We start from the raw sequence: 72,089 nt of genomic DNA on the forward strand, positions 1-72,089 counted from the left end.
GAATAAATATGAGCTTACCAGATGTCGAATGGAAACAGTGGGGAAGATATTAGCAATACACAAATTTTGTTTGAAAGAATGAATAAAGGCAAAAGTTCAGTGTAAACTCAGGAAGTACGGGAACTTTATTTTTTCACAATCTTTTAAGCCTCAACACTTAATAAAGTGAAACATTTTTTAATGGAGAAAAAAGCAAATTTATCTATCATCTATCTATCTATCTATCTATCTATCTATCTATCTATCTATCTATCTATCTGTCGTGTATCATCTTTCTATCCATCCAAAAACTGTTAGTCTTATATCTGGGCAGAATTTCATCTTAAGTGATTAAAAATACAGCAATTCTATCTTCAACTATTAACAGAAATTTCTTTCCTCCCGAGTACCATTGTGTGCTCTACTTTTCCCACGTGATTCTGACAGTTTCAATAGCTTTCCATCCACACTTGTCTCAAATAAGTATGAATATAGCTCAGAACAAAAAAGTCAGAGGAATTTCTGATTGGATTTTTAAAACTAATGTTTGAGACTATAGATTTGAAATATAAAACAATTTGATTCACAAATGCTGGGATTTTTCGTAAGAATAGGATTCATAGCCTGAAAACTCAGTATCAAGTTGATCCATAAAGAATAAAGTTGGAAAGAGTGAAGGATAATATAAAAGGTTGTTTTTATGCTACACAAAGAGGAACTTAAAACTTTTTCTGGCTCCAGGAAAAAACTCGAAGAGAGAGAGAAAAAAGAGAGCTTATATACCCGAGTGAGGTTTTAGACGGTATCTTAGTGAGTGAGAAAAAGAAAACCCCCTAATATGTTGTTCCTTCTTCAAGGGCATTGCCCAGGAAGATGTCATGCTACTCAGAGAAGCCCTGATTCCATCGCAGAGCCAGAACTGTAGGGCAGCCAAAGTGCAGAGAAAGAGGGGCTTGAGTGGACTCAGCATTTCTGGAATTTAAGCTGAGTATGCAGAGAGATGCCCCGAATTCTCAAGCTTCTGAGAGAGAGAATAAAGTGATTAAGAGTGGACCAGAAGGCCCTAAGGATCTAGGGTGGAGACAAGGAACATACATAGAGTGACCTCTGTATGTATGATGACTGAAACCCATGGGAGGTCACAGCTAGTGCAGGCAGAGAGACCACTCCCCAGAGCTCTTGTGGGTGGTTTAAGGCATAACGGTGGCCGGAAGACTACAACTCCTCCCCAGTGCCAAGGCAAATCACAGGCCTCTTCCATCTGTCCCAGCAAGCTAAATAAATAAAAGGGGTGAGGGAAAGAGAAAGGTGATTGGGATAATTCTGACTTGACTAGTTATCCAGGAGAAGTAGATTAAATTAGAAAAATGTTGATACCGTTAGTGGGAATTGAGACTCTTGGAGTAAATTAATAATAGAGAAATGGGTACATTTTTCCACATCTGGATTTTGTGGTTATTGTTCTGATGTTTGTGCTTGCTAAAATAATATTAGCAGAAGCAGTCATTTGGTGAGTGCTTATGACATGCCATATGCTGGTTTTTCCAGCTTTATTGAGGTACCGAAGCTTTTTAGTTTGATGTAGTCCCATTTGTTTATTTTTGCTTTGGCTACTTTTGCGTTTGGTGTCAAATCCAAAAGCTCATTGCCAAGACCTATGTCAATGAGATTACTCCCTATGTTTTCTTCTAGGAGTTTTATGGTTTCAGGTCTTACATTCAAGTCTTTAAATCATTTTGAGTTGATTTTTGTGTATGGTGTAAGAAAGGGTTCCAGTTTCATGCTCTCACATGTGGCTGTCTAGTTTTCCCAGCACCATTTATTGAAGAGACTAACCTTCCACATTGCATATTCTTGGCTCATTTGTTGAACATTAATTGACCACGCATGCATGGGTATATTTCTGGTTTCTCTGTTCTGTTCCATTGGTCTAGGTGTTTGTTTTTATGGCAATACCATACTATTTTGATTACTATAGCTTTGTAATATGGTTTGAAATTAGAAAATGTGATGCCTCCAGCTTTCTTCTTCTTTTTCAAGATTACTTTGGCTATTCAGGGTCTTTTCTGGTTCTATACAAATTTGGGGATTGTTTTTTCTATTTCTGTGAAAAAATGGCATTGGAATTTTGATTGGATTGCCTTGAATTGTAGACTGCTTTGGGTAGTATGGACTTTTTAACAGTATTAATTCTTCCAGTCTATGAAAATGGAACATCTTTCTATTTATTAGCATCTTCTTCAGTTTCTTTCATCAATGTGTTATAGTTTTCAGTGCACAGATATTTCACCTCCTTAGTTAATTTTATTACTACATATTTTATTCTTTTTGATGCTACTGTAAATGGGATTGTTTTCTTAATTTTTCTTTCTGATTATTTGTTGTTGCTGTATAGAAATGCAACTGATTTTTTTTATGTTTATTTTGTAACCTATGACTTTACTGAGTTTGTTCATTAGTTCTATCAGTTTTTGGTGGGGTCTTTAGGGTTTTCTGTATATAAAATAATGTCATTTGCAAACAGAGACAGTTTTACTTCTTCCTTTCTGATATGGCTGCATTTTATTTCCTTTTTTTGCCTAATTGCTCTGGCTAGGACTTCTAGAACTATGCAAATGGAAGTGGCAAGAGTGAGCATCCTTGTTTTGTTCCTCACTTTAGAGAAAAAGATTTAAGCTTTTCATCATGGAATATGATGTTAGCTGTGGGTTTTTCATTTATGGCCTTTATTATGCTGAGGTATATTTGTTCCATTCCCAGTTTGGTGAGAGTTTTTATCATGAATGGATGTTGAATTTTACAAAATGCTTTTGCTGCATTTATTGAGATGATCAAAAGACTTTTATCCTTCGTTTTCTTAATGTGGTATATCACATTTGTGGATTTGCAGAGGTTGGACCATCCTTACATCCCAGGGATAAATCCCACTTGATCATGGTGTATGATCTTTTTAATATATTGTTGAATTTGATATGCTAATATTTTACTGAGGATATTTGCATCTATGTTCATTAGGGATATTGGCCTGTAATTTTCTTTTCTTGTAATCTCCTTGTCTGGCTATGGTGTCAGGATATTGATGGCCATGTAAATTCAGTTTACAAGTATTCTCTCCTCTTCTATTTTTTGGAAAAGTTTGAGAAAGATTGGTATTAATTTTTCTTTAAATGTTTAGTAGAATTCACCAGTCAAGCCATCGGGCCCTGAACTTTTCTTTGTTTGGAGGTTTGTGATTACTGAATCAATCTCCTTACTAGTAACTGTTCTGTTCCAATTTTCTATTTCTTCATGATTCAGTCTTGGTAGGTTGTATGTTTCTAATAATTCATCTGTTTCTTCTAGGTTATCTAATTTGTTGGCATACAATTGTTCACAGTTGTTTCTTTTTTATTTATTTATTTATTTTTTTGTGAGGAAGATCAGCCCTGAGCTAACATCCATGCTAATCCTCCTCTTTTTGCTGAGGAAGACCAGCTCTGAGCTAACATCTGTTGCCAATCCTCCTCCTTTTATTTCCCCAAAGCCCCAGTAGATAGTTGTATGTCATAGTTGCACATCCTTCTAGTTGCTGTATGTGGGACGCTGCCTCAGCACGGCTGGAGAAGCAGTGCGTCGGTGTGTGCCTGGGATCCGAACCTGGGCCGCCAGTAGTGGACCACGCGCACTTAACCGCTAAGCCACAGGGCCGGCCCTCACAGTTGTTTCTTATGACCCTTAATATTGCTTTATTACCTCTTGTAACATCTGCTCTTTCATTTCTTATTTTATTCATATATTATTTCTTATTTTATTTATTTGGATCTTCTATTTTTTCTCAGTTAGTTTTTAGCTATAAGACAGTTATCTTTTCAGGGCCGGCCCTGTGGCTTACTGGTTAAGTGTGCACGCTCCGCTACTGGCAGCCTGGGTTCGGATCCCGGGCGCGCACCGACACACTGCTTCTCCGGCCGTGCTGAGGCCGCGTCCCACATACAGTAACTAGAAGGATGTGCAACTATGACATACAACTATCTACTGGGGCTTTGGGGGAAAAAAAGGAGGAAGATTGGCAATAGATGTTAGCTCAGAGCTGGTCTTCTTCAGCAAAAAGAGGAGGATTAGCACGGATGTTAGCTCAGGGCTGATCTTCCTCACAAAAAAAAAAAAAGAGTTATCTTTGCAAAAAAACAGCTCTTAATTTTATTGATCTTTTCTATTTTCTTTTTAGTTTCTATTTCCTTTATTTCTGCTTTGATTTTTGTTATTTCCTCCCTTCTAAATTTAGGCTTAGTTTGTTCTAGTGCCTTGAGGTGTAAAGTTACGTTGTTTCTTCAAAATGCTTTTTTTTCCATAATATAAGCTTTACTGCTATAAACTTCCCTCTTAGAATGGCTTTTGCTGCATCCTATAAGTTATAGTATATTGAGTTTCCATTTTCATTTGTCTCAAAATGCTTTTTGATTTTCATTTTGATTTCTTCTTTGACCTATTGGTTTTTCTGGAACATGTTGCTTAATCTCCACATATTTGTGAATTTTCGAGTTTTCCTCTTGTAATTGATTTCCAGTTTTATGTTATTGTGGTTGGAAAAGACTTGACATGATTTCAATCTTCTTGTGTTTATTAAGACTTGTTTTATGGCCTAATATATGATCTATTCTGAAGAATGTTCCATGTTTACTTAAAACGTGTATTCTATTGATGTTTCATGGAATGTTCTGTATATATCTGTTAGGCCCATCTAGCCCAATGTGTAGTTTAAGTCTGATGTTTCCTTACTGCTTTTCTGTCTGGAAGATCTATCATGGTTGAAAGTGGGCTATTAAAATCCCCTACTATGATTTTATTGCTGTCTATTTCTTCCTTCAGATCTGTTGATATTTGCCTTATATATACTTAGGTGCTCCAATGTTGGGTATATATATATATTTATAAATTTTCTATCCTCTTGTTGGAATGACCCCTTTATCATTTTATAATGATTTCCTTTCTCTCTTGTATAGTTTTTGGCTTAAAGTCTATGTTGCCTGATACGACTATAGCTACCCCTGCTTTCCTTTGTTTTTTATTTGTATAGAATATCTTTCTCGACCCCTTCACTTTCAGTCTCTGTGTGTCCTTAAAGCTGAAGTGAGTCTCTTGTAGGCAACATATAGTTGGATCTTGATTTTTTTATCCATTCAGCAACTCCATGTGTTTAGTCCGTTTACATTTAAAGTAATATTGATAGATATTGACTTACTATTGCCATTTTTAAAACAGTTTTTTAGATGTTTTGTAATTCCCTTATTCCTTTCTCTCTTTCTTGCTCTGTTCCTGTAGATTTGGTGATTTTCTGTAGTGATATGCTTTGGTTCCCTTATGTTTATCTTTTGTGTATCTACTATAGGATTTTGCTTTGTGGTTCCTATGAGGCTTACATAAAACACCTTGTAGTTATATCAGTCTATGTAAAGGTGATAACAACTTAACCTTGAACACATACAAAAGTTCTACATTTTTACACTCCACCCCGTTTTATGTTTTTGATGTACAATTTAGATCTTTTTACCATGAATATCCGTTAATAAATTACTGTAGTTATATATATTTTTAATACTTTTATCTTTTAATCTTTATACTAGAGTTATAACCCACCACCATTATAATATTAGAGTATTCTGAATTTAACTTTATATTTTCCTTTACCAGTGAGATTTGTACCTTCATATGTTTTCCTGTTACTAATAAACATCCTTTTCTTTCAGCTTGAAGAACTCTGGTTGACATTTCTTGTAAGGTCAGTCTAGTGGGGATGAACTCTTTTAGCTTTTGTGTATCTGGAAAACTCTTCATCTTTCCTTCAATTTTTAAGGATAACTTTGCCATTAGAATATTCTTGGTAGCCAACTTTTTTCTTTCAGCACTTTATATATATCATTCCACTCCTTTTTGTCCTGAAATTCTTTTGCTAAAAAATCTGCTAATAATCTTATGGGAGTTACCTTGTGTGTAACAAGTTGCTTTTCTCTTGCTGCTTTTAAGATTCTTTCTTTGTCTTTAACTTTTAACAATTTAATTATAATGTCTTTGTGTGAGTGTCTTTCTGGGGATTTATCTTGATACTTTTTGTATCTGTAGTGTTTGTTTCTTTCTCCAGATGATGGATGTTTTTAGCCATTTTTTCTTTTAATAAGCTATTTGCTTCTTTCTCTCTCTCTTCTCCTTCTGAGACCCCCTATAATACATACATTGGTCCACTTGAGTGTCCCGTAAGTCCCTTAAGATATATTCACTCATTTTTATTCTTTTCTTTTTGCTCCTCTGATTGGATGAATTCCACTGCCATATCTTCGAGTTTGCTGATTCTTTCTTCTGTTTGATATAGTCTGCTGTTGAACCCATTTGTTGAATTTTTCCATTCAATTATTGTATTCTTCAGCTCTATGATTTTTGTTTGGTACTTTTTAAATATTTTCTGTCTCTTTGTTGAAATTCTCACTTTGTTTATGCATTGTTCTGACCTCAGTGAGCAACACATTCTCCTATTTCTTCCTTTTCCTTGACTCTCTGTGTTGATCTGTACCTTTGAGGAAATAGCCACCTCTCCCACTCTTGACATAGTGGTCTCGTGCAGGACATGAAGCTTGTCAATCAGCCTGGCCTGAGTCCCTGGTTGTCCCTCAAACCTCTGTGATTGTCTAAGCTGCCATCCTTATTCTTAGTGACTTCTAGTAGTTGAGTGTGTGCCAAGACTCATCAGTGTCCGTAAGATGAAGATTAGGTGTGGTCAGCAGCTAGATGCAGGCTGATTAGAAGCTGGACCCTCAGACAGCAGCTGGGAAAGTATGTAGTTAATCCCCTTCCAAGGAGAAACTGGTAGATGGGTATTTTTGCCTGCTCCCTCTGCACTGAGCCCAGCTGTATAGCTGTGTGTGTGTGTGTGTGTGGGGGGGGGCTCCTGTGTGCCCATTTAAAAACTGCTTATTTGTTTGGCTTAGTTCTGTGAGACTCATGAATACAAACGCCATTGGCTATCAGAGTTAGATGATTTGGGTGCCTGTGACCCAGGTAGTAGCCATAAAAGTTGGGGCAGTAAATGTGTGGTCAAGTTCCTTCCAGGGAAATACTGGTGCCTTGATTTTATTGTTGGAACAAGCCAGAGGGTAAAGGTTGGGGAGGTGCCCACCAGCTCCCCCAGGATCCAGGAAATATTATAGCCAGCCCCTAGATGTGTGCTAAATTATAAACCAGACCCTCAGGTAATAGCTTTTAAAGTATGCCAGCAAATCCCTATTAGGGAAAGACTGGGAAATGGGTGTTTACCTGCTCCCTCTGCACTGAGCTCTGGGGGGATAGTTCTGTGGAGTGCTTACACGTGTGTGAGCCTGTTATAAACTGCTTCTTCATTTGTTAGAGTCCTGTAAATGCAAAAGTCCTTGTAAATGCAAGCCCCTTTGACTTTCAGAGCCAGATGGTCTGGGGGCCATCCCTCAGGTGGCAGCCCCAAAGCTGGGGTACCAGATGTGTGTACAAGCTCCTTACAGAGAGTTACTTGTGATCTGGCTTTGTTGTTGGAGTCAGCCAGAGGGAGAATGTGGGGGAAGTGCCCACCAGCTTCCCCAGTCTCTGGGGAGAATTGCAGCCAGCTCTGAGATATTTACTAAATTAGAAACTGGACGCTCAGGCAGCAACCCGTAAGTATACAGTCTAACTTCTTTTAGGGAAAGACCAGGAGTTGGGCATTTTTCCTGCTCCCTCTAAATTGAGCCTTGGGGATACAGCCACAGTGAGTGCTTGCACACTTGTTAGGAACTGCTTTTCTGTTTGCTATAGTCCTGTGGGTCCAATGAGTGCAATCCCTGCTGGCTTTCAGAGCCAGATGTTTTAGAGATCCATCCCTCGGGTGGGAATCTTAAAAGCTGGGATGCTAGAGGTGTGACCAAGACCCTTTGATCCTTACGGAGAAGGTGTGAGTTGCGAGTTCCCTCCCAAGTGTATGGTGCTGTGCTGGGGGTGGGGTTTATGGTGAGAGTATGTATCAGCCTTTCCTACCCATTTCGTTGTGGGTATTTTCTCGTTTGCCCAATGTACTGGAGTCACTCAGACAGTTCCTGGATTTCTTTCAGAGGTAATCACTCTGTGTGTAGCTGTACATTCAGGGTGTCTATGGGAGGAAGTTAGTTCAAGAGTCTCCTATGTCACCATCTTGCTCCCTCCCTTTCTAATCATACAGTGTTAAATGTTTATATACACTATTTATTTCATCCTTATAGTATAGTTATAATAATCACCGGTTTACAGAGTAGGAAGCTGACATTCCTGTCTCAAATCACTCAATCTGTAATTGAAATGTGCAGACTTGATTCTAAGAAATTTGATTTCAAATTCTTTGTTACCATGAACACATAGCTTTAGCAATGTACTGAGGAGAGAGAGAGAGGAAGGACGTTCCTCACTCATATTAGTGATGTCAACAACCTTGCTCATCAATGGAAGAAAAAAATGTCACAATCAGCTGTGATTCATCACCTTCTAACTCAGAATATATGTTATATAAACCTATGTGGAATAGTAATATTCAGTAAGCAAGCAAGGAGTGGGAAAGTCAATTTTTTTCTTTTGTGGCATTGTAGGCTTCTATGAATATGATTGCCAAAAATTATAGTGTTCTTACCAAGCTAGGTATTGTAGAATCAGGACCAGGGCAAGGTGTGAAAGTAAAGAATGTAAGGAAAAAATACAAAACCAACTGACAACTACCAACACAACAAATCCAGCCTCAGTTTAAAAAAAAAACAAAAACTAACAAACAAAAAGTGTATAAAATATTTACTTTCCTCTGAAGTTGGAAATGCCAAATAGTTCGTCACTATGGAGTAACAAACGTAATTTGAATTGTGGAGATTGAATTAATGGAATACAGATCTATGATAAGGCAGATATGTTTTCTAACACAATTTTGTCAAACGTACCATATTCTTGTATATCAAAGATGTCTGTGGATGGAGCAGTAGAATAAATTTTACCTGGGAGCTTGTAAGACATGCAAATTCTCAGGTCGCACCTGAGCCCTATTGAATCACAATCTGCATTTCATTTGTATTCACATTCATGTTTGTATGCACAATATAGTTTTTTTTTTAAGTCATGTTACTTTTTATCACAGATCCCACACTTTCTAAAGTAAGCTCTTCATCCTAATATACAACTCATGGGTGTATTGTTCACATCATACTTTCTGCCTGTAAAGGAAGTTTTACACTTCTTTTTTTTTTTTTTTTTAATTTTGTTTTATTTATTTGTTTTCCCTCCAAAGCCCCAGTAGATAGTTGTATGTCATAGTTGCACATCCTTCTAGTTGCTGTATGTGGGACGCGGCCTCAGCATGGCCGGAGAAGCAGTGCGTCGGTGCGCACTGGGGATCCGAACCCGGGCCGCCAGCAGCTGAGCACACGCCCTTAACCGCTAAGCCACAGGACCGGCCCTACACTTCTTTTATTGATGGATTTCACTCATTTCATTAGCCTTGGGTCCAGCACTTCCTCCTCTGGTAAGCCACTTGGGACTGTGCCCAAAGTTAGTTGTTCTCTTGTTTATGTGTCCATAAAACTTAGTATAGGTAGCTCTAGCAATGTGATTGCATTGGATTGTGATTCTTTTAATCTTCATTTTCCACCCCAAGAAATTATTCATCTCTTGAAGACCTTGAAATTGTCATTGCTTTAAGGCTTAATGTCTGACACTTAAATGGTGGTCAGTAATTGCTTTTAGATATAAGTTAATAAATGTTTTCTTTTTAAAAGACATATATTTCTGAACATAATATAATGTATTTTCTTATAACTTAGGCATGATTTAATTTGATCATATGACTATTTCTCCAGCATACATATTCTTTTTCTACAAGGAATTCTGGTAGAAGATTAGGTTTTGTTCTATTATCTAATGAATCCACATGATTAAAGCTTTACTTTGAAGGAACATGACATAAATTAGATGATTTTGCATATACTTTGGAGTTATTTGTATTGTCTTGCTATGGATGTGGTTAATACATATCTTTTAAATTACAAGGTAATATGGGCTTTAGTAAATAATTCAGACATCACTGATAAGTACTAAAATGGAAAGTGAGAAAGCTACTCACATCTTCTCTCCCCATTAACCTAGGTCAACGCCCAAGAGGTAACCATGTTAACAGTTTGGCGTGTATCTTTCCACACTTTTTCTATATGCACTGGTAAATATAGATATAAACCAACATAGAAAATACTGTTATTGGCTAACATTTTAAGTGCTTATTTTCTGCATCTCTCTTTGTTATATATTTTCCCCAGTCTTCTTTGTCTTTTACATTTTTTATGACAATATGGAATTTTAAAGCTTTTAGGTAGTAAATTCTGTTAGTTTTTTCCTTTATGGCATTTAGTTTCGTATCTTCTTATGTCTTTGACTCGAATGCCAAAGTTTTACCCCACTGGACTGTGAACACAAGGATGGTGTCTATTTTGTTTAATACTGATTTAAAATCACGTAGCAAAGGTCTTGGTATGTGAGAAGGACTCAACAGACATTCTGGACTGACTGAATACATTTCTACTAGATGAGCCTCACCAGTTGGGCTCACTTTCAATTCTACACCAAATCTCACTCTTTTAAATTCTATGGAGTCTTGGAATATTAAGAACATTTGAAATGATTAAGCAAAACCTCTATAATAAAGATAAGTTTTATTATCCATCATTTTTAAAATTATATCTTAATCCATATAAGAATAAACTTGTCCTTCAGGCTTTGAAAGCTTGATTCTGTTCAGAGTGAGCTTATTAGCAGAGTTCTTAAACCAGAGGCCAGATGCCTACACAAGACTATTTGCAGCATCGCTCTCATGCTGTGAAATAAAATTATAATGTAAGCTGATGTCATTTTCTTGCATTTACTAATTTGTTAAGGAAACCCATAATTTTTTTTAAATATAAGAAGATTAATAGCTAATGCTATTATTGTAACTTAATATGAAACAAATAGCTATTATTTAAACATAATAGCTAATGACTTATAGCATTAATTCTAAATTTTTATTTTTGAAACATGGCTGAGTATCATGCTACATTGCTATAATTGTTCACTACTGTTGAAGGTAAATGCCACTATTCAAAGGTAAATAGGGGATCGGGTTGGGGATTTTGTGTGAAGTATGGGAGAAACTTCTCTCTACAGACTAGAAAAATTTCCCATTCATACTTATTACTCTTAAATTATTATTTTTTCATGTTTTTAGAAAGTTCAATATACCATTTTCCCTTATGCACATTCATAGCTATAATACTATTAAACGGCTACCATGTGGCTGCCACCACACTTGGTAGACTCTCTATGCCAGATCATTAATCTTTACAACGAACTTAAGTGATAAGTGTTTCCATATCATTTGACATTTGAAGAAACTTAAGTTTGATGATATTAGGCAACTTGCCCAAGGTTACAGAGTGAGTAAATGGCAGATCTAGAAGTGAAAGTCAGCTCTGTCTCACTGCAAAATCCATGCTCTTTCTTCTATACTTTCAAGAGTTTCAGTTCTCCTAGTAGAGGTGAATCTAATTCTCTGCAGACCCAGAATCAAGACAGGTCCAGAGTTTCTGAGGTGCCTACTGGTGTCATCATAGTTTTGGTAATGTGAACACGTTGATGGCACAGCAGGAGGCCCAGTGATGTTGGGCAGAATCTGGTGTGGTGAATAATGTGAACTCCTTCTACCTTGATGCCATGGCTTGTAATCGAACAATGAGAAAAAGAGTCATGATGTATTTGGAGTGAATTAATTTCTACCAGGTGTGTTTGATCGATGAGTTCTGCAACAAGTTATTATAGGCAATTTTTAACAAGACTAAAATAATCTAAGCAACTTGAGCCAATGCAGAAGCAGAGATTGTGAATAAAGGTATTGGAAGGTACCAGACTCTCCCACGTTTTGAAGTTGTGGTTTTGAAACACGATTCCCTAAATCATCAAAAATCCAGGAACTCCTCAAATGTCTTTGTATCACCTTCAACACCATATATTTGCCTGTAGAGAGAATGAAAGGCAATGGGATCATTCTGTAAGCAACGAATATTGACAGGGGCTTGACTGTTGAGCTCCAGCTTTGCGCTAAGCTCTGGAGGTAGAGTGGTGACTGACATGGGCACAGGTCTAGCACTCATGATTCCTTTCAGGTGAGCAGAGTTGAAAGACAATGGCCATAACTGTAGTAGGAGGGCAACTGCAGAGTTCTCTCAGAACACACCATATTTCTTCAGCTGTAAAATGCCAAAAAGTGTCAGATGTACCATTGATTTAATAACATTTCAAAATTTTTAGAAAATATAAAAACCACTATGTTGAATGTGCACGTAATTTGGAAGATAAGTCTAGGTTTTAGAAATGTTTGAACGTATCTCAGAATTGAGGACATCAGGAAAGACTTTCATGGGAATTAATATTTAATTAGAGGCCAGAAGGATAAGTAAAAGCTAAGGGGGCAAAGAATTGAGGAGGGAATGAACCGGTTGAAGCAATGATTTTTAATGTTCCTGAGCTGAGAAAGAGCAGTGAGTTCCCTGACATTGATGGACAGACAACTCTTAGGACTGGTCATCAATAGCAATGAGTGATTCAAGGTGAGATTGACTAACACGCTAGGGCTCACCATGTGAAAAGCTTGTAAATTATGACATGGATTTCAGACTGAATCAACCAAAAGGTTTTAAGCAGAGCAGTGACATGATCTAACATCTATTAAAAATATTCTGACTTATGTGAAGAAAAATTGGACTGGGACAAAACTCAGTGTTGGGAGCTATCAATTAGGACAGTATTATAGCGGTTCCAGAGAGAGGGGATTGTACGCCAACTGTTTAGTAGGGATACAGGAATTAGACATGTTTTAAATACATGAAGGATTTTGAATCAGCCAAGGAAGAAATTTTTGAGTGAAAATTTTGTTAGACAATAGATTCATCTATAGGACTGTTGAGGGCTATATGTATGGATAGCAGCTAGCCAGGCTAGTGCACAGATCTCTGCAGAGCTGTACATCAGTCAGTGAATATGCACCCACACTTGTGCAACCAGCACTGTTTTGGTTGAAGGGAAGATAATAAAATGCAGAAAACAAAATCAATTCCTCTATTTGGTTGATTTCCATAATGTAAAAGTTGAGGAAAACAAAAAATCTAATCAATTTTGGGCAACAATGGTTGCAAGTTTAAGGAGTAAGGGATTGAACTGGGCATGGAAAGAATAGGTAGGGCGTAAAGAGGCTGATGCAGGTGGTTGAGGCATTCTGTATGGGAAAAGAACCTGAGCAAGAGGAGGAGAGTGCATAGGAACACGGTCTGTGTCAGAGACAGTAAGTTGATGCGAGTGAAGCAAAATTCATGTAACTGGACATAGGTCTTGGTGCCACACAAAATCATTCACAAGATCACAAAGGCCTATGAATTCTGCTTTTGAAATAGCTCCCAAATCCACAGTTTCTTCTGAGGTGTTTTTCTAAAGTGCATATCTGATCAGAGTTTTCATGTCCTTAGTACCCTGTCATATTTCCCCCACTGTTTGCAGGACAAACTCTATAGTCCGTAATATGACTTCTGACACCCATGATCTGGGCCTTGCTTAACTCCCTGGCCTCATCTGTTACTCCGTCATGCCTCTCTCTCTTTGTCACTATGAAAGCTTTAGCCAGAGAGGATTTCTTTCCTTTTCACAGACACGCCAAATTCTCTCTCATCTGTCAAATGTTGTACCTGACTTTTGTTCCTTCTCCTTGAATCTTCCAATCCTTTACTACCCTTCCATCTTCATTTAGACGTCACTTCCTCCAGAAACTTTCCTTTTCCATCAATGCTGAGACCGAATTTACAACTTCTTTCCTTGTAACATCTTGTTTTTTATCCATATCTTAGCACGTTCACCCTGAACTACACTTGCTCATATTCATATTTGGACCCTCCACAAAGCACAACAGCAATAAAAACAAACCTATAAGCTTCTGAGTGTACACACTGCCTCGTATTTCCAGTCTCTACAATAATACTTGGCATTTAGTAGGTGAGGAATACCTATTTGTTGAATAGATGATTGGCGGAATGGCTATCCTTGTTGAGAAGTGAGGAGTTGGCTTGGCTACTTGGAGTGCTCCTTACAAGTTTTAACTATAAATTGAACAGGTTTAAAAATTTTTTAATAACAGAGGTAGGTAGTCTCAGGTCAAATCTGGCATCTGGCTGACATTTATAGAGCCTGTGAGCTAAACATGGATTTTATATGTTTAAAGAGTTGAAAAAAAGAAGAATATACAATGGGACTTTATGTGGCCCAGAAATTCTAAAATATTTACCGTCTGCTTTACTATCCGGCCCTTTACAGAAATAGTTTACTGCCCCTGTTCTACAGACAAAGATAATGTGCCATCTTTGTAAATGTTCTCTAGAATAATGATGATATATTGATGTGCTTTCAAAAATGTTTGGCTACTTATATTCTGAGTCTTTGTCGCTCTTGTTGTCAGTGTTAGAATCTAGCTGCTGCCTTTTAAAAATCTTATTGTGTAATTATTTCTCATTTATATATATTAGCTTTTCAAAAAACAGGAAGGTTTACTGGATTAGCTCTTTTGGGGTTCATATGATTTTATAATAATATAACCAGGTTTAAGCTATGAGGTCCTGCTGTAATAAAAATGTGAAAAAAAGAAATGGGAAATGATACTTCTTAAATTTGCTTTTTTCATAAATTCATCTATTTAATTTTCAAAACAATACATGAACCAAGTAATAGTATGCTTACTTGCCGTTACCTTTCTAGTTCATCTAGTATAATTCCTCATACATTGTAGTTATTAAATAAATGATTGGTGAATGAACGAATTAAAGACCAAGATGGAGCATGTTGGTTCAGAGAGGTTGAGAAACTTGTGCCTCATCATATAACTAGTAGGTGATTTAATTGAATGCTTTAACCTAGGGCTTCTCCTACAGCCTGTAACACTTTCATGGTGTTTAAATATGAATATCTTTTATCTTAAGGTTTCCTAAAGAAACAGGACAATTATGATATGTTCACTTATTCCTAATATTAAAATTTAATATTTGAGCTAGACATTTTTATAAGGACTTTACACAAATATATTTATTTAAACCTCCACAAAACCTTATGAAATAGATAATACTATCACCCCAATTTTAGAAACTGGAAATGGAGGCAGAGAGGAATGAGACATTGCCAAAAATCGCCTGTGCGCAAAGTCCTGATATAAGCGAGCTCCGTCACCAGAGCTCTCATCCAGTTGTACAGAACTGAATACCTACTTTAGTGTGTATACACTTACTGTTATGTGTCTAACACTCTGCTAGGTAGTGTTTGCTTAATGCTTAGCCCTCCTGCATAACCATAGTGCAGGTCAGCATAATTTTCCTCTTGTGAAAGCTATGCAATGAGTTTATTTGTAAACCAATAGAAATTCTATGGAGGATGAAATTGAAACTTAGAGGTTAAGTCATGTATTTACAAAAGGATATTAGTGTGAGTAAAGCGGATTTGTGGAGTTGTGATATCTAGGCATCTTCTCAAAGAAATACACTATATCTTTTTCTCATATAACCTCGTGTAGTTAGTTACCAAATTAGAGATATTGAGAATTGTGATCCTTCCATTCAATGTTTCCAACTTGATGACAAAATATGCAGTAGCCTGAAAAGTGCACAGTTTCAAATCGATGGCAGGTGAATAACTAGCCACTTTTTACGAAGGTTATTTTAATTTTTGTATAAATGATAAAACAAATAATGTAGCATAGAATATTCTTATTGTGGCACTGAGAAAGTTGTTTTGTGATATCAGAGAGATACAGGTAATAAATTGCAGAGATACTTACAAAGAGTGCTTTATACTGTTTGTGAGCATATGTCATATCCATTTTATACAGTGATTACACACATAGATGAGGACAATGTGTAGTAAATGCAGCTGGACTAGGATTCTGAGTAAAGATCATATACAGAAAAAGGGCGTTTACATTGCTCTCTCTGGAAAACCACTCAAAGTATGGTAAAGGCATTTTTAAGAGACATAAATCAATAAGGTCAAAATGAGGGAGACAGAAGAAAACAACAATAAAATTATGGAAGCTAAACTTCAGCTAAAAAAGTGGTCCCAGAATTATAAGAAGTAAGAAAGCAGTATCTTAAGCCGTCAAGGTGAAAGTGGAAAAATGACGTGATTAAGTCCACAGAATCATTAGCAGTTTCAGGAACTGGTAGCACTACCTAGTTTTGAAACTGAGATTATTGTCTGGAAGTCTGAATAAGGAACAGCTAAACAGTAAAATAACCTCTTTAACTTCTCAGTGCCAGGCAACTGCCTTTTATCCATTCCAAGTAAATGAATAAACAAAATATGGTATATGCAGACAATAGAATATTACTTGTTGAAACCTTGTTGAAAATAAAGGATTAAGTGAATATTCATATACTGAAGTCGAATATTCTCTAGCCTTTTTCATTCACTTAGCTCTAAGAACATTGGTATCTAGTGGTGTCTCGATATCTTCTCTGGGGAATCTGATCAGCCCCAAAGAGAACACCTACAGGTAGGAACACGAAGGATTCTCCAAACACTGATCAGCCAGATTGCCCTACAATGAAGACTACAGTGAACAAGTTCCATTCACCCCGCATATTCAGAACTTCCCATTAGCGTTTATTTGTGTTTATTTATTTATTTTTTTGTGAGGAGGACTAGCCCTGAGCTAACATACGATGCCAATCCTCCCCTTTTGTCTTGAGGAAGACTGGCTCTGGGCTAACATCCGTGCCCATCTTCTTCTACTTTATATGGGACGCCTCCACAGTATGGCTTAGCAAGCAGTGCGTCGGTGCGTGCCCGGGATCCGAACCTGCGAACCCTGGGCTGCCGCAGCGGAGCACACGCACTTAACTGCTGTGCCACCAGGCAGCCCCCCCCCATTAGCTTTTAATTAACATGCTCTTAAATATGAATAGACAACTGAGTGTCCCAAAGAGCTGAGAAAAGCCCTAACAAGTGCACAGGAGGAAAAAGCAAACCAAACAAGACAAAGATCAAGCAGGGTTTAAAAAAACCCACTATCAATGATATCTTTGGCGAAAAAAGAATATGTGTTACATCCATGACACTCATACAGGAATTCAATTAAACAATAGCTTTTGGAAACTAAAAACATGAGAATAGAAATGAAAATTTCATGAATAGTAGTGAATAAAAAGTAGAGGAAATCTTCCATAAATCTTCCAGGACCATAAATCTTCCAGGAATTTAAAGAAAAAAAACTCAAATAGAAAATTTAAGACACTTAGAGACTTCATCAAGAGGTTTAGTGTCTGGATCAAAGAAACAAAGAAAATCATCAATGAAATAATTCAAGAAAATATTCCAGAACTCAAGGACAATGAGGATAATGCTTGTAGATATGGGGTTACTTAAGGAAAAGAAACAAAAAAACGAGTTAGAGACAGGAAGATGGATGCTCAAAATTCATGTTTCAGGTAGATGATGAGCATGCACAGGGGATTCAGTGCGTGAGAAAGAATGCCAGGAGTTTGTTGGATGACAGGAAAGCAAGGGTGGGGGGATGAGACAATGGTGGAGTGGAAATAAGATCAATTTGTCTTGGAGGAGCCGAGCCCCTGGCTTTGAGATAAGTAGGAATTTGGAAAAAAAACACAAGGAAAGCAAAATAAAAAAAAAGCCTCCATTTAAGAATATTTCAGGTGAAGCAGTGTCATCAAGGGAAGGCCAAATGTTTATTTAAGACAAGGAGGTGAAGAGAACTCTTGGGGGCACCTTGGAAAGACTTGAGTGGAAGGAAAGGAACTGGAGGACTGGGCGAGATTAGGGGATGTGCCAAACATCACAGAGATGTAGGATGAAATGGTAATGGATGATTTGGTGAGCTTAGAGCTTCTAGTAGTGATTGAGGTGAATTAAACTATGAGCTATAGTTTTGATAGTTTCTTAAAGAAGGATGAGCAAACAGTCATTGTGGTGATATGGAATGTGATTTACAGGGTCCTAATCACAGTGAATCAGTGTCAGTGAATCACAGTAAATCAGTAATTTATAGGGTACCTAATCACAGAAATGTTTGCACAATTCTATGGCACTGACACAGCAGCTATGCCATAAGGTTTCATGTGTAATTAAGACCATATTTAGAGAAGCATAAGTCTTGTAATTCTGCTTTTTGTCACTTTCTTCTCAACTACAACCTACTTTTCCTCTGTTAGGAACATTGCCTGCATTGGAAATGTTATTTCCAGCTTTACTGTACTCCAAAAGTCTCAGGGCAATACCATGCCAATGAAAAGAATTTAGGAAATTACTTTTGAGATGACTCATATATAGAGATAGTATTTGGCAACGTTTCAAAATTTTATATAGAATTACAGAATTAGATGGGATTTTGTGGTGTCTTCTATACTGAATTTTCAAGTAGAGACTCCTATAACCCCAAAGAACATTGAAATATTTGGTTGACAAGGTGAAAATAATTAGTTGGAAGAAGCAGAAGCAGGATAAAGGAAAACAAATGAGGAAAATTATATAATATCCCACTAAATAATCAAATATGATTCCATGGAGTACTGATCATATTTTATAATTCACGAGGATGGAGCCAATAATGGGGATGAAATAAAAGATAGGAGAAGAATTGTTTAGAGTCAGAACTTGAATTTTGATTACCATAAGAATACCAACTGAAATATTCTACAATATTAACTTGTTATCCAAAGAAGTGCAAGTTTTTTATTTGAAAGATCTTTAAAATTTTATTGAAAAAGAATGGAATAATAGTATGTTCACTTAATCATTATTTTGGACTTATGATATTTTATTTTTAAAACATTAAATATGAATAGATTATTTCCCAAGCAGAATATTTCCTTAAAAAAATTGGAATATGTGTTCTAGTTATTTTAGAGCTCCTTAAATTCAAGACATCTGAATATTATTTGCCAGTAATTTTGCTGCTCATTCGTTCAATTGTAAATTCATTAAAGCCATATTTATTGAACATCTACTGTGTTAGGCAATGGGACTAAATGGAAAGATCAAGGCATCTTCTGTCCTCATGAGTCTTACATATGTCAACTTAAAAGGCAAATTTGTCTGTTATTTTACCCTCAAGATGAGTCTATTCAGCAATAGCCAAAAGAATTGCAATTCAGGATGTGCATGATACCGAGAACCATAGGCAAATCGAGAAAACAAGGGAGGGGAGTTTGCTTTTATAAAGAAATAGGGGAAGTAGGGAGGAGCTGTTCTAAACGAGAGTTCATTAGGGGAAAGTAATAGTTTAAGATGGCAATGGCTTCTCAATGGCTGAGCTGTGGCCTTTCTCATTGGCTGGGCTGTTTCTGGGTGGAAAGAGAAATCTTCTTTCATAGTAAACTGTCGTACTTCCTGTCGGAGGTGCAATGTCTGTCTCTTCCTGTTTGGGGTAATTGATGATGTGTGATAGGGTGTGAGAGCTCCACCTACAGCCTTTCCTGACTCAATTTAGTTAAGGTTTCTTTTATTAATTTCCACACATATTAAACTAAAATATATATTGTTTGAGGTTTTAAAAAATGAGGAAGAGGGGGCCGGCCGGGTGGCGCAGCAGTTAAGTTTGCAAGTTCCGCTTTGGTAGCCCGGGGTACGGCAGTTTGGATCCTGGGCAGGGACCTACTCACTGTTCATCAAGTTGTGCTGAGGCAGTGTCCCACATAGAAGAGCTACAACTCTACAACTATGATATACAACTATGTACTGGGGCTTTGGGGAGAAAAAAAGAAAAAGAGGAAGATTGGCAACAGATGTTAGTGCAGGGTCAATCTTCCTCAAAAAAAAAAAAATGAGGAAGAATCAGGCTGATTTTGGAGATACAATTTCTATAATTTATTTTTTATTTTGTCTTATTTTACCTTGATTTTTGATTAAGCTAAAACTTGATTCAAATTTCATTGACTGCTAATGGTTAAATTTTGACCATTTTTTTCATTTAAACAACAGTGTTTTGAATTAGAGCAAGCTGTTCATTTAATTCCTTATCATTGGGAAATTCTAAGAACAAGATAAAATAAATCACAATACTACTTAGGTAAACCATTGTTCATAAAGTAGAAGGAAGAAGCAAGTTATATCTTTGTTTGAAATACTCATGACAAAGAAATATAAAATAAGGTGAAGTTATTAGACTCTGATGATTTGAGGAAAATGATTATAAATGTAAAGAACAAACTTAGTTGTAGCTAAAATATATATACCATGTGAATTTTAGGATCTTGAAAATGTTATGTGGCATTTCTTTTTTTATAACAAATTTTATAGTCAATATGTAAAACTCAAAAAAGTAGAGAATAGCATAGCAACAAAAAATTATCTGTAATTCTTCAAGTCTATGATATAGTCATTGAATGCATTTTTCTGTTTTCTTGGGCATTATTTAGTAAATTATATATGAGTGTATTTATGCGTATTTTATGCAAGTGTAAACATATGTTATATTTAGCTTGAAGTTTTCAATTTAAAATTATATACCATGAGTATTTTTTCAAGTCATTAAGAATTTTCTAAAATATATTTTAAATGACTGCATAATATTCCATTTTGTAGCTATACCATACATCCACCATTCTGGGGGATTTATCCAATGTGGTATCACAAGTATATTCACAATATGTGGCAAAATTTGTTCTTAGCCTTTGGATTCAAAGATGACACCCTATGCTGTGTTTCTTGGTGTGTGTGTATTTGTAACAGATGGCCAAAAGGAGGTTATGCATATGCTTTTGGTCTTACCTTTTCAGTCATTAACCGCGTAATCTAACACTGAGTGTGTTTCTGAGAATAAATATTTCCTGCCAGCTGCACAGAGAATAAACTCATCTCTGATCCATCTTTGATCATCTTCTTATCACGAGTTATACATGTATGTTCATCCAGTATTATTGTTTCGGCCATGTCATTTCTGAAGTATTTTGCTAAGTGACCATCTCATCTAGTTAGAACATATTGTTAGCTTCGGAAGTTGGAAAGGGGAGCAATTTGCTTAATTCTCTTCAGGAGGATCTCAGACCCTTAGGCGTGGCACAATGAGTAGAAGAAAAAGTCAGAGCCTGTGGTTCTGTGGATAATCCTGAGTTGACATCTCTACAGAGTCACTTACTACCTACTTGACCCTGAGCAATTCATTCAATATCTCTAAAATCAGTTCTCTCCACTGTAAAATCCACATATCTACAGGTAGAGGTAGATTTGTAGCAGCACTATAAACAATCACTGTAATTCCTTTCTAGCACTGGCTGACACATAAACGGCATGCAACAAGTGGTGATCATTATGATTAGTGTGACTAGGATCTCTAGGGATTAGGTCTACTCTCTGGAACTCAACATCAGATCAGTTACAGATGAGAGAGCATAAGAGGATACTGCAGAAAGATGAATGGTTCCCTGCGAGGACAGTAATGAAATCTGTGACTGTGTCATTTTATAGCAATATCACTCTTCTTCTAAATCTCACTCAACAGCAAATCAGTGAGACAGACTATTTTAATTATATGGGCCCCAAGGAAGGTAATAAATGGTTGTTCATAAATATTCCCAGTGATTTTCATGAGCTAGGGATAAATCTGTGGAGTGGACTTCTGCTTTTTGAGGTGGTGCCCATAGATGGGCTGTTGATTATGGTGCATCAGTCAGCAAGGGCTAACAGCCATCATGGGACACCGTGGTGGCCTCCCTTAGAGGATAGTGAAGGCCACTGGAGTGGAGCACACCGTCATGTTTCAGAATCATGTATCATTCTCTGTTATGAGACAACGTATTTGTCTAGTACTACTAAACATAAACAGATATCTATTCATTTACTATCACTATGGAGTTTCTTTAATTTACTAAAATTTTCTTTCAAATTAGGGAGAAGAGTGACAAAACACGTTTTCTATATTTTTACTAAAAAGTTGATAACTGATGAGTTTTTGCTTTTAGCTTTTACTGCTGCAGGCATTTTATAATAATACATGCAATTAAAATAAATATAAGATGAGAGCTTAAGTAAAAATACACGTGAATATTTTTTGTTCCAATCCAGTAAAATTAGGGATATATAAATATCTAAAAATAAGATTTCTTTTAAAAAGAAATCATAACATTTTCAGCTTTAGTTATTTAAAATACCATTAGTTTTTAGTTAATTAAAATAGCATATCAAGCAAGTAATAGCTCAGATGGTGGAAGACACAGGAAATAACATTCCTTCCTTTTTCTTGTCGTGGTTTGTGTATGATAAAGCTAGCGTTTATCTCTAATTCCAGAATAACACTGCTAGCTCCAATAGCAAAAGGAAACTAAAAAAGTTAAATGTTTTCTTCAAACTAATTGCACTTTAACCAAGCAATCCCTGAGGGTACCAGAGAAAGAAGTAAAATTTATATGAACAGCTAATGTTTTGCTGTAGAGGGCATGGCCATTTTTGTGTATATATGCATATACTTTGTGCATATATACCATAAAAGAACGGCCTGCACATATGAGTGGAATTCTTTCATTTTGAGCCACTAAGATCTAATTTATTATTGTTTTCATAGAAGTTGGCTGGTATTGACCTTTGCACAGTGTATGAAGATAAGTATTGCCCAAGTACATTAATGTTTTTAGGGATATTGCAACAGAAATGTTCAAATTTACTTTAAAGTATAAAATGTTCTAAGGCCCTAAAATATTTTAAAATGCTTGTTTTATTATAAAGAATTCATAGTTTAATTATAAAGCACTAATATTTTTTCACTAAAAAATTCTTCCAAGATACTTTATTAAAATTAAGATATTAGTAGTTTCAATATTTAATTGAAATGCATTAATTCATAACTCATTCATTCATCTCTACATTAAATATGAAAGGGGGCCTATTATGTGCCAGTCAATTTTCTAAGTGATAAAAATTAAGATAATGTCTTACATATAATAAAACTAGCCATCGTTTATTTAGCATCTACTATTTAAAAATTATTTATCCATTTTTAATACATTAGTGGCAGTAAAGGAGTTCAGCACATGAGTTCTTAAACCAGACTGAGTTTTAATTCAGGTTTTCCCCTCGCTAACTATGTAATCTTGTTTTTGACCTCTGTGACTTACTTTTCTCATCTATACAACAAAGAAAAAAATGTCACATATGTCCTCAGGTCATTGTGAAGATTAAATGAGGTAATGCAATTAAAATATTTAAAATGGTATCTGGAACGTTGTAAGTATTTCATATATTCTAGACATTATTATTCTTACTGAATGGTAGAAACAATTAATCCTGAATCCTACATGGTAGAAATAATTATTGCTGTGAGATTACTTTAAGTCAGAGTTCAAGGGACTTGTCACAAATCAAGCAGCCAGTAGCTATCAGAGCGAGGAATTAAGCACTGATCCGTTGGCTTCTGAATCCCGAGCTGCATTCCCATAACATCAAATGTGCTCAAGGTCTCTACCTTTTGGAACCACTTTTCTCTACTTAAGTGGAAATACTCGAACTTTATTCCAGGTCTTTTGGAAAACACAGAAGCATTCCTAATACATATGAGAGTACCCAGGAAGGGGTGGGGGAAGTCTTATGTTCTTTTGGCCACTCTAAATTCTTACTACAATTTATTTACTTTTGCATTTTCAATTTCCACTCATCATTTCGCAAGCTCTTGGGTGCTCTTTCACTCTTTTGTTATTCGCGTGGTTTATTCCTTTGGAAACAAAATTTTCTAAGGTTCCTGGAAAAAAACAAAGGTTGGTTTTGGGATGTGGGATGCAAAGAAAATAATATGAAATAACTCAAAAATTAAATATTAGGGGCTGGCCTGGTGGAATAGCAGTTAAGTTCCATGCTCCATTTTGGCGGCCTGGGGTTCCCCGATTCAGATCCTGGGCGCAGACCTACTCCCTGCTCATCAAACTATGCTGAGGTGGCATCCCACATAGAGCTACTAGAAGGATGTACAACTACAACATACAACTATCTACTGGGGTTTTGGGGAGAAACAAGGAAAAAAGGAGGAAGATAGGCAACAGATGTTAGCCAGGGCCAATCTTCCTCAAAAAAAAAAAAAGAAAACATACTAAAAAACATTAAATATTAGACATAATTATTCTTTAGGTTTCTTGGACATTTTTTAGTGAACCAATGTTATACAACCTGCCATTTTTTAAAAATTGTCTACTTCCCCTGAAACCCATCATCTAACTCTCATATCTTTACTATGACATACTCTATCACACTTTTTCCTAGTAGTCACATGGAAGTATTCTTGAAGAAGCCAATAATAACTTTTTTTTTAGATATTTTCTATGAACTCAAAAATACAACCTAACAGCACATTGGATTAGTTTTAGTGCGTGCGTGCGTGTGTGTGTGTGTGTGTGTGTGTGTGTGTTTAATCATTCTAAATCTTATTACTAGGGCTGGCAAAGATAGAGATTTGGAGAACAGGTAGCTTAATTCTTGTAACAGCTATACAATTTTCCGGTTCACTACATAGAAACACCGACGCTTCCCTGAAGGTAATAAGCATTCTGGATATTATGACAATAATATTTAGACTTCACAGCACTTGATAACAAATTCTTTATAAATCAGCTTAGTGTCTCTATTTAGCCTGAATAATATGGTTTCATCGTGTTTGCAGTAATAAATGAGAGGGAGAAATCTTCTTATTTCCCTATTCTTTCATACCTCTAGAATAAGATATTTCAAATTTAAAAAGGGAAACATTTCTCAACAACTAGACTCAATTAAACCAGTACATGGAACAAAGCAGACAGGAGTCCATATGAGCCTTTTATTGTTCTAAGCAAGAACAACGAAATATTTTTTAACCTGTTTACCTTTATGAAATACAAAAACACAGCTTTTTGCAAAGATTTTCAAGCTCTTGTAAATTTCTCTGCTTCTTAAAGGAATCTAATACATAGGAGAATTATTTATTCATGTTTTTTTGCCTCACCTTTTATCAAAAGCTGAAGATTAGGGAATAACGTACTTCTTTCCAACTGCGTATTGAAATGGGCATTTTATGAAAATATCACATAGACATTTGAATTCAGGAAAATGGATGACTGAGTTATATACTTTGCAGAGATTTTGAGTCAGCTACTGAGGAGTTTATTTTCAAAATTTAATTTAACTAAAAATATCTATTTGCATCATAACACAAAAATGCATTGATGATGTGGCAACAGGCATGCCCTTGGTTCAAGGTATCTATGTTGTTTCACATTAGGATAGTTTTAAAAAAAGTGTGTGTGTGTTTGTGTGCTCACATTTGTTTTTCTGAGGACAGAACAATATACAAGATGTGTAAGCTCATGGCGGGGGGTAGAAAAATGACTAAAACATTCTATTTCAGGTACTAAAAGGTTAGAGAAGGCACTAAACATATACCTAGAGAGCACTCATCTAAGGCAGTCCTTGGACAATGCTCGCTTACACTACAAGTTTATTTCACAGTAGAAGAAATGACGAAGGATTCTACCTGGATTGAATCTCAGCCTTATTATTCACTAGCTGGATAAAATTTACTCAACCTCTCAAAGTATTCATTTCCTTATCTGTGAAATAAAATATCCATCCCTAGGGCTGGCCCCGTGGCTTAGTGGTTAAGTGCGCGCGCTCCGCTGCTGGCGGCCTGGGTTCGGATCCTGGGCGCGCACCGGCGCACCACTTCTCTGGCCCTGCTGAGGCCGCGTCCCACATACAGCAACTAGAAGGATGTGCAGCTATGACACACAACTATCTACTGGGGCTTTGGGGGGAAAATAAATAAATAAATAAACAAAAAGTCTTTAAAAAAAAAATCCATCCCTATACAACAAGGATTTTAACAATGATAATGACAATATTATTTTCAACTTACATGAATAGAATGTTTTTTATTGCCAATCTCTCTGTTGAGAGCTTTTCATGAACTATGTCTTTTTAAAAATGATGTATGGCATACATACAGAAAAGTGCAAATTCTAATTGTTCAACTCTATGCAATTTTACAAATTGAAAACATTGGTGTCATACATACCCAGATCAAAAAACTGAATATCACCGAACACCCAGAAACTCTCATGTGACATCTTCCTGTCACCCTGTCACTAACCCTTCTCCCCTGCAAGGGTACCCATTATCTTGATTTCCTATACCATAAGTTAGTGTTGTCTGTTTTTGCATTATGTATTTTAATTCTCTCAATAGCCCTTAAATGTAAACAAAGTCAATTTCCTTCACATACCCTTCTACACTGATAAAGTCAAAGGCAATTCCTTCCCATGGAAGGCTATGGGAATATTTCTTGGAAAACTGACTCATTGACTTCCAATTCACTGGATTGGATTTAAAAAACAAAACATGAACTCGTGTTTGAACGTGACTCTGTTTCTTGCCAACACTGGAATTCTGAGAAATTTATTTAATGTCTCTGATCCCTAATTTCTTCCTATCCTAATGAGATTGTTGTAAGGATTAAATAAGATGTGGAAGAAATTAGTAAACTATCAAGTGCTATATAAATGTGAGACAGCAGCAGCAGCAGCAGTAACGCAAAGAAAGAAAAAATGAGAAATAGCTTTGGGCAAACCTGGAGAGCACAGGGTGTGTTCAGCAAATGGCAAGAACTATATACAGGTGAGGTTGCAGTTATAGTGCTGGGTACGTGATAGAGAGATTAATTATGAGCAAATAGATAAAAGATGTAGTTTGGGAACATACTGAGTCCATCTCTTTTCAATATGCAGCATGGCCTGTAAAGTTATTTTTATTTGCTTTTTTGGCAGTGAGAACACTTTTTTGAAATTTAGGTATGGTGAGCGCTTTTAGGAATTTGAAACAAAACTAGTTTTAGTTTCCTTAGTCTGTGAAGTTCAGAATTTGAAGGAGAGCATAATTCATCTTGGTAGGAAGAGAGACCTCTGGACTGCTTTCTTCTCTGGCATGAGGGAGAAGAGAAAGAAGGGAAAATAATTCTAACAGTTCACCTGTGGCGACTGAAAAATGTTAACGTGGTGATCAGGAGGTGAAGTTTAATTCCACAGGACCATGGGCCTAGTACTGCAGTGTGCACAGGAACCACTTGGGCAGCCTGTTACCTTCTGAGACTCTAGTTCGTGGTGTCTCTGAAGGGGCCTAAGTGATTCTGATCAAGGCCTTTCAGGAACCAAACTTTGAGCATCACTGATTGAGAGAACTCAATATTCTGATTCTCATTTTAGAGGACAAAAACCCGGGAAATATGCAACTTAGGCTCAAAGTGGGGGTGGGTGAACAAATAGTATAGCATCATAGAACCTGGGAAGAGAGAGAAGGTTGGGAGAATGGGTGTTCAAACCAAGAAAGAACAGTGTGCAAGAAGAGGCAAGGAACCCCAGGAGAGCAGCAAAATGACATATGACAATCACACGAGAAAGAGAAAGTGTGTAGGCAGAGATGCTTCAGAAGAGTAGACTCAAAGGTGTTTAGTAAAGAAAGCATTCAGGAGACTGTGCGGGCAAAGCTTTGGTACCCTAACAAATGGCACTTGAGAACGTAAAAGAAATCTATAAGCCCTGCGATTTACACTCAAGAAAATGATAGAAGAGGAAAATGCAGTCGAAAGACACTGCATCAGCCATTTCTTTCTAGAGACTGTGCGCTAACACTGAGGCTGACCCAGGGTTTGTGGGCCTGGAATGTACTCAGTCACAAACAAACAAATGAAAATATAAATACAAAGTTTGGTATGCAAATACGTGTTTATTTAGAATGAGGAAAAAAATCACAAAAATTATAAATTTTAGAAAGCTGACAAGCACAACATTTCGAGCAGTAATGTGTAATAATAACTACATCAACTGTCTGGCCCATGTTGAGAACACTCTTCTTAATCTGTTTTGGCTCTGTACTCTTTGGTCACCTTGTCAAATGACAATTATCTAATATCATTTATTAAAAGAATAGAAAGATAATACATTCTTTCCTCCAGCCCTATTTATTGAATTATTATCATCATCATTATTATTATTTATAGTTTTCACAAGTTGCTTTCCGCTTCACAACTCCTTGCTAGTGACGTTGCATCTGTGTTCTCCTTCACAGTTCTTTGCCAGAGGAAGGTGAGTCTCTTGCCAGGGGAAGGCCTCAGAGAATTCCAGGCCTTTAAGCTATCTTGGGCCCTGACACTTGGTGCCTCAGCAGCTCCATCTCGGCCAGATCTGCTGTGCTGTTCAGTTCTCAGGCTTTAGGGAGAAGTTATGTGTGGGGTGCGATGGCTAAGACACCAGGATCATAGCCCCTTCTCTACAAAAAGCAGGAAGCAGTGAGGTCTTCAGTTCACTTCTGGGGTTCAAACATTGTGATGCTTGATGAGGTCCATAAGGGACAGATTGTTGCTGGCAGTGGATGAACGCTGGCCTGCAACCTGGAAACCACCACCAGGGCTGCCTAGGCCCCAGGCTGGGACAGCAGCTATATCCTCCCCACGATCTTGGAAAACAATTCTCCATCCTGGGAAGAAGCTCATGTGAGTGAAGTTTCCTGAAGCTGTAGCTTCATTGGCCTCACAGGAATCTCACCTCTGACTCATCCCCCGGATAAGAAAAGGATGGAAGTCAAAGTTGACCATTATTGCATGTCTGCTCATAGTTATATCTGGTCAGCCATTTAGTAAATTAGGGTTCTAGATTTTCCAGAGTTGAAGTTAGGTTAATGTTGGTTTTAATTACTGGTTTGAATCCCTGGGGGAACAATTGGTATGTCACACATTCCCATGTCTCAATATTCCCTTATTCCCTGAATTCATGCCCAGATGGGGAAGGGATATCAATGATTTGGTTATTCTGCCATACTAGATGCCTTTTAAAAAGCAGTGTTCAAATTCTCCTCATGGGCACAGAGGCTTAAAGGGACTATTCTGGTCCCAAAAGAAATGTGAATTACATAATTGTTTCCAAGCATCAATTAGGCCAGACTCATGGAATAAAAACCTATTTATCATTATCATATCAAAACCTAAACATAAAGATATAGTTGCCACCATCAAAAGATTATATAATTTACTTCAAATGAAAGCCAGACATTAGTAAACTGTTATTCTGAATGGTGTGAACCATGTTCTCCCCTGATATATGCACGCTTTGTATAGTTAGCTGACAAATAAAACGGCATGTTTAAATGTCTTACAGTCGTATTGTATCAGATTCTATTTTCTGAGAACTTTTAGAAAGTTGTTCCTCAACCTTGTGTCCTAAATTGTGGGTTATCATAATCACCACTACTGGTTTGTAGCATTGATTGAATCGCTTACGGGACTCCGATGAGCATTTTTTTAGGGGATAATCTATGGAATAATTGAAGTGTTTAGAAAAACCGACTGTGAGTAATAATACTAATTGTATTTGATTGACAGAAGGAACGCCTCATGATGAATCGGTGCAGGATCTAAAGCAATGCTTATCATTAATCTGATTTTTCCGTCCTCTCTAAAGTCAAAACAAAATTATATTGTTGAAAGAATGAAGAATAGAGAAATAAAAGCTTGGATTTTTGAACGGTATACTGATGTTAAAGAACAAAAAAAATATTCTGAAGTCCTGGACATTGTGGTCTTAGTATCTATGTCCAATGTGGTGAGTGGACTCTTGATCAGTGGTCTCACTAAAGAGTATTTGGCGGGGTGGGGTGTGGGGAAGGGGGGAGGACGTGAGGGAAATGGGAGAGTTCAGCTGAAATGTGCTCTCAATCTTCATCAGTGTCTGCTTCCTCAACCATCTGAAGCCACCTTTGGATATCCATATCTACTCAAAATAGACACACGATTTACTTAAGACTCATGTACATGCTATGCAGATTTGGGATCAAGACAAGTCATCTAGCCCCTGCCTTCAAACCACATCCCCACCAGGTTCCCTCCACTAAACATCTGTATAGAAATTCTGGAGCCACCACTGCACTTGACTTATTTCCTGAAAAAGAGCAGTTTGTCCTTTTATATTTCTTTGTTAAAAAGATAACAATTGAACTTTTGAATACTAATAACTAGAGATTTATAGACAGTGGCATTGAACCACATCAAGATTGTTGATATGTAAGATTATAAATTCTCAATATTTGTCAAACAATACCTTATATTTGTAAAATACAATAATACCTAAATATTTCACATTTGTTTTACTTATCTATTTATTTTGCTCAGGAAGATTCTCCCTGAGCTAACGTCTGTGTGAATCTTCCTCTATTTTGTATGTGAGCCGCCATCACAGCATGGCCACTGACAAGTGGTGTAGGTCCACACCCAGGAACCGAACCAGGGTCACCAAAGTGGAGTTCACTGAACTTAACCACTAGGCCACTAGGGCTGGCCCTCACATTTATTTTATTTTGATCTGCGTAAATGCACGTTGCATTATATACACACATTTCCATTTCATAGATGAGAAGTTTAAGGGTCAGAATAGTGAAGGAACACCATATCTGCTAGATAGTGGTGAAATTTAGAGCCTTAGATCTCCAAGTGCAGGGTGCCATCACCACATTAAGCTTGTAAGAGTTGGTTCTGTTCTCTGATTTGATCATCCCACTTTCTTCCACTTAGACTGGCGGTTATCATTCTTCGTTTCTTGTTTTGATTTTTCTTACATTTTTTTCCCTCCATCATGCCTATAACCTAATTTGCATTTCACTTTTAAGAGAAACTACTCAAAATATAGAAGGATAAAGAGAAACTGAAATATATAATTATGATTTCCAAGCACATTGGTGATATTATATATGATATAAAAGAGTATATTTCTTAGGATATTTGTTGCTCTGTCTTTGTAACAGACATTTCAGTATATCGAAGTCATGTCTCCAAGTTGCCCTTGTCTTTTCCTATGGAGTTATTCTCTCTCCCAGGAGCCGTGCCCGTTTTTTGAGCTGATTTAACGATGTTGGTATGAATAGTGTTGAAAGTGACACTGTGCCATCCTGTTGGTTGCAAGAAGGTCATCAAAAATATAGATGGCAAGAAGCAATCAATACATCTCTATTATACACAGATGGAAGGGAAGTGTTTAAGACAGCAGTTCCATCATCCAAAGGTGTTTATATATTCTCAAAGCAGCTGTCTTCAAAAGAATCAATTTTTAATGGGGTTAAGGCCTTATCACTTTAAAAGTGTTTGGCCGGTCTATAACTTTTCCAAACACTGTTATGTCATTTCTCATTTGTGAAGTTCTTTCTCAGCCTAAGTGCCTAGAGTAACACCTGTAAAAAAAAAAGAACACCTGATTTTTCTTTAAAAGAAGTTTGTTATATAAAAGTTCAAATTCTGTTGGATTTGGAATTAATGACTATTTGTTAAAATATTAGTTTTCAGAAGTAATAAGCACATTAATTAAAGAGCATATGTTTTAAAACATCTTTAAACTCAGGAGTAATAAAAATAAATCCTTCCTATCAGAAGCTTAGTAATTGGATAGGAGTGAAAAATGAGTTGGTGGGAATTGAGTGTGGGCTCTTTCAAGCTGAATAATGACAACACTGATGTGAAACTAGCTCAAACTTTTCACCTGAGCTTGACACCCTAGCATTAACAGCCTGAGGGCCTCAGCTGCTCCCCCCGTGACTTGCTATAGTTATCTGCCATAGCTGAATCTCACTGGCATTCCATGACATTTCTATTTTAATATAGTAATGTTGATCCCTTGAGAGTAACGTTCAGCTCTGTGTTGAAAGTCTTGCACCATCTATTACATATCAAATTGACCTGCTGTAATTTGATCTATACATACTTGAAATTTTACCTTGCAACTTAGTTTTTTTCTTAACATTTTATTGGTGTATAATTGACATATAATAAACTGCACATATATAAAGTATAAAATTTGATATGTCTTCACGTATGTACACCTATGAAACCAACACCACAGTCAAGATAATGGACAGATCTGTCACCTTCATAAGATTCCTTATGCCCTTTTGTAATCCTTCCTTTATGTCTTTTGCTGTCACATCACCGCCTGTCCCTTAGCAACCGCTAATCTGCTTTCTGTCACTATATATTAGCTTTTATTTTCTAGAATTTTACATAATCATAATCATAAGATATTTATGCTTTCCTGTCTAGGTTATTTCACTCAGAATTTTTTTTTGAGATTTGTTTATGTGGATAAGTATATTAATAATACATTCATTTATATTGCTGAGTAGTATTCCATCGTATGAATTTATCACATTTTGTTTATCCATTAACCTGTTGATGGACATTTGAGCTACTTCAATTTTTTTGTTACTACATGTAAAGCTGCTATGAACATTCACGTTCAAGTCTTTGTAACGACATATACTTCCACCTAGAAGTGGAATACCTGGGTTATATCATAGGTATATTTAACATTTTAAGAAATTGCCAGACTCAGACTGTTTTCCAAAGTGGTTGCACCAAGTTACAATCCCACTGGCAGTGTATGAGAGTTTCAATTTTCTGTATCTTTGCCAAGAGTTGGTATGTTCAGTCTTTTTTTTAGGAAGTGTGTGTTTCTTTTTTTTTTTTTTGTGAGGAAGATCAGCCCTGAGCTAACATCTGTGCTAATCCTCCTCTTTTTTTTAGCTGTGGAAGACTGGCTCTGAGCTAACATCTATTGCCAATCCTCCTCCTTTTTTTCCCCAAAGCCCCAGTAGATAGTTGTATGTCATAGTTGCACATCCTTCTAGTTGCTGTATGTGGGATGCGGCCTCAGCATGGCTGGAGAAGCGGTGTGTCGGTGCGCGCCTGGTATCCAAACCTGGGCCACCAGCAGTGGAGTGCGCGCACCTAACCGCTAAGCCACGGGGCTGGCCCTGTTCAGTCTTTTTAATGTTAGATATTCTAATAGGTGTGTAGTGGTATCTTATTGAGGCTTTCATTTGCATTTCCCTAATGATACTGAACATCTTTTTCATGTGCTTATTTACTATCCATATATCATTATCAATGAAGCATCTATTCAAATACTTTGCTAATTTTTAAATTTAGATTGTTTTCTTACTGTTAAGTTCCAAGAATTCTTTATATATTCAGGATATGCTTTTATCAGATTTGTAATTTTCAAATATCTCCTTCCAGTTTATGGCTTGTCTTTTCATTCTCTTAATAATGATTTTCAAATAGCAGAAGTTCTTAGCTGTATTAAAGTCCAATTTTTCAATTTATTCTCTTATGGATCATGCATTTAGTATTGTATCTAAGAAATATTTGGTCAAGAAAGATTTTTCTAATCTCTTTCCTTCCAGAAGTTTTGTAGTTTTAGTTTTTATATTTAGGTCTAATGTCTATTATTCAATTTTTGCCTATGATATGAAGTATATGTCAATTTTGTTTTGCATATAGATATCTAATTGTTCTAACACCATTTGTTGAAAAAATGGTCTTTTATCCCCCCAAATCCCTCTGTACTTTCATTAGAAATCTTTTGTCCAAATTGGTGTGGGTCTGTTTTTGAACTGTCTATTCTGTTCCATTGATCTTTGTTTATCTTTACGGTAGTCCCAGAATCCTGATTACTGTGACTTTATAATAGGTCTTGAAGTGAGGTTGCGTATATTCTCCAACATTGTTCTTTTTCAATGTTGTTTTGTCTAGTTTCGATTCTTTTTATTTTCATATGAATTTTTGAATCAGCTTGTAAAGGACTATCAAATTGCCTGCTTTAAGTTCGATTGGGATTTCATTGAGTCCATAGATCTGCAGATAAATTTGGGGGAGAATTAACATCTAGACAATATTCTGATCCATGGATACATTATATCGTCCATTTACTCGGAATTTTTTCAGCAATGTTTTGTTGTTTTCAGAGTACAGATCTCACACAATTTTGCCAGATATATCACCATGTATTTCATATATATATATGTTTGTCTGTCTGTTTGTTTGTTTACTTATTTCTCCCTCTCCTACCACCTAGTTTTAGTCAAGAACACCCATCTGTCTTAGTATTTATCCTTGTAAGGTAGATATGTTTATACTTCTACCATCTGATTTGTCGGCTGCAATGACTTTTATTGTCTTTCAGTCCTAATAAGTGAGGCAATCAGCAAACTTACTCTGCCTTTCACGTTCTCGTCCCCTTCTTCTCTCAGTTTAGTTTTATATCATTTCTACATTGTCATGGCATATAGCATTTACTTCTGATCTGTGACATTAGTCTACACATTTGTTTTATGTCTTATTTTATAATTAACTGTATCCAGTGCTCACCACTAGGTTCTTTGCCTGTGGTTTTCCTAACCCTCTTCTGGTTGGCTGAAGTTTGTCCTCTAGAAGCTTTCTCAAGAAGGACTCATGATAACAATATTCCCTAATTTCTTGCTACTAAAAACAATTGTAGCCTTTATACTTGAAGGACAGGTCATACTTTCCTCATGTTTTCATAATTATAATGTCATTTTAAATGATATTGTTTTCTTTATTTCAATTTCTGATTCACTATTGCTAGTGTATAAAAATGCAATTGATTTGTGTTTGTTGGTCTTGTATCTTTCAGCCTTGCTAAATTCAATTACTAGCCCTAGGAGGTTTTTTGATGATTTCATTAGATATTCTTTATAGATGATCATGCATTCTGCAAATAAGAACAATTTACTTCTTCCTTTTCAATTTCCTGCCCGGTTGGACTGCCTAGAATGGCCAATACAGTGTTGAGTGGAAGTGATGAGAATGGGCAGTCATTTTCTTGATTTTAGGAGGAAAACATTCAGTCTTTCGTAAATAGGCGTGTAGGCTCTTTTATTGATGCCCTTTTCAGTTGGAGAAAATTCCCTTATTTTCCCACATCCCAAGAATTTTTTGGATGGATGTTGGATTTTGTCAATTTTTTTTGCATCTATTGAGGTGACCATATGTTTTTTATGTTTTTCTTTTTTAGCTTGTTAATATGGCAAATTAATTTTGTTGATTTTTCAATTGTTAAATCAACCTTCCAATCCTGCTGTAAACTCCAATTTGTCAGGATGCACTTTCTTTTTTTGTATAGGATTTGAGTTAGTAAAGTTTTGTTAAGAATTTTTGCATCTGTATTCAGGAGTATATCGGGCTGTAGTATTCTTCAATTGTCTTTGTCTGGTTTTGGTATGAGAGCAATGTTGGTCTCACATAATGAGTAGGGTAGTAGTATATCCTCATCAGTTTTCTGGAAATGTTGGGTAGAATTCCCCAGTGAAGACACACAGGGCTGGAATTTTCTTTGTGGAAATATTTTTAACTACAGACAATTCATTTGATAGATATAGAGCTATTATTTTGGTAATTTATGTCTTTCAATGCTATATCCACTTCAGCATCACCTAAAATTGTTCATAATATTCCTCTATTATCCTTTTAATATATGCAGAATCTGTGATCACATCACCTCTCCCCTTCCTTATATTAGTAATTTGTGTCTTTTTCTTTCTTTTTTTGCATAATTAGTCTGGCTACTGATTCTCAGTCTTATTAGACATCATTCAGCTGCCCTTGTTTTTTTTAATCTAGTCTGACATTCTCCACTTTTTGAGAACATATTTTTTATGATTTCAATTCTTTTAAAATAGTTAAGTTTTGTTTTATGGACCTGAATGTGATCTATCTTTGTGCATTTTCCACATGAGCTTGAGAAGAATGTTCCTTCTGCTGTTATTGGATGGAGCATTGTGTAAATATATATTAGATCATGTTGGTTGACGGTGGTGTTGAGTTCCTCTTTTTCCTTGTAGATTTTCTGTCAGGTAGTTTTACCAATTGAAGATGGAACATTATTGCAGTTACCAATGATAATTGTGTATTTCTTATTTCTGCTTGCAGTTCTGTCAGTTTTCAATTCACATATTTCCAATCTTTTGGGTTTTTTTAATGCATACACATAGAATCACTAGGTATTCCTGGAGGAGGGAAATTTTATTGTTATGTAGTTTCTTTCTTTGTTCCTGCTCATTTCCTTTGCATTGAAGTCTAATCTGTCTGATATTGATATTGTGACTTCTGCTTTTTTAAAATTAATGTTTGCACGGTATGTCTTTTTGCATTTTTGTACTTTTAACCGACCTATGCTACATCTTTAAGTTTGACGCGAGTTTCTTAAAGACAGTATATAGTTGGATCGTGCATTTTTAATAAACTCTGTAAATATTTTTAATTGGTATATTTAGACCATTTTCATTTAATTATGATATATTGGGGATTATTTCACCATTTTATTATTTGTTCTCTCTGTTCCATCTGTTTCACCGCAGCACTTTAGTGATTGCTGTATCCAAATCTTTGTCAGATAATTCTAACATCTGAGTCATCTCGGCATTGGTATCTGTTGATTATCTTCCCTTATTTAAATTTGATTTTCCTGGTTTGTTATATGATGAGCGAGTGATTTCAGCTGCATCCTATTTCGAGTATTATATCATGAGAGTTGACATTTTATTTAAATATTCTATTTTAGCAGGCAGTCACTTGTTTAGATTTAGTGCACAAGTCCTGACCTATGATTGTGGGCTGTGGTTCTAACAACAATTTAGTTGTAGAGCCCTTGCAGTGCTTTTCCAGTCTGCCTCATTTGTGGGATGACGAGAGTCTACTCTGAGAATCTGGGTGCTCTCTACACCGTAGTTCAGTTCTCAGACCTTTCGGTGTGTTGAATCTAGACAATGCCTCTTGTAGGTGAGTCAGGGATCTGCCCAGGACTTCCCATGCAGGTTTAAGGAATCACTTTCTCTAATTCCCTCCTTTCTGAGAGCTTACCTCCAATGCCTTGTTGGGGCAAGGATGGGTGCAACTTGCCATCACGGGGCTGTAATTGGAAATCTAGACTCCCACACAGCCTGTGCAGACACTGAGATAGGCAGGAAGCTAGATATGAGCTGGGAGCAAGGTCACTCCACCAGGTGCAGCATCCTAATTACTGGGCAGTACCTCTTCAGAGGTACAGCACTCCCCCTGACCCTGACCAAGAGTAGCCCCAAGCCTCATTATACTCTCATTTGCATTGCGATTTTGACCCCTCTTGTGAGGGGTCACCACTGTGACAGTTCTGGAGATGCCTATGTAAGGAAAACATCTCCCCCTCCAGATGTGGGGGTGGAGACAATGTCCTGATTGGTCCACCTTCCAAGACCCTCACCCATCCCCGGGATTCCACCTTCCAAAGCCACCGACCACCACAACTTCAGTGCAGTTGCTCCCCCTCGAGCCTGCCCATCCCTCCTCTTGGGGGTGTACTTTCCCTTTTCTAATAAATCTTCCTCTGTCAAAACTTCCACTGTGTGTCTGCTCTAAAATTCTTTTGTGTCTGTGGACCAAGAACCTGGGACCTCACCGCACCAATCTGACCGGTGCCGGTGACACCACAACAGAGAGGTTGAAGAATGCTGCCCTGGGCCACCTGATGCCACTTCTCTCCATTGACACTACAGTGGACTGGAGGGGTGATTATCTGTGGTGTTTGGATGGGATAGAGCATGTATTGTCGAAAAGGTTTCAGTCCTGGTAGGCCACCCCCTTCCCAGTCCTTTGTCTAGAGAGAATAGGTTTCCCTTGGGGGTTTTTTTGGCTGTGCCTCTTGACGGTTCAGAATTGCAGGCTTCTCTACCAGCTAACCTATTAGATATAGGAGACTAAAAATCAAAACACGAAAGCTTTGGGATTTGTTCCTCAGTCCTGAAGTCCCTAGTCGATCCAACTTTATCTTCCCATCTTTCATAATTCTCTTACTACTGTTTATTGTATTATGTCACCACTTAGAGGGAGCAGGGAGAAAGAAGCTTACACTATCCTGTCACTAAAATAGATCTGTTTAAAAATCAGGTGTACTTATTAACATGCTATGGAATCATATACCTGTAGAACTCAGTTTGCAAAATAATATTTAATTATTTATACAGGACTAGAGGAAATTATTAGTTTTCTTATGCTCATTCCTCCCTACCTCTGTCCTCTAGTATTGGATATTCTAGAAAAATGCAGAGTGAGGTAGAATAAATATTATGACATAGACATGGTTCTCAATTCAGAAGCCATAATTCAGTTACTGTAGGACCTTAGGAAAATTATTTCACGTCTCATTCCCAATGTCCTTATTTCTAAAAGGAAAATGGATATGACATTATTTTGTATATCTCAACATTTTTTTCATCACTTATGCTTATTCTCAGCCAATCAGTATAGTTACATGCCTTTTGCTTTAGAGATGGTTTAACCTAATTTAGTCCAGTAAGGCATGAGAAGAGGCATACTTAAGACTTCTGAAAAATAAAAACCAGTCTTTTTCTGGCTGGATATGATCAAGGAATATGTGAACCCAGCTGCCACTTTCAACCATTCTGCAACCACGAGGAGAGCCAGGCTTAGAGCAAAACTGATACTATGAATAAAAATAGAAAGAACGTGGATCATTGAGAATATTGATGAAATATTGAATCAAACAGCCTTGAAGCCTATCCTTTCTCTGGATATCTTCAAATATGATATACTATTTTTAAAAGCTAAGTAAGTTGGAGTTGAGTTGTATAACTTTAAGAATCTTAATTTAGAATTTCCTATTTGAGGATTATTACTTATCCATCAATTTTGTCTAAAAAATAGGCATTCTCTGAATACAACTTATCAATGTCTATATTAACAACATACATATTACCAATACATTTACACATTTACACAAGCAACTCTAAGACTTAATTGGGACTTGTTGAGTAATTTGATTTTCTAGGGTGAAAACTACTTTCAGAAGAGAAAGGTATTGCAATTTAAAAAGTTACTTGAAGAAGATGCAAACATTAAAATTATCATGGTTTAAAATTACGCATTCATTTCATTGTATAGCACTCATTTTATATAAAACATTTCTAAATTAGCAAGACTGTAAGATAGAACCAATTGTCCTTCTAGATGTGACTGCTACATTATTGTACAGAAAGGTGCTAAAATTTGGGGGTATATGGCTACTATAAATGGAGAAATGAATGTTATCGTTTTAATGTCATCAATGCTCTTAGTTGCACTCAACATTTCCTATTTTGACTTGCAAAATTTTATTAAAACAGTTTTTAGGACAGCTAGGGGTACGCATTTAGTCAAAATACTATCTTCAGGAACACAGGTGTTATATCATATGAAGAACATCTGCTGAGCCAGCTGTTGTCCCCATTTAAGTTCAAGCTGTTGCCAAGAAGCATTTTCCCCCAATCGTTTCATTTGTTCATTTGGGGAGAAGGATCTGGGACTGAGTGCCAAGGCTCGATATGGTTATTACAGTAAAGAGTGATTTGGAGGGCCTCGGGAGGGCTGTCATATCTTTGCAAATCGAATGGTCTGAATTGCTGCCAGGACATACTGGAGTGTAGTTGATAGATATACTGAATGCCTTTCTTAACAGTGATGGTGAAATATTTTGCTTTAGTGAAGGTGAATGTGAACTCTGCTCTGGAATCTGCTGTAAGTGTAGTCATTTAACCAGAACGAAGTACCTGTTATGCCCTGATCTCAGGTAATAGAGCCAAGAGTCTGACCTATGCAGTCAAAATTAATTGTAGGTCGAGCATGAGACTCAGTTAATTTTGGCAGTGTAGAGAAACACCCACATTATCTAGGTCAGCTGTCTACATTTTCTTTTCTCTGGATGATTGCTAAACTCTTCACTATCTATAAACAGAAGAAAATCTTTGAGATTTGACAGTAGTTTGATTTACTTGTAAAGATTAAATAGATGTTCAAAAATCAATGAGAATTACCTTCAATTATTCCGTAAGAGAATGAGGTCAGAAGCATAAAATTATTCCTCTTGTACTTTGTTTCTCAAATATATCTCTAATTAGAAGAAAGCAGTGATTTGTATGTACTTGGTGTACGTTTGCCCCAGGCAATCACAAACCTCTGAATTGACCTGTCCATCAAGAGGAAAGAGAATTGAACATGACATGCTCAACTTTTAAAATGTGATACAAGCAAGATTTCGCCAAGGAGAAGAAAAACAAACAATGGTTTTTACAAATGCTTTCACATTGTGCTAGGGAGGAAAGAGGCCACAAGATAAAAACGACCTGCGTGTCAATAATTTTGCAGAAATACCCATTTAAAAATGTTTACATGGATCCATTATGAAGTTAAATGCCTTACTTTTTAAGACAAAGGAAATACACTTCACAATGCTAAGGCTACGTGTCTAAGACATCCCAGGAGCACATGTTTGCTCTTCTCTGGCATTAGGTCAGCTTCTCTGGAAAAGTTAGAATCACTGCAGTACTGCCCAAGGGTGTTAATCCACATTATATAATAAAACACAAGTTTGCTCATGCTGGGTTTCAGTTGGGGCAGAGAGCAACTTTGCTAAGTATTAGTATTTGTTAAAGAGAAGAAGCACATGCCCAAGATGGCACCACTTGTGCTAAAGCCCATGATACTAAACCTAGATTTAATATCTGACTTAATTGCAGTTTCCACCTTCTGCAGAGATGTAGTCTTAATCAACCAGTCTGAAATTTTCTAGTCAGTACCAATGAGGTAATCTGTGATGTGGGCCCCCTCCATCCTCCAGAGGAAGAAGAGGCAATCTGCGAGAAAAAAACCCTTGCTGTTCCCTTCCTCCCAAAGAGAAATGGTCCTGGCACAAAATAATCCTTTCTTTCCTTTTGCCAGTAACTTCCCTGCCCCATCCTTCTGCCTATAAAAACCTTCCGTTTTATATAACTCATCAGAATTGCTCTCTCTTTGCTGGACGGAATGCTGCTTGATTCACGAATTTTTGAATAAAGCCAATTAGATCTTCAAATGTATTTGGTTGATTTTGTTTTTTAACAGATTGAATTATTCAAAAGTTAAAAGACTTGATAAAAAATCTTGATAAAAGAGTTGATAAATTGCACGTATATTCTCAGAGTGGAGAACAATGCCTCCAAGGAGGCAGTACCCAGTTCCTTGGGAACATTGGGCTGGGCCTCTAGTCCTCTCCGTTTACAAGAACTGTGACTTTACCATGACCTGCTTCTCCTAGACATTGCCTCTGTCAGTCCACCCTTCTAATGACAAGGTCTCCTTCCTGCTCCCTTCTTTCACACCTGTAATTTGTCAAATCTCTCTCCTTCCACCTCGACACTTGAAAACTTCATGTTTCCACTTGGCTCAGATCAGATTTAAAAGTTTTTAGATGTCACACTCAGGAGTTTGGAGTTTACTTTTATGTGAAGAGGAACAATAAAAGATTTTTTGACCAGCGATTACATAGGGAAATGACATGCTCCGATTTAATTATATCATTAATAAAAAAATAATGTATCCCTATTCTTTATACAGCAAAATCTGCAGCATAGAATTCAGCACATTTTGCAAACTACCTTCTAGAACCTTGATAAAGTATGTAAAAGATGGACTATGTGAGGGCTGGAAGATTTCCCAATAAGAACAAGTCATTTTGGAGAATGATGGGGAAGGGAGACAAAAAAGGACACAGCAAAGCATTAGTAAACTGTGCCTTGCCAAGGGTTTTAACTTGCCAAGAGAGTTCTTTGACCTGGTGAAATGAAGAGCCACCAGAAATGGAATGAGACTGAGAAGCTTCTGCGAGCCATTTCATACTATCCATCTTTTCTGCCCAGCACAGAGGTTAATTTTCCAAGTAAAAAGCCCTGGGCATGGGGAAAAGACTTAGCCTCAGTTTGTGAGAAGCAGGAATTTGAGTGCTACAGTGATATTTTAAGGCACTTTGACACAGCCAATTCTTGTGGCTCTTGCCTGCTGCAAGCCCAAGATGAAAAGGGGACTGGGGCATGGGGATGGGTGGCCTGGTACTAACAAACTTGTGTCCACGTCGGCAGCAGAATGCATGGATGCTTTCGGATGGGCCTGGGCAGTTTTTTAGACAATGTTAAGGCAGTCATGCAAAAAGTAGGTCAATCACAGAATTTTCCTACAGCCCAGGAATTTTCTATATATTTTGGAACCAGAGAAAAGGAATATGTGAAGACTGGGTACAGAATACCTTTTTCTATTAACCAACATCTTAAATATTCTACCCTAAACTGAAATATTGGGGAAGTATCTGTTATACCTATCTTTGAAGTCCCCTAATTTCAGCCAAAACACAGATTTTAAGAAATACAGGGCACTAGTTCTGAACAATGTATTTTTATTGGGTTGATTTTCATGATAGTTTTTTTTTTTTTTTGAAGCTTAAGAGGCAGAACCAGAGACACAGAAACGAAACGACTTCTCTCGGCACATGGAGAGAGATGCTACAGGCAAAATTTAAAGATATTTTTACATAAAGATGTCTGAGAGATATTGAGCAAAAACACGGGATCAGTGGACATTTTAACACAGAGTGTAGTTTTTTACACTCTGTAGTGTAAAAGGTATTTTGTACCTTTTGTAGTGCTAAGGTATTTTGAAAAGTCAAATCAGCAAGATGTGGTGATAGGTTGGATATTGGAGATAAAGAAGAAGGAATTTGCAAGAATGACTTAATTTTTTTCCGTATAGAATGGGATAAAGTGTGCTACTATACTCTTAGGTAAAGGACACAGAAAGATGGCTGATTTAGGAGTAGGGAGAGAGAGAACATTAGTTCAAATGTGGGCATGTTGTTGCATTATCTCTAAGATTATCCAATAAATGATATCAAAAGTGCATTTGGATATGTAGGTCTGAAGATTAAAGGAATGCCCTGACATGTGATATAACTTTAGGGTCCTCTAGCACTGGAGTCAATTGAGAAATGGTACTAGTACTAGTACTAAGACTTGAAAAATTCCATAATTAATGTCTATGTAAGTGGAAGAAAGAGTCATGGGGAACGAGAGACTAGGTGGCCAGATAGGTGAGACTATAATCAAAAGAGTGTATCTTTACAGAAACCAAGAGAAGGTTTTCCAACAAGAATATCATCAACAGTGTAAGAAGCTACTGAGTGCTTATGAGCAAGACTGAAAAAAACATCCTGGGAGTTTAACAATAATTAAGACATTGGTGACTTCATCAAAACCTGCTTTTGTGGAGTGATGCGGGTGGATGCCATGTCAGTATTGGTGATGGAGTGAATGAAATATGAAGAAATGAATACGATGAAGACAACTTTTTCAGAGCATACACTCAAAAGAGTAGTGTTACAAAAAGGAAAATAAAATAGCCAGAAAGAGATGAAGGATATAGAAAGAAGGAAAATTTTTCATTTGCTGTGTCTTGTTTCAAGGTGAGGAATTTGAACAAACACAAAGTTTGATTTTAAAAAATCTAGTTAAGTCAGATAAAGCATGTAAGAGAGAGAAAAGGTAAGGAAGAATGTAAAGTTCCTGAAAATCTTGAGGTGTGAGATCCAAAACATAAGTTGGGGCAAAATCAGAGAAAGAGTGCTTGTTCTAATTATTATGACCTTGTGTTTTAATCTTCAGCCTGAAGAAGACTGGAGAAACATAGGGAAAACTTTATCTTTATAGGTGATTTTGTTTTTATTTTCTCTTCCTTATTTCCCTGAGTTTGGATTTATGGAATCATATTGGTAGAAAGGAAAGACCATGGAATTTAATCCATATAGTTGCTTCAGATACCAACATTCAATTTAGCTAGTTGTGTGTTCTCTTGTCAGTTACCCAATGTCTCCAAGCCCCAGTTCTCTCATCTCAAATTTAAGATAATTACATCACTTTAAAGGCTTTAAACTGAAGACTAAATGAAATAATGGAAAGTAAAACACTTAATGGTGTGCTTCACACATCGTATGCACTCAAATAATCTTAATTCCTTTCTCCTTTTACCCTGATGAAAGATTAAAATTTTAGTTTCAAGGTTGCAGTTAGAACAGAAAACTTTCCCTCCAAACATGGAATTAAAGATTGGTTTGTCTCTTGTCTTGACAGCCACGAAGTCCACTAACACAGAGTCCTGTCTCATTCTGCCAAAGGAGGGACTACAGTTTTGGCAACAATGTCTTAGGTACTTATACAGGCAACGAAGTGTCTTCTTCGATGGCCAACTCTATGAATCCCTGTCTCTGATAATGAATGACCAAGTGAGCAATGGTAGCTCCGTGGGGAAGTGATGGATTTAGCTCTGCTTCTCAGTGTAAGTGTTCTCTCAGTGCAAAGCTCACCTGTAGAGCCTTTGCTCTGTTTTCCAAGGCCATGATATTCAATGTTCAGAACTCAAATAGCCACACATATTATATGTTCTATGCCAATCATAGAACTCACTACACTTTAAGAGTCCTTGACTTGATTATAGTGATTTAGTTGTGTTGTAGAATCAGATTGCCTGCATCAGATTGTAGCTTCATCAAGTGCTAGCTATGTGCCCTTGGGCAAGTGCCCTAAACTATTTGTATTTCAGTTTCCTCACTGGTAGAATGGAGATAATAGCACAGGGTTATTTTGATGATTGCATGAGATAATATATTGAAAGCCCTTAGAGTAGTCTCTACACTTGGTAACCACTCATTAAATATAAGTAGCCATTTTCTTGGTATTCTGGAGTCTTGACTATTTCCTAACTACATTAGTTTTCATCTTTTTTCCTTTTAAGAAAGTGCAGTTTACTTTTACTGAAACTAAGCTTTTCAAATGAAGGTTTCAGTTTAGAAACACCGCATGCTGTTAATATCCTCAGTCCAAACTACTATTTCAGATTAAGGAGCCTAGTGCTCAGAGGACAAACCTGGAAATTCTTAAACTAGGGTAGAAGTGGAGGGAAGACTCCTTTTTCCTTTGCTGATGAATGAACAGAAAGAAAAAAAAGAAAGAAAAAAAATCAAAGCTAGTTTTAAATATCATATTCTTTTTATTATCTGTATCTTATAAGAAGAATTTTAATAATTTAATGTCATTTCCCTTTATGTTGGGAAAAACTTGAGTATGCATAGTACTCTGTGATGAAGATAAATATTTGTTAAGTAGGTTTGGGAAATCTTAGAAATAAGAGTCACGCTTGGTTGTTGGATACATTTCAAGAAGACTAAGAAACATTGTGACATTTAACAAATGCACATTTATTTGGAATGAAAGGCAATGCTTGTACACAGTCCTTGAGAGGAACTGTAGGAAAAAAAGATGGCATTTCAAACAAAGGGAAATAAATTTTGAAAAACATTGTGATATCTCGACAAAAATTAACGTTTGATCTTTGGAGAAGGAGGTGATGAACCCTATCCTCACTCACATTCTTGATAAACATAACACTAGTGTTTTTATTTTCTGAAAATTTTAAGAAGCTATTTTGTGATTTTTTTCACAAAAGAAAATGTTTCAAAATTAACCACACACTTTTTCCAGTGCAAATGCTGGAAAGCACAAGTCTTTAAAGTACAGAAGTGTTTAAAAGAAATAGAACTGGGCAACACACACTAAAGCAATTCTGGATTTTTCTAGGTTCTGGAATAAATCAGCATTGGAACATAAAATTGCATAAGCGAGACATAGAATTTTGGATTTTTTTCTAGACAGATATTTAGGAGGAATCATAAAGGATAAGTGATCTTTATTTTTTCCTTCAACACCCCTCTGAGCTAGGCTAAATTAAATAAGAAGTGTAGTTCATATTTTATTGCCCTTTGCTTCTCTCTTTAGGGTTAGGTTTTCCATTCCTTATTCATTTTTTTTATTCCATCTAGTACCCTAGATATATACATTTAGTGTGAAGATTGATCTCTATTTACTTCCTTTTACAACATGTCAACTAAAGAAATGAGAATGTCTCTGTCTATCCATCGATCTGTCTATCAATCCATCTCAAATATCATCTCAAGCAATGTTTGTAATTTAAATAAAACCTTGGGTAAATATTAATAACTATTTTTATATAAACAAAAATAATGTTGTTACCAAATTCTTAACAACTTTTTAGTCATTGTTTATTTCTTGATCAACCTACACTAACATTACACGAGATTATTGAACAAAGGGAATATCCTCATCTTTGAAAGATTGATAACTATTTCTATAGATTATCATTTCCTAGGAGATCTTTTTAATAAGTGTACAGAAACACAATAAAAATACAAAGACAAACGCTTTGTGACATGAAGGAAGGTAATGAAGGAAAGGACTTGAAGGAATCGCTTGGTGAAAAGAAGGAAAATTGGATTCTTAACCGCAACCCTTTATTGAGTTCTTGGTCTTATGTGCTATGTGTATGAAACATTCTACAAACCTGTGTGACCAAAGGCTTTTGCCACATAAAGTCTTTTGTAGGACTGGTTTTGGAAGAAAATAATTGTCAAATGTTGAAACCTATCTCTTCACGATCTCATATCTTAAAGTGTGTAGTGTCATAGTACTGCTCTGCTCTTAGATATCAGTATGTGACTTTGGTGACATAGTTTCCTCATTTGTAAAAATAGGGGCTTGAGGAGATGACTTCTAAGATTTCTATGCCCCTTGTGTCATGGATATTCTATGATTATATAATTTTATATTACACATCATCATGATAAATTCATGCTGCAATGTTCAGAATGAATAGTTCATTTTTCTCCGGTAAATTCCATTTTACAAAAAAAATCATGTAGCTTGCAATTTTTTAATTCAAGTAAAACTAATACAATTTTGACTTCCCTGAAAGACAAGCACAACCTTCCTTTCTGCCAAGATGTAGCTTTCACCAAGATTTTGCTCCACAAAACCAGATGCTAATTGGTCCTATGCTACTATCAGGAATGTCACAGTCTTTATAGTCCCTATATAAATTGCTGAATCTGGAATGGAACTAGAAAGCCTTTTATTTCTTTACACTCTACAGTGGATATATTATTGTACCCTAATATCCCCAAATAAAAGGTTTTTGCAACACCAGCAGAAAGTTATGGTAGAAAGAGCACTGACTAGGTTGAAGTGTTGCTAAAGATAATTAACCTAATAACTTTAAGTCTTAAATTTCATCACTGTAAAGATGAGAAGATGATCTCTATCTTTTTGATCTTACAGTAGGGTGACTATACAGTGTATCGTCCAAATCAGGACACTTTTAAAAACTGAAATGGGACACTATTAATAATTATGCCAAGTTGGTAGATATAATCGAGTCTGTTCTGGGCAAACTGGGATGTACGGTTATCCTTCCTAACAAGCAGGATCAAATGAAATAATGTGTCATAGAGGGTTGAAAATCTCAGTGGCTGTACCCATACAGGGCAGTATGAAATCCTGTAACGCAAATGTGCTTTTGATGAGAAGACAGGGAGATAGTTGGGCTGTTTCCAATTTATAAATGGAGAAACAGGGTTATGGCATAGTTACTAATTACTCAGACTTGTACTAGGAGGGGCTGTGAGACTAGAAAGTTGCAGGATTGCTAATTATTAGATTAATGCTCTGAGAGCTGTAATGACTGACTAATTACTAGAGTTAACTCCCTGTGTGGCAATGGGAATACAAATGTTATTCCAAACATAAGGGAACCTGTCTCTGGCTTTTGCACCATAGATGAGCAAAGAAACTGTGTATTCAGTCATTTTCAGGGTCCTTTTTCCCAGATTAAGCTATATTTCTAAATTATGGATATGTGGCCATGCCCAAAACCATCTAGGATATTTGTTATTCTATCTTAAATTGTTTCAACAGAAAATATTTTATCTAATATTAGCTACTGTTGGCCTATGTAGACATGTCTACAATAAAAATATCCATATTTCAACATTCAAGAACAGCATAGTAAGCTTTCCAATTTAAACTGCCTGTAGTCTTCATTGAATTATGGGGAGGGTAGGAGATCTGGTCTGAACGACTATGGAAGATGAAAATGTTAAATATTTGGTCTCCCGCATTATATCCATAGCATTCCAAAAATAAGATATTTGAAGTCAACCTTATACAAACCTCTCTAAGCTGTTTGACGGTATCAAAATGGCATTCTGCAGACCTACACTTTTTGGTCTTCACTTAGACTTGTCATCCAAGCAGGGACTATTTATTGCACAGGGGTGAGAATAATAGGAATACACAGATCAGTGCTGAGATCATGAAATCCATTTCATCATTGTTTACTCTAGCAATCTAACCAAAGTAATTCGTCAACAAATCTTATTAGTCTAGATATGAACATCAGCCCCTGCAGTAAGCTATTTGTGATTAATTTATGCAGCTACTCAGTTCCATTTCCTATTAATAATGTGTTTATCATATAACTGTGTTCAAGGGCTTAGCATTTTATCTGATTTATAAACACATTTAATATATTTTGCTGATGCAAGTTTTAATGTATTTAATAAAATGGCCTGCAAGCTTTATTATTAATGTGTAAATTTCATAGATAACTAACTATATCTTCTATCTAGGTCATACTCTAAACAATTTATAACAATTTTTAATGTTTTATTTAGATGCCTTCAGAATGTAGAATGAAGGGTTTGAAATAAGCCCGAGGCAGCTTAGGTGGCATACTTATTTTGAGGGGTAGTTTTACAATTCTAATAGAGATTCCATGCACATAGAACTCTCTTTGAAGGCTATATTTTAAGTGGATATGGATATACTATAGGCCATTTTTTCCTTCTGAAATAAAAACCATGAGCAAGATAAAATTAATTGGGTTTAGAATTTTTTCCCCACTTCTAAGTTATAATGGGTTTCCACTCTGACATATTGAACTTTTCTTGCTTTAATATCAAATTTATTTTATTAACACATATTCTAGATGCAAGGAAAACTATTTTAAACAACAACAACAAATGACTACCTTTATGCTGTTTTTAAGTCAGTGCACAAAGGTCGATGGACTCCAAGTGAGAAAAACTCCCAGATTACATGAAGGATCTAGAAAAGAATGACATGGAGAGGAAAATGCCACGGATAGGAAGGGAAGCTAATGGAATTTTAAACAATTTTAAACCATGGTCGGCTTTCCTAGAAATTAAGGTAACTAAGGTGGTAATGAAAATATACACAGAAGTTTAGTGGCCTTGTAGCATCCAGAAAAACAAGAGTTCAAGTGTTTTGGTCAAGATACCACTACACTGTCTTTCTAAACTTAATGAAGTGACTGTTTTTTTAGAAAGATACCCACTTAGACTGCCTTCGATATTTGAAAATTTCACAGAAGACATATCAACTCTATATTCTGTTCTTATATTTCTCAGGAAAATGTTTTCTCATTATTTTTCTCAAGAGATGGCTCATTTAATAAAATTATCCAAGTTCCCTTGTAGTTACATTTCTCACCGTACGTTATCAAATTGAATGTCTTATAGAGAGTCATCTTGTATAAGTTCAGACAGCCTACACCCCTTTTCTCAATTCAGGTACGCCTTGGAGAAGGTCATTTCTAAGGAGGCAGACCGGCTTGGGCAGACAGTCAGAGTCTGAACTGATAATAGCCTGGGATCCACAGCCTGGTGTTAGCAGCCCTTTGTCCACTCGGGAGCATGCATTAGGGAAGATCCTAACATTCTTTGTACTGTATATGTGTGTGCTTCTGAAGTTGGTTGCCTATCTCTTATTAGAACGTAGCAATATACAATTGTTATCTTGAATGGCAGGAAAGGAAAATTAAAGCAACTAAATACCAGTGAAAGTGTAGGCGTTAATTTCTATGCTAAGTGATTGGATGCCTGGACCTTGTGCCTGGAAAAGAGGATGACTTACTAAAGCAAAAGATGGAAGGATCACAGAGAAAAAAAAATTTTTTAATTGCTTTGAAAAAGCTTCTGATACAGAAGATGAACAGAATTTGTTTATATATCGTAATTCTAAAATGCAGATTTCTCTTTGGATTGTTGACTCAGTTATGATTGGTTAAATCTAGACTGACGATAAAATAATCCATAGTAAGTAGGTTCTGAAAAGGTTGCTAAGGAAATGAAACTATTATTTGGTTAAGCAGCCATAACATGCCAAACATTTTGTGTATTACTTTATGGCATCTGGGGGGAAGAGATTATTATCATATTCGCTTTTTAGATACGAATAACTTCCCAGTTTAGAGCTATTGCGTGGCAGAGGGGAGATTGAGTTTAACCCATAAGATTCTGACTCTATTGTTTGACACAATACATTAATATTGTTCCTATAATACATGGAAAATGAAATAAATACTTCTCCATTGCTCTTGCAACATACTGTATGGGTATAAGGGCTGCTAAAGCAAAAGAAAAATACCTGGTATTTCCATACAGGTGCCGTGTTAGCCAGAGGAAAGTTGGTGGCCTCAGCTGAGCAGGAGTCAGACCACAGGAAAGGCCAGGAGAGAATAAAATGCAGAGTTCCTCAGTCAGCCCCCTTCCTCTTTCCAAGGCCTGTTACTCTCCGTGGTGAAGATTTCTGATTTCTCTGTAGAAGTTAAAAAGTTAAAAAGAGCTGGAAACTAAAGCCTGAGTTAGGAGGTAGAGGAACTCAGCCTGTAGAAACACAGCTATGTTCATTACTCTTACCATTTTTTAATTGTTTTTTAATTCCAAAAGTAGTAGTAATACGTGTTCATTTTACATCATGAAACAATGTAAATATTTTAAAGAAAAATGTATAATATCTCACCCTCTACTCTTTCTAGTATTAACAGCTTCATGGTCTCTCCCCAGACCCTTATCCGTACACATATATGGGGGTTTATTGCTTTTTTAAAAAATTGTGATAATTATTTTGACTCAATTTTCTTATTTAAAATATATTATGGTCATCTTTCCAAATTAAGATATACTTCTAACTAATTCTTTTTTAATAACTGCATTAACACCCTCAATACGATCATACCATAATGCATATAATTATTCCCCCATTAAAAGGTATTCTGATAATTTCCAGTTACTTTGCTATGACAATTAATGCTGCAATTTTCTGGAAGTACTAGTGCTTTTGTTTCAATAGGTTAGATTTTCAAGAGTTGCTGGTAAAAGTTTACATATATTTTTAATTTTAACGTACAGTCAGATTGCTTTTTGTATCCAGTTAGGCTGCCAGCATGAAACATTGACACACTAAAGTCATCAAATTTGAGAAGAGTTTAATAAAGGGATTCATTCCAAAGGAGTAGGCAGGATTTAGGGAGACTACACAGGGCAGTTCAATCCTCTAACACTAATAACACCAACGAATGGCCACTTCTAGAGCAAAGACTCTAGAAGCAGATAGAATGTGTGGAGAGGGCTGCCCTATGGGAGTTCCAACCTTCCTTGGATGCAGTCAGCCAGTGGAGATCCTGTCAATAGGGAGCTGGTGAAATATGAGCTATAACCTCACTCTTCTCTCTCATTCTCATCTTCTGCTGGGACCCCTCCTGGGCTGAGTTCAGCCAAAAATCCAAGCGTCAGGGATCCCGTTAATATAACTCCTATAGGTCAGTTTCCCAGAGCTCACAGAAGGGTGGGAAGAGGTGGAGAATGAATCAGGAGGAGGAAATGGAAAATATCCTCCACGGTACTCCCTCATTTCCCTTAGCATTGATCTGTCCCTTTGTCCAAGTAAAATGTTTGTGCTCCCACCTCAGAGACCACAGAAATCCCCTCAACTACCATATCACTGCGGGGCGAAAGCAATTATATCATAAGACATAAACCTCCTGCCAAGTTGATAATATAATTTTGGCCAGATAGGGGAGAGGGTTGGTAGTAAAGGCAGAACCAAGAAGATAACTTTGGAGACTGTTTCAATAATCCAGGGAAGAGATGACAGTGGCTTGAATCGAGGTGGTAGTGGAGGATAAGAAAATGGTTGAATTTGGGATATATTTAGGAATATTTATACCTTTAAAGAAGTTGCTGAAGTTTCTGATGTTGCATTTAAATTTTTGTTTGTTTGTTTGTGGATCAGAGGTCCTGTGAAGGGCAGGCTAAGTATGACATGCCTACTATGCACCCTAGTTGGTGTCACATAGTTGGATGTAGCAGTCTGGAGTACCTTGGGGAGATACTCACTAGAGATATTTTCTCTTTGTATATGAAATGTGTTGCAATTATTTTTTCACAATCTTACATTTGTCTTTTGACATTTTTGCCATTCTTTTTGATGTTGCTGTTGTTATTTTTTGTTTCTATTCCTTTGTGTGTTCTGAGTTTTCTGTTTAGCAAAACCTCCAGCAGCACAAATTTATAAATATAGTTATTTAATTTTTTCTTATAATGATATTTATGATTAGGAAAAAGCCATATCACATTTATGGCTTTTATAAACTTTATAATTTCATTTAATTTTAATCCATTTGTAACATATTTTAAAATATGGTATAAAGGGGACATTCTAGCTTTGTTGCCAAATGGAAGCCATAATAAAGTGAACAATAGTTTATCTGTACTTTTAAATATGGCAAAATAAGTATTCTCCAGTTTTTCTTTTCTTCTCTCTCTCTCTCTTTTTTTTTTTTGGTGAGGAAGATTAGCCCTGAGCTAACATCTGTTGCCAATCCTCCTCTTTTTTGCTAAGGAAGATTGGCCCTGGGCTAGCATCCATGCCCATCTTCCTCTATTTTATATGTGGGATGCCTGCCACAGCACGGCATAGGTCCGTACCTGGGATCCGAACCTATGAACCCTGGGCCAGCGAAGCAGAGTGTGCAAACTTAAACCCTATGCCACCAGGCTGGGCCCACTCTCCAGGTTTTTAAGGTGAACCGTGTAGAGGAACATCAAAAAGGAAAAAAAGTCGAAGAATAAATTCTTAAGACCCCATATACTTACATATTCTGTAGGAAGGACCCTGGTAAAGAAAATGTCATATTTTTTCAATACATACACAAATAATTGAGATGGTTTTGGATTGTATTATTTACTAATGCCTTTTTTTCTTTAAAAGTAAATCAAGAGCCCACTTTTTTCAATCTTAATAATGACAAATACCTCCCCTGGCCTCACACACATGTTTATACCTGAATATGGATCAACTTTACAAAGCTCTCTGTTTTACAAAGACTGTTATCAATGATAACAAAACAGTTCTTTTATATCATGGATTTTTAATAATTTTGTCTGCAAAATGATTTTGGCTTACATTATGTTTGGATCTAAGGATTCTTTCATTGATGCATATCTTGTGATGAAAAACACATTTAAAAAATGTGGAGTTCATCTAATAACCACTAACATAATTCAGCATCTTCAACAAACTTTTAAAATCTTTTTAATACCCTCAAAAACTTATATTTTTAATTTGTATGAAAAAAATGAACCTTAAGTCTGCTTGGTCATTAATAATTCATTAAGATCTTGGTCTCTTTAATTTCTGCATTTGACATAATATATATATTTCATTTTCATTTATTATTAAATTGTAATTTTTTTTAAATTTTATTTGTTTCAATAGTTTCTTAAGTTTGAAGATATCAAGTCAGAGCTGATGAGATTTGGCCATGAGCTGGGCTTTGGAGAGTAATATACAAACAGTAACATAAAAATAGTGAATGAAACCTGAACTTAGAGCAATGATAAAAAATTCGAGAAAAAATGGGAAGAGTGGGAGATGAAACAGAAGGATACATGCATTTCTGAGCTTGGAGATGATTTGGAATAGAAAGGAAAATATTAATCTTGTGATAACTGTTTAAACTATAATTCATGATTCTTTGGAGGTGCTATTTTCATTCCCAAACTAAAGAATGAATTTGGAAGCCTCACAACAGAACTAAATGCATTTGCCATCAATCACAGTATTTCACAGCTTAATGGAAACTTGTAAATACAGTCCATACACCTTATGTTGTGGAACAAGTCTAAAGACATTTTTTAAGCAACCTAACCACGGGTTTGACTTCAGTGTCGTTGGAAACTATCTTCAGATATTAGTGAATGGAACAGCATGTTGAGAAAAATAAAATGTCAACCAAACATTTAACATGACCTAATTATTTTTTCCCCTCAGATCAGCCGGTAAGGGTCAAACAAGATGTTCAGGGCTTAAGTGAATGAGAATGACTGGGCACAACTTTTCTACTCTTTATCTTCCCCTGCCAGATACAGTACAGCCACTGAGCATATGGAGACTGCTGGTTGGAAAACAGTTGAAATACATTTTAATTTGTAAATCCAAACGCAACAGTCAAGTCGCTCCACTTTGTTCCTGGCTTCACGTCCCTTCTGCCGACAGCTGCTCTGTGTGCCATCAAGTCAATAAACATTTCTCACTTGGGGCGGGGCTCCGAAGCCAGATTAGACCGAAGCCAAGTGCTATTGAATGTTAATTTAAGAGTAAACAAGACTATCGTAATTTATCTCTTCAACTTGAACACTTTAAATTTAATATTCAAATAGCAATATTATCGTAAACATATCTAAAAGATTCTCAGACTTCATCAACAATGCATCCAGACAATGAGGAGAGGGCAGTAAGGTGTCACCCACTGGCTCTGATTTTTTCTTTTTTCAGCCAAGCCAGAGTTAGTATTTATCTAACTGCTTGGGTTCCCCAGTTTTGCTCTATACTATAACTTTCAAGTCATTTTAAAAAGGTGGCTAATACTTTCTTACATCACTAGCATGACTCAACAATAGAACAGAAAACTCATTTTGACTAATTTCTTTACTTTTTAACCAAATTTATCACCAAGTCAAAGAAATAGACTGGGTTGGGTGTGTAGATTCTGACCCAATAGATTAACTGCCCTTTCTGGAAACTACTAGCCACATGTGACAATTTAAATTTAATTTTTAAAATTAAATATTCTGTTCTTCAGTCATAATAGCCACAGTTCAAGCTTTCAGTAGCCATTTGTGACTAGCGGCCACCATATTGAACAGTGTGGATATAGAATATGTCCATCAAATTAAGAAAATCCTATTGGACAGTATTGTGAGAATCATGAGTACATTGACCAGGGTTGTGTTCTTTCCTCCTCCTTTGTCCTGCTATACCCTGCTTTGCTAGCTATGCTACTGGTTCAGGGCGACTGGATCATACTGTACTGGAGTCCTACTGACCATTTTGAAGTCACTTTCTGGTGCCAGGAATTAAATCTCCAGCCTCTATTATTTACTCCAAATTACTACTTTCATACCATTTCCTAACTAGGAGATTAGTGCATACTTATAGATAGTTAAATTTTTTATTCCATTAATTTAACTATGTCCTTTATATTATGTTTTTGTGAGCCTGAAATGAAAGATTTATCTTTTATTTGCATGTATTCATTTTGGCTCTAGAAATTTGGGGGAAGTGTGACCTTGCATGATATTGCCAATTACTGATTTTTTGGTTGTAGAAATTTTATTAACACACCGATCTACATAATTGATTGGATATGCATCAGTCTGTATTAGGTTATATAGAAATTGATTAATTTGGGGACATCACTGCTCACTGGGTGGCTCAGGCCACAATTGTGGATATAGTTTTTCTCATTTTAAAAATTGTAACCAATACTAAGATTGGTTTTCTTGAGAAACACAAAAGCAGCATTTTCTTCCACTAGTTGAATAAAAGAGAATAAAATTGTTTTAATATTCTGGCTCAAGTGTAAAAGGTAAAACATATACTTGATATTAAATGTGAATCAACATCATGCAAAAGACTTCAGGGGCTTGACCCCTACTGAGAAAAAACAGACATTATAGAATCTCAAGCATAGGGAAATAAAGTTGTGCAATTAGTTATTAAGATATAATACTTACATTTTAAATATTTCAGACAATTCATTTCTTTTCACATTTGATTTTTAATACTTTCAATCATTCATTTATTTATAAATTGTTTTAAACATCTATGCAAGCTAAATGACAGTATCTGATCAAAAAACCTGATAGGCTGGAGTGAGTAGATTTTAAAAATTAAGACACTATTTTATGCATTCAGAATATATATCTCCATATATATGTGTTTGATGAACTGTAAAAGCATTTATGCCTGAGGAAACTTAGAAATTCCACAAATGAAAAATAAAAAAAATTACCTATCAACTACAGATAATCACTGTTACTTTTTTGACATGAGGTGTTATAGATATTTATCACATATTTATATACACATGTAAATATATATATTTTATATATTTAAATATTCATATAAACCAATTTTAAAATGTAGTGAGATCATACTTTTATATATCCTCTTGTATTACTTGATCTGTTTGTAATCATTGTTTCTCACATAATGTCTTATGCAAAATCTTTGATGTATTGTATGTCTTCTCTGATAACATTTAAAATAGATATATGTTCTTTTATTGCATGGGGTAGAAGGAGAAAAACAATCCAGAACATTATTTCCCACCTTTATTGAAGTGTGCCAATTTGAGAACAGCTGCAAGGTGAGTGTTCTGAAGAAAGGAGTTCAAATATTTCATAGGACACATTGGTGAGGGTCAAAGTTGGACTAGATGTGGGACAGGACATTGGGCCGATTAGACAGTGGTCACAGTGTACTGGTCATTACTTGGTCAATTTGGGTTTAACAAGAGAGGTGGTGAAAAACTGTTGGGAAATAAGGTCTTGCAAGGTTCAGAGTGGAAAATTTTCAGTCCTTCAGGATCTTTCACAATGTATATACCATAATTTATTTAATCAAAAAAATAATCAAGCCACTCTTGTGGGTATTATTTTCCTCAAAATTAAAACCAATGTTTAGATGAGTTTTTGTAGCTAAATTTCGTACCCTCTACAGATTTTATTAGGCTTTACTTATAAAAATAAGTATTCATATGGGACCCGGGTTAAACAGATATACTGTATTTTAATGCATTAGTTGCTCATTTTTTTATGGTGGTAACAGCTTTTCTCTTACTTATTGTATTTGCTAAAACTAATTATCTGATCCTCTGTTTTTTTTTCAAAGATTTCCGAATACTTTTTTTGTATCATTGTTGGCAAATGCAAAGTCTTGCTTGAAGATGTGACTTGCCTTGGTCAATGTTATGGTCATAAACTTGACTGAAACAGAGACTTGGAGCTGTTGTACATTTTCACTTTGCCTTCTCTTCTTGGGATTGCCTCTATGGGAAATGTCTGGGCTTATCTGTTAGAACAATATAATGGATGCATGGAGAAGAGTGTAATGACACATTTGAGGCCTTTCTAGACCAGGGAGCACCTGGCTGACCCACCAGTTGACCAAAGACCCATGAGCAGGCCCAGCTGAGATCAGCCAAGCCAGGCCCATATCAGTAGATTTGCCCAGCTGACCCATAGACTCATATGCAGAAAGAAGCATGTATTGCCATATGCCACTGAAATTTGTGGTTGTTTGTTAAGCAGCATTAGTATGGTACAAGATAACTGATACACTGGCCAAGTTAAGAACAGACAAAGTCAATCAATGAAACTTGCTTCATTTTAGTAGGCATTCTATATTTCTCCCCAAAGCCCCTCTCTCATATGGTATAGGGTTGTGCTCTTTCTGTGTGACTGTCAATAATGGATACAACATTTCTCTGGGGATATTTTTATTATCCCGAAAAACTAAATTCAAGGAAATAATTCAAATTCCTGTAAAAATATTACTAGCATTTGGTATTTAAATTTGGAGTTCTCATTTCAAAAATACTCACTAGAAATTCTGCTTTTTATTTTTTCAAATTTATTTTTATTTTACATTTATTTTATTTTGATTTATTTGTATATGTATTTATTTTATTTTTATTTGACATAGCCAGTGATAATTCTATAGATTTCTTTATATATAATATAAAAATATGCATATGCTAATTTGGTAGTTACAATGCTTCCCTATCTTTGTTTTATTTCTCAAACTCTTCAATTAATTATTTGAGCTCTATCTCTATGTACTCACTCCCTACTCATTCTCCTACCTGACTTTCCATGCAATTTGAATGTTCTACCAAAAAGGTCACCTTTCTAATTCCCAAATTCAGAGGATTCATTTTGGTTGGCTGTCCTCTCTACGTGATTGAACAGAGCTCTCCACTCTCTGGTGAATTTCTCTTGTCTTTTTATTCCATGACGTCTTTCACTCGTGTTCTCTTAGTCTCCTTTCCTCTTTATGACTACATATTTGTTCCCTGTCCTCTTCTTTTTTATCTAAGCATTGTTACTTTTCCTCCAACATTTTGTCCTTCGTTCTCTTTTTAATCCACCTAAACTCTCTATGCAACCTCACAGCTTCCACTGACTTCAACTACCACCTATATCCTAATGATACATAAATCTCTTATCTCCATCCCAATGATTGGTTCTGAGCTCTAGACTAATTATTCAAGGGCCAAAATAACATTTATGTTTCCTTTAGGCCTGATCCTCTTATTTTTATTTCCTACCTTAGTGAATGGCACCTCTAACCCACTCTCACCTAAAACAGAAACTCGGAAGGCATCCTGAACTCCCACATCTCCTTTCATTTCCACATCCAATTAATGAACCCTGTGCATTCAACCACTTAATGTATCTTCTATATGACCATTCCTTAGAAGTGACTTTTCCTTAATTTTTCCCTAACGATACCACTTAAATTATTTAAAGAGCCTCCATCTAATTCTCTTCTTCCGGTCTTGAAGCTTATAAATTAACCTTTAAAATATGTCAGATTTATCTGTCTAATATACACATCTGAGCTTTCTATTCCACACTTCAAATTTCTCTGTGACTATCAAATGCTTGCAGTACAAAATTCAAATCTTATATTGACATCAAAAAATAGTCAACCGAACATTGAGTAACACAACCGGCCAAATATACATACGCATGACTGGCTGCAGTCTGGTCTCCCATCCCACATCCCGGGGGCGGAAGTACTCAAGTGTGAAGTGTGTATGGGTGTGTGTGTGTATGTGTATGTGTGTGAGAGAGAGCGAGAGCGAGAGAGAGAGAGTCTTAACAATGCTAGAAAACCAGAAAGTCTGCTACAAGAAGTTATGTGATTTTCTGGAAGCTGGATGGGAAGATGGCATTAGATACACAGAATAAAAATTCCAGTGGAAAACACAGTTTCAAACCTGCAGGAGAAATGCTGCAAAATGTGAAAGATGATTACAAGACGACTCCTGTTTCAAACGGTATAAACCTTAGGTGCAACAGGGATCTGGAGACCAGCACGAAAGGGATTAACTGGAGCGTTACTTGAAGAGAAGCTCGGTCAATCTGATTCTGATGTTTATGCTTTTGGTAAAAAGATACTTCTGTAAACAACAAAAAAGAGCAGGGCTATTTTCAAAATAAGATCTGCACTTACCATTAAAAAATGTAGTATTGATGGGGTGAAGCTCATGTTAGTGAGAAAGCAGAACACTGCAGCTATATCTAAGTATATCCTCATAATGTATAAAACTAATGCAGTTTATATTTAGTTGCTGAACTTTTGATGCAGTTGTGCACAGTTGATCTAATTTTGGAGCTGACTGACAAAGTTGAAATACCTGGATCTGATATTCTGAAGATCAGCTCACTTTGGTTATTTAACACCGAGCTCAACCTCTGCAGATCTTAATTGAACAAATAAACTTTGGCAAAAGGCAAACTTTTGTTTGGCAAATGGAAAAAAAAAATCCCCTCATATAGGCAAGTAGATACTGAGTAAGCATTTGAAATCCTTTTTGCACCTTGGAAATTACCCCCTCCCCCAAACTCAAATGTTATTGTTCTGTAACACATAAAAGATTTTTTTGAGTGGCTGCCGAGCACTTTTGACAGTACTCTGGCCAGAGCTAATTAAATCAGGGGTGTCTAATTGTTCCAAACTAGTCTAATCAGATTGTTTCCTAGAAATTTGAAACTTTGAACCAAGGATCACAGAGAATGGGTGATCTGGGCGCGAAGTCATATTATTAAGATACTTTGGAGAGGAGGCTCATGTACCATCCTCATTTCTTCTTTTTTGAGTCTTCACTATTCAACAATTTCTTAGATTCTATAACTTCTGACTCCTGTGTGTGGGACACACATACACAGACACACACACACACACACACGTACTTTGACTAAGCTAACCAGAATCATCTTTTGTTTCTTGTAACCAAATATATTCGTATCCTGACTTTAGAAGAAACTTTTCACCTGCGTGAAAGTATGAATGGGTCAAATAGACTGACTCATTCTTGGAACAAAAGAGTAATCTTAAAATTGAATGAAATATTTCATTTAACAATTATTTGTTGAATATTAAATAGAAGTATATCCCTGATAAAGGCACCAACATTGATTTGTCCCCCCACCCTTTTTTTGCTTTAGCAATATCATTCAAGCTGCTCATTTCACAAAATATCGAATTAAAAAGAAAGTGTATGTACTATGTACTTTTTGGTGTCTTAGGGACTATTCTTCACTTGGTTCTGAATCTGTTGAACTGATTCAAGAAAAGTTCTCTTGATGAGCTCTGTGGGACAGAGAAAATGGAGCACTGGAGAACTGGAGCTATTGTTCTTTACCCCAGGTAAACATTCTTTTAGCATCAGCTGAAAACTGTCTTAAGAATAGTTGAAGAACATATTGAACATTAAGGCCTCCCTGCCTAGTGAGTTTGTCTCATTACTGTGCCAGTTTGACTCTGTGAAAATGGAAGAAAATATCTTATTCTGTCTGTGTAGCCAATGGAATGTAATTAGGGCGATGTAGAATTGTTTAATTGTGAATGTTGAAACGCGACAGGACACCTGCAGAACCAAATTTCATCCTAGGTAAATCTATCCCTATAAGGTTTAAACACTTCTGGCAATTTCATGCTCTGGCCAAAATGAAAGTTTTAGAACATCATATCCATTCTTGAAACATAACTAATTTTGTTTTTTTTCTGGTGAGGAAGATTAGCACTCAGCTAACATCTGTTGCTAATCCTCCTCTTTTTGCTGAGGAAGATTGGCCCTGGGCTAACATCTGTACCCATCTTCCTCTACTTTACATGTAGGACACCTGCCACAGCATGGCCTGATAAGCGATGCGTAGGTCCGCGCCAGGGATCCAAACCTGCAAACCCCAGGCCGTGGAAACGGAACACGTGAACTTAACCACTATGCCACTGGGTCTGCCCCGAAACATAATTAATTTTTACACATTCAATGATAATTTCAAAGAAAGAAAATAAATGTGGGCTCTTTTATTTATAGGCAAAAATAAAGCAAGTTTAAATAGTACTCGAGATTACCTTCATTATAAAAATTTTGAGGGGAGATTATAGTAGTAATTTTAGTGTAAATTCACATTCCTCTAGGTTTATAATCTCAGAAAACAAAGAAATGGATATCCCATATACTAAATAATAGTCTTATTTAGCAGAAGTGACCTTTTCAAGAATGCATATGTCTAGTTATCTTGAAATAAAATTGGGACATAAGGAGGGAGATTTTATTTTTATCATTTTAATACATGGAAGAAGTTTTCATTTAAAAGTGATATATTTGAGAGAGGAAACAGAAAAAATAGTCCTTTACCATGGCAGAATGCAAACATCTGCTCCATCTGGGTAGTTAGTAAATGATTGACTATTAGTTCTGTACTCTTGTTTGTTTGATGTTTCATAATTAAAATTTAAATATGTTGTTTACATAATAACACATTGTGATAAATACATACAACTTTCACACATTTATTATTATTTTTAGTACTGTTATTAATCTGGTTTGTATTCACAAATATAAACGTGAATGTATGTATTAGAAAATATAATTTAGTAATGCGATTTCTGATTTGGGGTAACAAGCGAAAAAATATTAAAATTCTATTAATAATATAAAAGGCAGAGAAATCAGGATCAACTTGCAGTTTTAATGTTGAAAGATATATTGAAGATAATGAAAGAATGTTTCATACATATGGAATGAAGAGTAAGAGACGTGTTTTAAGGAATTTTCTTACTCAGAATTTGATATGTTATATGCATATAGATTAAATTATTGAGTACTGAGCAGTATGGTCATAAACTGTCAAAGTACAGGGCACACCTGCTTTTCAAAATGAGCCCGAGCATTTACTCACAAAACTGTAGCCTACTGCAGATTCTCAGTCAGTAAAGTGGTTTTCCGCCCATCAGGGTGTACAAAGCCATCATTTACTAGTTAATCCACATAGAGATTAATTAGGTAAGGCAGGGGGTTATTAGTCCCCCCGTTTTACAGATGAGGAAGAAAAGGTAAGAGAGGTTAAGATGCATGCCACTGGCCTCAATTAACGACGACGCATTGACTCACTAGTGCCATTCTCTGAGGACCTCAGAGCACTGGACTGAATCGTTCATCCTCTTAATTTTCCTGTGCAGTTGGTAGGGGACAGGTACAATTATCCCTACTTTACCTTTAAGGGGAATGAACTGCTCTCACATAAATGGTTTGCCCAAGGTACTTGGCAGAGTTTTAGAATTAGCTTCAACTTTTTAATTCACCAAAGTTGTTCTTTGTCTTGTGTCAGCATAAGAGACATTTTCTAACTGAGTGTGAATGTGAAAATACACATTCTAACCGAAGTCTTAGAATTTAGAAGCGAATAAAAATTTTTGATCTCCTGTCTTGGTCTTTGACCGTTCCATAACAGTTTCTTCCAATATTTCCACAAGGATGAATCAAGTTTTAAAATAGTGTCAACTCAAACTAATACCTGCAAGAAAGTATAACCAGATGTCTCCGTCTGTTTGAGCTGCTATAACAAAATACCACAATCTAGGTGGCTTATAAACAACAGAAATTTATTTCTCATAGTTCTGGAGGCTGGAGGTTTAAGACCTCGGTTCCGGCAGATTCAGTGACTGGTGAGGGCCCGCTTCTTGGTTCATAGAAGGTCATTTTCTCCGTGTGTCTTCAAACAATAGAACAGGAGAGGGGGCTCTCGGAGACCTCTTTGACAAATAAGAGCACTTTTTTATACATGCATTCATGAGGGCTCCACGTTCATGACCTAATCACCTCCCAAGGGCCCCACCTCCTAACAACATCACGTTGGGGATCAGGTTTTAACATATTTATTCTGGGAGGACACAAATCTTCAGTCTACAGCTCCAGAGGATATGAGTATTGCTTTAAATATATGAGGAACCTTGGAGCAGCCTGTATGAAGCGTTTGAGTATAAGACTGATCTTGATTATACATCTGAAGTGTACTACTGATTGCCCATGGGGAAAGTTCATTATATATTAATAAAAATATTCTAAAAATGTACAAAATGGCTATGAACAGTCACATGAATATTTCTTTGCTGGTCATTAATTTTTTTTTTCTGTGTCTTTGGACATTGCTGAGAGTATTTAATCATTAAGGTTAGAGAATAAATACATGCTTTACAAAATGTGATTAATTTATACTTAAAAGAGGAATATTTTTAAAAAATCTTTTCATATGTTTATTCTTTTGATATTTTAAGAACATCAAAAGAATAATAAAATCATAAAATTTTAGAGCTGGTATAAACCAAGACTGCTTCTTGTTCATCCCTCCCTTTTTAATCAGAAAATTGAATATCTGGAAAATGACTCGCTCAAGATTGTGCAATTAGAGCTAGAACCATGTTAAGAACACAGGGCTTCAAACCTTCCAATTCGGTATTCTTTTCAGGTCCAATAAAAGTAAAGCCTAATGACTGTTGATATCCAGACAAATTGAATGATGATTTGTCTAATAAGGCATATATATTCAGCACTTTCTCTGAACTGAAGTGAGTTTTAAGTACCCCATGTAAGCAGTAGAAGTTATAATTCCCATTCCCAAAGAGGATTGAGGTTAACATAATCAGAAGAAAATTTATAAATGCCTCTCCATTTGTATTTTTTTTCAAATATTCTTATTTTTGCACATGGTAGTGTTGTTAAGTAAAATCACACATACGTAAAATTTTGAATCCAGATTTGACCTTTCTCTTCACCTTGGTAGCTCACATTAATCAGTTGTCAAGTCCTGTTAGCTCCATCTCCAAAATATCTCTCAAAATCCATTCCATCTCTTGGCCATTTCCAGGGCCATTTACCTGTGGAAGGACTTTATTACCTATTACATTGGCTACTGCAAATAAATTTCAGCTAGATTTTTCCAGTACCCTTCCTACAAGCTACAAATTACATATTGTCCCAAAAGTAATCTTGCTAAGTACATTAATATCAAACCCCATTAATATATTTCATAGTGACCCATCACCAAGTGAATCAACACCATCCATTCCTAAAACATGTGAATTAGGTCCCTGCTTCAGACCTTTGTATTTGTGGTTCTCCTCCCCAGAATGTTCTTTCCCCCATATTTTCTTATGGGTGGCTCCTTCTCATTTTTAAGGTCTCTCTAAACATTACTGTCCTAGTGACTTTTTGTCTGTCCTAACTAACATGCAAACTCTGCAAGAGTAAATATCTACCATGATCGTTCTGGATTCATAAAGACTTGAACAGTAACTTGACTCTCAAAAAAATGCTTTAAATAAATATCAGAAGTATTAGCCCTATACTCAAGAACCTCATTCTTTGACAATTACTTCTCTTTTCAGATATATCAACCATTTCTCCTTTGTACCTATGTACCTATGAGCCTTCAGTTCCAAGTAGTTACGATTCCAGCCCCAGTCAAGCCTCATCTCAGGTTATTCCATAATCCTGGAGTTTACGAGAATCACTGACTTGTAGATTGCTTTATTGAGGTCATTTGTTGAAATGGAAATTCTTTGACCTGTCTCTCTCCATACTCCTCACTACTAAATCACCCTAAGAGTCTGATTCAGAGGTGTATGAATCTCTATAAGAAAGTTTCCAAGTGATAGGTGTGTATTGTCTGGTTTGGAAATCAGTTCCTTTCTTACTCTTTCTCTACCAGCACAGATTATCTATCCCTTAATCCCAGATTCAAATGTTATAACTTTGATGAAATATTTCACAATCTTATCCCTAAATAAATATAATTCCTCCCTTTCTAAGGCCATGCAACCCTCAGTTTATCTCTTTTTGTTGTTGTTGGTGCCCTCAAGTCAATTCTGACTCCTAGCGACCCTGTGGACAGCAGAGTGGAGCCCTACCCGGTCTTTTCGCACCATCCTCTCACCTTTCGGCGCTCTATCAGACAATGCTCCGCTACTATCCATAGGGTTTTCATGGTCTGTTTTTTTGGAAGTAGGTGACCAGGTCCTTCTTCCTAGTCTGTCTAATATGGAAGCTCTGCTGAAACCTGTCCACCGTGGATGACCCTGCTGATATTTGAAATCCCAGTGGCATAGCTTTCAGCATCACAGCAACACGCAGCCACCACGATATGATGATCGACAGACAGTGGTGTGGTTCCCTGACTGGAAAGTGAGCCCTGGCCATGGCAGTGAGAGCACCGGATCTTAACCACTAGACCACCAGGGCTGGCTTTGTCTTTTTTATGGTCCTAATAAATCCTTTTACCGTGGTGATTAAATATATAATACATGTACAGTGCTTACATTTCTTGATGCATAGTAAGCCTTTGTTAACCATTACCTGCCATGATTATTATCTAGTTATATTTTTTGTTATGCCTCCCTCTTCTTCCCAAGAAAACCAAACACTACCCACTTATATGCACTTGTACTAGATAGCTATTCTTCAAGGACAAAGCTTCTATGATTGTTGGTTAATTTTGTTTAAATCAGTATTTCTTACATGTCATAGTATGACATTTTTCACAAAAAATATATTGTTAAATACTTGCTATAGAAAGAAAGAAAAATCAAAGTATAGAAATAAAAATAAAAAGGAGGACTAAAGAATGGGAGGAAGGAAAAAAAAAAGAAGAGCTTGTACTATTCTTGAGTAACAATGACTGTTTCCTTACTATGCCGGATATGGAATATATATTAGCTTTATATAAATTTAAAGTGTATTCTGCATTCTAACTCCCTGTGAAAACAGACGGGAAATATTTGGGGCTGCCCTCATGATGTATTTATGAGTGAGAATGATAACAAGATTCATCAATTCCAGGCTGCTGTCCCAGTGTCGCTATTTCTGTTCATATGTGCCACTCTCTTTCTGGATCTCTATTAGCTAGCCAAGCGTGGCTAGTGTAGATAATCCATTGTACTTCAGCTTCTATACATGGTACAAATTGAAATAATACAATGAGCACTTTAGCATTGTAGTTCACGGTCTCTGAGTGACAATATTAATAAGTGTCTTAGACAGCAACAAAAAATGAAGTAAGTGCTTGGAACATGGGTAATGCATGGAATGACACAGATAATAAGTCAGGCACCACTCACGAGTTTGAAAGGTCTAAATGTAAATATAAAGGAAGAGGTATAAATTTACTGACTTCATCTGTTGCACCACTCAAAATGCCCGACAGAAGATGCCAATACTCTGAGAATGACAACGACACAAAATGGTAACCATGTCAATCAAGCTGAATAGGTCATATCAAATTTCAAATAGGTCAGCATTTGCAAGTATATACAGCAATGTCCATGCACAATTGACGGGTAAATGTTACAAACATAAGGGAGCAAGTGGGTAAACAAGTAAATTAATTCCTGCATATCTTATTTGGATTCCTCTAGGGCAGTGGTTAGGAGAAGTTATTTCCTCCTTTTCTTTTTCTCACCAAACCAACTCAAGTGGATATTCCAATGTGATCACTTAGTAGTATGCAATCTCACACGAGGGATTTGCTAAATTTTATTTTTCTACAGATAAAAATGAAAAATATCAAACATTAATGGAGTGTTTCCTTTGTGCCAAGCCCTAGGCTTTTTGATGAATGTATAAATAAATAAATGCTGCTTCTTTGAGTTCACAGACCTGAAACTAGGAGGAGCATTAAGAAACAGAAAAGTAAACCAAGAGTGAAGTTAGTTGTATTAAAATAAAAGTATATTCAGTGGACTATACGTGCACAGAGGACAGACTAACATCTTTGCCATAGGGTAGACCCTGATATTGTTTTCTGAGGGATATGACATCTGTCTTCACTATCAAGAGCTGTGCACCCACAGACAACTAATTGTCATATGATTAGATAAATATTACACCAGGAAAATTGACAGCACTCTGTGGAAACTCAGAAGAGAATGCCTGCCTGAGAGTTTTAGGAAAGTAATATTTTATCTAAACTTGAAGAACGTCTCAGAGTTTGTGATGAGGAAAAGTGTGTGAAGCATCTCATAGACAGGAAGTAATGGTATCAGAGCCCACGTAAACAGCTTATTTAAGAAACAACCAATAGTTAGATGCAGTCAAAGATATTTGCGGGAGATGGGAGGAGTGGTGATGTAGGATGTTGTGGGATATGAGGTTGGGAAGTAGGTTGAGCAAGATTGTGATGGCTTTGCTGGCCATGCCAAGAAAACTAGATTTAACATTGTAGGCTTTTGGGGTAGAAATCAAAGATATTGAAATAGGACAACTGCATTTTTACGCTGCATTTTATACTTTAATCATAAATTAAAGGAAGAAACCGATTAGGAGGCTTTTATATTATGCCAGGTGAGGAAAAATGAGAACAAGACATATATATCAGGGACACAAATCTGAGAGTAAATTCAAAATTGAAATTCAGTGGATATAAACAGATGATATACAAATAATACCTATTACAGTGTGTGTGTGTGTATATATAATTTCTCTCTCTCTCTCTCTCTATAAATTCTTATTATATGTTCCAGATATTTTGTTAGATATTTTATTTACCTTAAATCATTTAGCATTTTGGGAGGTATATACAATTTCCTCCTCTTTCTATAATGAGGAAACTGAGGCCTAAGCTTTTGTGGCTAATATATGGTGAACACAGGATTCAATTAATACTACTTTTTGACAAAATTTTTTTTCTTGCTCACAAGAGATAATCTTGGATAAAAATATGCAAAGAAGAGAGGAATGCTGGCAAGTGTACTAAATACAGTATTTAGGGTTGAGTGAACACATTCATTTTTCAGACCACTAGGGCACCATTTAGTGTTATGCAGTAAATTAGAAAGACTCAGCTTAATACCAAGGAATGTCACAGATATAGGAAATTATGAATCTCCAAAGGATCATAAAACCCTGAGCGAGAAGAAATGTTAAAATGTAATATAGTCTATTCTCAACTTTTACTGAGATTGACTGAATATAAAACTCCTCTAAGAGATAGGTCTAATCCACATGTGTTCTACACCTAAGGCTCTGAACTCTGAGAGAATTCCGCAAGAGTGGAAAAGGACTCAATGACAAGGTACCCTGATCCCTCATCCTGAAAAGATCAACAGGAATCAGGTTGACTCTTGGTTAATGTACTTAACATACTTTGTAGTTGTTAAATGGGATCAGATGCTCAAATTTTCTATCTCTTCTTCATTACCTCTTTTTTTTCTTTCTAATGCTATGATTATTTAATTTTCTTCCAGGAATAACAGAATATTCCTTTGCTTTACTCACCCATCCATAAGGGGAGAAAAAGAGAAAGAAAAATTATAACCATGCCATGGTACAACCTGGAGCTAAACCACAGGCATTTTATGTACAATGTATATAATAAACCACTCTTAGATAACATGCTTATCAATACAAGCAAGAAGGAAGCAGAGAGAGATAAGACTCTTTTTGTGTGCCAAATCTATCATTTCTCTGAAACTCTCCATTCATAATCCTCAATAAAATTCAGAAAACTATTCATGCCCTCTTACTTTACAGGGTTGTATTGGGTGTCAAATGAAACAATCATATAAAAGAACTCCGGGAACTGAAAAAGTAACATGATACACAGACTGTTCAAGGAGCAGGCCATCATTATGTAATGACCACTGCTTACGTAGTCTACCCATAGGGACGTAGCATATTCTTGCCTGCAGTCATCACCTGGATTCATGAGGTGTCAGTTAACGATGCACAAATACATTTTGCATATATTATTTAAAATTCTAGCAGAAAGGATTGATTAGTTGAAAATAACTGAATCCATACCAATAATATAAGCAAATACATTGAAAAAATCAAACAATAAACCTAATGTAAAAATTTGCCATAAATTAAAATCCCTACTTAATAATATATCAGTACAACTTTATGAAGTTCAATGACATGCAAAATTAAGCTCTGATGAAAGAAATCAGAATGGTGGCTACCCCTGGAAGATATAGACTGGAAAAGTGAAAAATAAAGCTTCTGTGGTAAAGGAAATACTTTATATTTTGAACTGGGAGTCGGTCTAACTGGTATATACAAAGGAAATACATTGAGCAGTACTTTTAAGATATGTGAATTTTACTGCATGTGAATAATATCTCAATAGCACATTTGTCCTCCTTCTATTCTTACCACCTACTTCTTGACAGCACATTACTATGTCTTAGAGATCTTTGTCTATGTCCCATTCTAGCTGGCCTCCTGATGGTTGCTATCAAGTAGGAAAACTGAGAGATTCTTTGGCACAAATACTGACTTTTGTCAGTGTTCAGCCTCTGAGTATAGAGCCCTTAAGTTCATTTCTATTTCAAGTACTACCACTTCCACATTGCTCCAAAACAGAAATGTGCCTTAGTGCTACTTGAGGAAGTCAATTCTGCTCTGGGGAACTTCTAGAAAGGGTTTGCTGAAACTCCTTCTGGTCACTTTTCATTTGCAGATTGTCTCTCTCTCTGCTTTGAGTTGTGAGAGTAAGAGAGCAGTTATACGCAATCTTGTTTTGCTGAACAACGGGATACGTACTGAGAAACACATCGTTAGGAGATGTCATTGTGTGAACAACATAGAGTGTACTTACACAAATCTAGATGGTATAGCCTACCACACACCTAGGCTATATGGTACTAAAGTATGGGACCACTGCGGTATATGCGGTCTGTTGTTGACCAAAACTTTATTATGTCGCGCACGACTATAAACTATATTTTAGGGTCTAAGGGTAGAGAAAAACAGGCTGAATTCTGACTGGAAAGTCTCCTCAAATGTGCTAAAACTTTAAATTATGTTACTTTCTGAGTCATCCCACCAGATTCTGTGCCTAACCTAAAACAACCTGCAGTTTTATTCTTCAACTCTTCAATGGCCTCAGTCATGGGTTCCATATACCCCTGTGTAATGTTGACTACTATTATCAAACTACTAAAGCACCTGGTGTTTAGGATCATATAAAGTATACCTCAAGACATAGTTCCTGCTTTTTTTAGTAGAATACCAGTTGATATTTCTAATAAGTGACATGCATGAGGGTAAAGTTTATTGATGTAATCATTCCAATTACCTGTGCATGGAGTCTGTATTCAGTGGGTTACCTGTTGACTTTGCTTCTTACTTACCTGCCTGTGGTAAGACCGAAGGAGAATAGGATCAAGGCTAGATTGAGGCTGGATGGTGAGATTATCAGTCTACTTGTGTGCACTGAATAATAATATTAATAGGAGCAGTAGTAGTAAGCTTGTAGCTTCTATTCCTTGAGTATCTACTCTCTTCAGACCCTCTTCTAGGAGATTTACATACTGTCACATCTCATTGAACAAAAAACAAACAAATAAACCAAACAGCAAAAACAAACCTGCTATGGGGTAAGTAGCATATTAAACTCGTTTTATAGATGAAAAAATTGAGACCAGAAGCTATTCAGTTTTTCTAAGGACACACACAAAGTGTTGGATCTAAAACTCCGTCTCATCCTGTTTCTTAAGCTTCAAGACTATAGCATATTATGCTCCCTCTGACTGTATTTCTGATCAATATGTGTACAAAATTGAACACAATTTTAAATTAACAGATGTTTTAGATTACTTATCTGCTCTCCATAAAAAGTAGAATTCAGGGGCCAGCCCCGTGGCATAGTGGTTAAGTTTGCACACTCCGCTTCCATGACCCGGGTTCACAGTTTCAGATCCGGGGCGGGGGCGTACACCACTTGTCAGCCATGCTGTGCTGGTGACCCACATGCAAAATAGAGGGAAACGGGCGCAAATGTTAGCTCAGGGCGAATCTTCCTCAACAACAACAACAACAAAACAGAGTTCAATATATATGAAAAGTGTTGGACTGGACTTTGAAATATGCTTTGTATAAATAAAAGAATTTATCTTGGTGGGATTGGATTTTAAACCTGTTGATGACTCTAATTCCGTGATCTATAATCTATACCAAATTCCTTTTCTATAGTAGTAATTAAGCATTTGGTGTATGAAGTTTTCACCCACGTTATTTCAAATGATATTACCAAAATCCTTGTGAGAAATATGATATTTTTGTCTACAATTTGCTGATAATGAAATCCAGACAGGTAAAATGACTTGACCAACATCAGAAGACTAGCCAGTAAAAGATTTAGGGCTCTTATCCAGGGCATCTGGTGTTCAAAATACAAACTCCTTCGACACAAGATTCTGGCTATGTTTGTCTCACCCCAACTCCCAACTTCATGAAATTCCAAGCATCTGTAAGATGCCCTCAAAATAGTTGTGCTCTGTTTTATAGCACAGTGTTTGGTATAAAATATTCAATGAATATTTGATAAATGAAAGACCGAAAAGATGATTTGCTTGTTATATCATCAAATAATTGTTCCATTTCTTTGTTTATTCACATCTGCCAGCTAAGATCTCTGTGGACACACATTAGTCATTTGCTTTTGTTAAAGTTACAATTTTCCATGAAACATTGTATGCCACTCAAAAACACAGAGGTATTTTCCAGACAGAAACTCTTCTCAGGGTTCTTTTTCCATTTCTTGCCCAAAGCAAAAGGGAAGAACTGGAATGATTTTTGTTAAATTTATTCATTACAATGAGAAAGAATTTTCCTACCAGGTTCTGAAATAAAACATTACTTAATCTGAAAATAAATGAGGCAATGACTTCTACACAACATCCCCAATTAAAAAAATAAAGTGTTTTCTACATATTCTAAGTGATAAGTGATTTCAACATATTTTTAAAACACGAAAACAGAAATAAGATTTATAACCAAGAATGCAGAAATGACTCCATCTTTGCCATTGTAAATCACATGATTCTCCTTTTTTGCCCTACTGTCTTTTGTTTTAATAATGAGAACCGTTGTATTTATATATATATATGTCCACCAAAATTATACAGGGACAAATTAATTAATATTTATAAACATGTTGAATGTAAAAATCACAATTTTAATTACATAACAATCAAAGTTTAAAACTTTGCTTTTCATCACTGATTACTTACAACATGTTCCTTTATACATGTGCCATTGTCTATACAGCAGAATTTCTATAACCACATGCTCTCTCTTTAACTCTTTCCCATTTTATATTTAAGAAAACAACTAGAGAAAAAAGAAAAATACAAGGAGTAAAGTTTATATAAATTGGTTCTAAATTTAAACAAAAAGCAACAAGACTGTAAAAGCACAGCAAATGGTGAAAATCTGTTAGAATTCCTAGTAATATAAAATTCTTATTTGCTCTGGAACT

Source organism: Ceratotherium simum, chromosome 31 (assembly GCF_057802395.1).
Source record: "Ceratotherium simum simum isolate JZ-2026a chromosome 31, ASM5780239v1, whole genome shotgun sequence".
In the NCBI taxonomy this organism is placed as follows: Eukaryota; Metazoa; Chordata; class Mammalia; order Perissodactyla; family Rhinocerotidae; genus Ceratotherium; species Ceratotherium simum.